The following is a 66,245-nucleotide window of genomic DNA, read 5'->3' as shown; positions in this document are numbered from 1 at the left end:
TCTTTGGGTGTTGGATAATTTTTAATAATATCATACTTGCTTTCGTCAGGTAAAATACCTTTGTCTGTGCATTTGTGTCCAAGATAAGTCACTTCATGCATAAAGAAACTACATTTTTCAGGATGTAATTTGAGATTGTATTTTCGACAAAGTTCGAATACATCCTTAAGGTTTTTAATCATGTGTTTTTCAGAACATCCGACAACAACAAGATCATCCATGTAAAGAAAAGCTTGCGAAGGCTTTAAGCCTGAAAATGCAAGTGTCATCATGCGCTGGAATGAATTAGGTGCTATTTTAAGTCCATATGGTAATCGTTTAAAACGATATGAGCCATTGCTCGAAGAAAAGGACGTTATGTTTCTTGAATATTTATTAAGTTCAATCTGGTGAAAACCAGACATTAAATCAATACATGAGAAGTATTTGGCACGTCCCAGTTGATTGAGAATTTCTTCGATTCTTGGGAGTGGGAATGTGTCAGCAATTAGTTTTTTATTAACTTGGCGATAATCTACTACTAAACGCCATCTTTTATTATTCGAGTTTGGAAGAGATTTTTTTGGAACTAGAAGTAAAGGGCTGTTATAAGGTGAAATGGATGGTTCTACTATGCCATCATCAATTAATTTATTCACCTGTTTATTTATTTCTTCTTTATGGGAGTGGGGTATACGATAATTTTTTATGTATACTGGTTTTCTATCTTCCATTAACAATTTTTGTTTGTAGAAGTTATTGTGGGTTATTGGTTCAGACTCAAGTCCAAAAATATCAGTATATTGGGAACATAACTCGTACAATTGAGAATTGAATTGTTTGGGGAAGTTTTTTTTTAGATTATTTAAAACTTCTTGACTTCTATTATTTTTTGTTTGTGTGTGTGTAAGTATGTTATAATTTAATAGACTTTCTGACTTTATGTCATTATGTTTTAAACTAGTATCCTTATTAGTACTATTTATGATGCGTATAAATGCATTATTAGAAGTAACAATTGCGTTTGCAATGTAAATACCTGGCATTGGTTCTTGACTGTGTACTAGAACTTCATTTTCAGAGCAATTAAGTTTAATACATTTAATTGTTTCTGATCTTGCGGGTAAAAGAATTGTATCATTTGTATTATTAAAAGTAGAATGTTCAATAGGTATTGATATATCTGTAAAAAAATTATCGGGTCTTAATGTAAGTGAATTTTGATTATGTTTGAAATCTAATATACAATTATATTGTTTTATAAAATCTAATCCTAGTATACCATCACAAGGAATTGGGAAACTTTCATGAACCACCTGAAATTTGTGATTTAGTAGAAAGTTATCAATTCTAAGGTCAAGATCAGTTGATCCTATAGTGTGTATTGTTCCCTGGCCAATACCACTTAGAATTGTAACAGTTTCTGTATTTACATTATTGTAAATAGTGTGAGACTGTTTTATTACTGAAATGTCAGCACCAGTGTCTAATAGAAGAGTTATTGACTTATTTGCATCATTGTTATAAATTTGTATTATGAGATTTAGATTTGGATTAAAATTATAGATTTTATGATGTTTGTATGAGTTTGGGGGGTTAATTAGTTTTACGAATTTTGTTGATTTTGTTGTATTACGCGTATGTTATTACGCCCTTGTCCACGTGAGGTATTAAATGTACTGCCTCTACGGGGGTATCTATTGTTTTGATATTCATTACCATATGATTGAATATCTTGATTATTATTTCTGTGGCTATTTCGTTGATTGCTGTTATTGCCACGGCCTCTACGACGGTTGTAATTTCCGCGGTAGGTGTTTCTGTTATTTATTCGCGAGTAATATAGAATTGCGTTCGGTCTTCCATGCATTTCTGTACAGCAGTTGACATATTTTGATACAGCTTCATTCAGTGAGTTGAATGTGCCTGCTTCCATTATGGTTTTCAACCTGTCATTAGTACAATTTTTAGTCATCGAAGATATAGCTTCTTTCCGACTAAATGTTTCTGCATTGTCCGCATCTACGCCATTATCTATGTATGCACCCTCAAGAGCTTGACATAGATTATTGATTTCGGCAGTATATTGAGTAGCCGTTTTGCCTCGTTGTTGAATATTCATCAACTTGGCCTTTATGACGTCGATTGATTCTCCTTTGACGCATAGGGATAATTTTGTTATTATTCCCTGTATAGTTTCCTCGTCTTTCACCCTATACAGTATGGGTCCTGTTATCTTTGATTTTATAACTTCCACAGCTCTTTGATTTTATAACTTCCACAGGTCTTCCTGTGTACCTTTGGTGCGGTCTATCAAACGTAATGCTCTAATGAATCTTTCCAAGTGTTGTTTTTTCCCGTCAAATTCTGGAACTGCTATGGCGGTTTCCTTTATGTATGCTCTGTCGAGCTCTACTTGTGCTTGTGCCATTTCTATATTTTTGTGTTCCGTTGTATTTTCAGAGTCTGTGTCTATATTTAATTCTATATTAATAGATATTTTTTCATTTAATGTTGTGGGTATTTCAACATTAATGCCTTTCTTTAGGGTAACTTTGATGGCTCTTTCACGGAGGTCTCCAAAGATTTTCCTCGCTTCCGCTTTGTGTGCGGTTGTGAACCTATCAAAGTGTACGTTCAAAAGTACTCGAATACTCTCTAAACTCTGTATTAATAACGTACAGTGTTTGTGTAGTGTTGTAGCACTAATAGGTCTATCTATTGCAATGCATTTATAGGATTTATTAAACGTTTCTTTTAGGAAGCGTATTTTATTCAATATTGTTTGCCATTCCATCAAACAATATTTTGTTTTTAAAATTGTAAATTAAATTTACGAAAATCTTAACACTTTAATTGCGTAAGTTATAGTAAACTCTTTGAATTGTATAGATAAATCTATAACATAGCCTTAAAATGAAATTCACGTATTATATAGAATTTAATGTTAAATTTTCTTATACGACGATTGAGAACTCATAAAAATATTCTACATATTTTACATACTAATCCAGTAATAAATTTGTATCTAAATGCAGCAAAGAGAAAAAAAAACTCTGAAATTAAACATTTTAAATGTTATCCGTTGAAACTGCACGATTCATATACTTCCTTTTAACGGAAGCTCTGTACTTTCCTATTAATTTGAGAACTATTTTTCCTATCACTATAATAACAAGAATAAGTAAAAGGAAATTTGTGGTCTTTAAATCACTTAAATCTGTCTGTATTTCCAGTTCATTAATTACATTGGCCTGAGGCCTATCGAATTTGGCTTTTGGGCCGCACATTTCCAAATAATATTAATGAATGAATGAATATAAAACATAAAAATTGAATAGATGTATAAAAAAAAACATATATATATAGAATACAAATATAAATATATAAATGAAATATAATTAATAAACAACTGTTTGTTAAATACAGTTGATTTTATTGACAACGTAAACTTTTCGTTAACATTAAAATAAAATTAATAAAAAAAAATCACTTATGTATATAGTTGTATTTATTATAACAAATTAATTTTTAATAAAAATTTTTTTTTTGAATTAAATATCAGAGTTATTTAATTTTATTAATTTTTAAACAATTCTATCATGATTTAATTTAATTTGGTATTCGTATTTTATAAATTTGTATTTATTATGATTTTTGTTTTTCTTAAAGTAATTTCCAAAATATAAAACAAAATATTATTGATTTTACATGTTATTTCAAACTAATAAAATTTTTCATTTCTATAAAAATTATTTTTTTTTTTTTTTTAATTTTTAATTTTTTATTTTTAAATTTTTAATCTACTTGCTTGCATCCACTTATATTTGAGATTAAATACACAGCAGCTGTTGTCTTGCTGTAGTTGATGACTGTGCCAGCAGTAATTGAGGTAGGTCGCAGCGACGTTGAAACAGCGACGGCAGTATCGTCAGTATCAGCAGTGGTTTTTTTTTACTCCATACATTTTTACATAGTTTTTCACTTAGTTTAAATTTTTAAACTTAGTTTAAATTTGTATAAATTTTTGTTTATTATTAATTGTTAATTAATAAAAAAATTTTAATTATTTTATATTAATTGTTTATTATTTCTCTTTAATAATTTTCTTTTATTATTATAACTAATAATAACACATCAATTAAAACAAAATTGTTATTTAGCAATTAGAAGTCACTCGTCATCATGTGTGTTGTTTATTATTTCTCTTTAATAATTTTCTTTTATTATTATAACTAATAATAACACATCAATCAAAACAAAATTGTTATTGCAATTAGAAGTCACTCGTCATCATGTGTGCACAATTAATTTAATATAATTTATTAATAATTTATTATTATTAAAACATGTCGTCATCATGTGTGCACAATTAATTTAATATAATTAACCAACAATTTATTATTATTAAAACATGTCACCATCACGCGTGCACAATCAATTTAATATAATTAATTAATTTATTAATAATAATTTATTATTATTAAAACATGTCACCATACGCGTGCACAATCAATTTAATATAATTAATTAATTTATTAATAATAATTTATTATTATTAAAACATGTCACCATACGCGTGCACAATCAATTTAATATGATTAATTAATTTATTAATAATAATTTATTATTATTAAAACATGTCACCATACGCGTGCACAATCAATTTAATATGATTAATTAATTTATTAATAATAATTTATTATTATTAAAACATGTCACGGTCACGCGTGCACAATCAATTTAATATAATTAATTAATTTATTAATAATAATTTTATTAATTTTTAAAACATGTCACGGTCGCCATGTAGTAATTTAAAAACCGTGTTCTCTTTTTAGACTTGCTTTATTGACTGAAATATGTTTTTACAAAGTTCATATTTGGAGGAGCAGTGTGCATTAGCATACTGTGAGAATTTGCTGAATTGGCGTCTTCACACGCCAGCCCAAACACTATCGTCAAACGGACGGTAGGGGCTCATATTGCAAGAATGCAATAAAGTTACAATAAATATCAGCATACTTATTTACTCACATAGTGTATGCTTATGCACGCTACACCGGGCCCAAGAAGTCATCGGGAAGTAAAATTACCGAAATTTGAAGGGAAGTATAGCGAATTTCCGAAATTTATAGCCTTGTTTAATAATTAATCAACCAGGATGAAATGCTTGATGACTGTGAACGATTTTTGATACTTAAAGACCACTTGGGCTCTAAGCCGCTGGCAGCTATTGACGATTTTGATGTCACAGAGGACAATTACCCCAAAGCACTCGATCGATTGAAGGAATGCTTCGATAAAAAGGCGTTGATGTTCGAGGAACATATTACAGCCCTCTTTGCTGTCCCAAAATTAACAAAACCATCTGGAGTTCATTTAAGAAATGTATTAAATGCAGCGAATGCACATTTGAAAGCAATGCTATCATTAGGTGATTACAAAGATATAGAGTGGACGAAGATTCGCAGGTCAAATGGGAAGAATCAGTGGATTACAGGAAGCTGTCAACTTGGAATGAATGTTCAGCAGTTTTGACGAGGCGATATGAGAGCCTTGAGGCAAGGGAACATAAAGTTAATCAAGTGAATTCAAAGGCTGTAAACTATCAAAAAGAGTATAGAAATAACCGCAACTACTCAACCTCTCTTGCAGTTACAAAACCTTTATGTGAAGTCTGCAATGGCAGTGGCCACGAGATTGCAGATTGTAGCAAGTTTAGAAAGCTTTCTTTAAAAGAACGCTTTATCGTAGCACGGAGAATAAAGATATGTTTTACATGTTTGAAAAGGGACACCTTCAAAAAGAATGCTCTGCTGTTAAATGCTCGAAATGTAATTTATCTCATCATCAACTTTTACATAAAGATTATATCTTGGAGCCAAATGAACAAAGATGCAAAAATGAGCCATCTACGTCAACACAGGAGACAGCTCAGTCATCAGTTATGAACGTAATGACTGAAAACGAGGTTTTTTTGGCAACAGCAGTAGTAATGGTAGCGGACAAGTTTGGCAAATATCACCAAATGCGAGCCATATTAGATTCTGGCTCTCAAGTAAATTTGATGTGTGAGAAAGTTGCTCAAACACTGTTATTAAAAAAAACGTCTTGTAAATTAGATGCTAGCTGTGTTGGAGACGTTGTAACTAGCTTTAAAACAAAAACTGTGGCTACCATCAAATCAAAAATAAATGAATTCGAAGTCAGTCTGCAATTTTATGTTTTACCGAAAATAACAAGCTCCAAACCTAATCGTTATGTCGATGTTGCGGACTGGAATTTACCAAAAAATATTCAAATGGCTGATCCAATGTTCAATAAGCCAGCGCGTATAAATATTTTAATTGGTGCGGAGGTTTTCTTCGATTTGTTGTCGATTGGACGAATTTATCTTAATGAAAGGTTGCCAACAGAGGCGAGGCGTCGAATGGTTCAGAGTGTTCACTGAACACCTTAACAAAGCTTCCTTTTTAGATTTTTTTTTATTAGGTAAATAATCTCGCTATATTGCTACTTAACATTTTTTATAATAGCTTTTCCAAACAGATTAACAATAACACAAAACGTAGAATACAAACAAAATCACACATATGTTAGATACACTTAACATTGCTTATAATTATTAAAAGAGAAAACACATTCCTCTTGAAATATACTAAGGTTCAGAATAAAAACTGCACCGCGTTGCTTACGAAGCATGCATGTTCAATATGTTCAATATTGAATACACAACACAAAACATACAAACAAATATATGTACGTAAAATAATCTTAACTCTTAAATTAATGCGTGCAAACCGTTCAATAAAAAAAGTGCACTTCCAATGTTATGCACAGTAAATACAAAAGACAAAAGAAATGACTGAGCGAAAATCGCTTTACATTTGACGAGAGGTTCATTCCACTAAACTGAACCAAAAGTTTATACAAAGCGTGCAAATACAATCAAAGTCACGGTTGCTGTTTTATATGGGCAAATGGTTCAGTAAAAAAACTGAACCGGACATTGTAAATACAAAGTAAAAGAGTAAATGAATGCATGAGAGTTTATGTAGAGGTTGGAAATAAATCAAAACAAAGTCATTATTGCAATTTTATACTAGCAAATGGTAAAAGTAAAGAAAAAAATTAAAGAAATTTGAAGTGAAAAATAATATTTAGAAATGGATAAATGTGTGATTATAGATTTGATTCAAATATCTTTTTTTAAATGATCTTCTGAAAAAAAGATTTTAATTCATAAAATGAATAAACCAACTCCATATATGAAGAATTTGATACCTGTTGCAAAAATGTCGAAATCTATGGTAAGTCGTCGTTTTCCTACAGCTACAGCTTTATGGTATATAAAAACCAGTGGATCACAGGCTGCGAACATTTAAATAAATTGTTGGTCTTGTATGCTATTTGCTTGTGAAAAGGACAAAACTTAGAAGTAGGGGGAATACGTTATAGTTGGAATTCTGTTTTGATTAAATTGTGAACACCTTGCCAAAAAGCTGACGCCTCGCTACTGGTTGCCAACCCTACAGAAATCCATACTAGGGTGGATAGTTGCAGGCAAAGCAGAAGAATGTTTAGCGCCTAGTCATAAAATAAATAATATGCTGGTCAATCACAACCATAATGAGAATGAAAACTTGAGTCAATTGGTTGAAAAATTCTGGAAAATAGAACAGATTTCAACTCAATCAAATTTTTAAACCGAAGAAGAAGAGGAATGCGAGAAAATTTTCCGTGAATAATTCGTAGAGATACATCTGGCCGATTTATTACGAAAATTCCATTTAAAACAATAGTAAGTGATTTGGGTGGTTCTTATAATGCTGCCAAACGACGGTTGCTGTCACTAGAGCGTAGGTTGAGTAGAGATCGCTCTACACGAGACGCTTACAACGCATTTATGGATGAGTACCTCTCTTTAGGTCACATGACGATCGTTGAAGAAGCTGATATGGATAAGATAAAATATTTTGCACCGCATCAGTATGTGCTACGACCAGATTCCACGAGTACGAAACTTCGAGTTGTGTTCGATTGTAGCTGTAAAACTGACAGTGGCTTGTCATTAAATGAGGTAATGATGAAAGGACCACTGGTTCAAGATGACCTGTTATCTATAATACTGCGATTTAGATGTTACAAATATGCAATTACGGCAGATGTAACAAAAATATATCGCCAAGCATGGGTGACTGATGATGATGCGAATTATCAAACGATTTTTTGGAGGTCTTCCTCAGATGAAAACATAAAGGCCTATCGCTTGCGAACCATTACTTATGGTACAACATCAGCCCCCTATTTAGCTACAAGATGCTTAAAACAGTTAAGTGAAGATTATATCGATAAATATCCGATTGGATCGAGAAAGGTGTTATCTGATTTTTATATGGATGATTTGATCAATGGATCAAACGATGAAAATGAAATTTTTGAAATATATAATCAAGAATCAGCAATAATTAACTCAGCAAAATTTAAGTTAAGGAAGTGGTTTTCAAATAGTGAAAAATTTCTTAATTTCGTACCTGAAGCTGATAAAGAAAAGACTCTTCGGATGAATGATGAGGAAATAATAAAAACTCTTGGTATCATCTGGGCTCCAGTGGGAGATACGTTTCGATACGTTTGGCTAGATTTTGATAGCTCGAAAGCGGTGACAAAAAGAATAGTGTTATCGGAACTATCTAAGTTGTTTGATCCCCTTGGGCTTATTAACCCATTAATCGTAAAGGCGAAGATTTTCATGCAAGATTTGTGGATATTGAAGGCTAATTGGGATGAATCCCTACCAATGAATTTACATAGTCAATGGATAGAATTCCGCGAAAATCTAAAAGACGTCAAGAAAATAAGTGTGCCTCGATTTGTTTTGGCAGAAAAACGAGTTGCTAGAGTTGAAATGCATGGATTTGCTGATGCATCAAAAAGAGCTTTCGGATGTTGTATTTATATTCGCTCAATATGTGTGGACAACGACGTTACAATGCAGTTGTGGTTTGCTAAATCCAGAGTAGCGCCATTAAAAACTTTATCTTTACCAAAATTGAAACTTTTGGCTGCGGAATTGCTGTCGAAACTAGTGACAAAAACCAAATCCAATTTTCCAATTTGTATTGACGCGACCTATTTATGGGTGGATTCCGAAATTGTGCTAGATTGGCTGAGCGAGCACCCATCAAATTGGAACACATTTGTTGCCAACCGGGTATCATTGATACAAGAGCAGACAAAAACGTGTATTTGGCGGCATGTTCCTTCAAAGTCTAACCCAGCAGATATAATATCAAGAGGTGCGTATGTAGATGAACTATCTAATTCTTAATTTGGTTTGCAAGTCCTTCTTTCTTGAAGAGAGATTGTTGTGAGTGGCCACCAAATAAGTCTAGAAAGAATACTAATGCTGACCAAGAAAGGAGTCGTAATAGTACGATAATGACTGTTAATAATTTGAAAAAAAAAATACCTTATGAGGCATGCTCTGAGGATAACTCGAAATCTTCTTTTGTGACGTGGGTTGAAACCTTCAGCGATTTTGAAAAATTACAAAGAATTTTTGCCAATCTTCTTGGCTTTCGAAGAAGCGTTAAGTCTATGACTGAAAGATTAGATAAAGCACTAGTACGTATATTCTACTGTGTGCAACAACATTATTTCAAAGAATAAATTGAGCTGCTATTGAAGAATAGAGAATTGCCAGCAAACAGTAAATATAAAAATCTGAGCATTTTTGTAGAAGATACTTATGGTGTTCCGCTACTACGTGTTGGTGGGAGATTAGCGAAGGCTGCATTACCATATGATGCTAAACATCAAATTTTGTTACCGAATAACTCAGAAATAGTTTGCAGTTTTGTACGATTTCTTTATTTCAAATATTTGCATGCTGGTACGCAAGCGCAAAATTACTGGTAGTTGTCTACAATGCTTTAGATGCCATCCAAAATTGAGTAATCAGATTATGGGCGATTTACCCTCTTCTAGAGTCACCGTAGCGAGGCCATTCACTGTGACTGGAGTGGACTTTTGCGGCCCTATTACAACAACGTATCTACTTCGTGGGTACAGAACAACAAAAAGCTATATTGCTGTTTTTATTTGTTTTGCCACAAAAGCTGTGCATATGGAGGTGGTCTCTGATTTGACTGGCAGTTTTAAATTCAAGACCTTTGACAACCTTGTCTAACGACCCAAATGATGAAAGCGTTCTTACACCGGCACATTTCTTAACAGGTGGTCCGTTGGTTGGAACTGTGGAACCTACTGTGGATAGCGAAGAATGGTCTCATAAAGATAGATGGCTACGAATTTCGGCCATACAACAACATTTTTGGAGAAGGTGGTCGGCGGAGTATCTTCATGAACTTCAACAGAAAGTCAAATGGACTAAGAAGCAGAAGAACCTTAATGAAGGTGATATGGTGTTAATTGCAGAAGAAAATTTGCCTTCTAAGCAATGGCTTATAGGGAGAGTGCTGAAAGTGACAAGAGATGCTAAAGGTTGGGTTCGAGTTGCTGATGTAAAAACAAAGAATGGAGAGGTTCGCCAAGCAATCCATAAATTGGCACCTATTCCATCTGAATGTTGATGTCTGCTGGAGCCATCAAAGACGGCGATATGTTTAGAATTAAGATTTATTGTATCATGGCCTTTAATTTATTTGTCATTTTTGTATTGTGTCGTCGCCTTTAAGCACACGCGAAAAGGCGACATGTGTTTTTGAGAAATAATAAAGTAGTCGTGAAGAAAAGTTATCAGTAAACTAACTGAAAGAAACAGATATAAATGGAATAATTAGGGTTGGCGGAAGGTTGGAAACATTTTAATTAAGTAATGATGCAAAACATCCAATGGCATTACCTTACAATGACCCATTGGTTAAGTTGTTGATGTAGGATACTCACAAAGAAAAACTGCATTGTGGACCGCAAACATTGCTAGCACAAGTACGACAAAAATTTTGGCCAATCAAGGGACGACCCATGGCGAGATCAGTAGTTCAACATTGTATTCGGTGTCAGAAGGCCAGGCCGACATTGTATAAACAAATCATGGGAAACTTGCCGAGTTCAAGAATAGAACCTGCACGACCATTTCTTCATTCCGATATCAATTTTTGTGGTCCGCTATTGGTACATAACAAGATACGAGGAAAGCAGCCTATAAAAGTGTATCTTGCGGTATTTTGTTGTTTCGCAACAAAGACTGTTCATCTTGAGGTAGTTGGTGATCTCAGTACTGATGCAGTTATCGGAGCCCTCAAACGATTCTTAGGAAGAAGAGGTCATTGTAAATCACTCCATTGTGATAATGCAACCAATTTTGTAGGAGCTAACAATAAGCTTAATGAGTTATTATCGTCATTACATGCAGCTAAGTCACAGGAAACAATCATAACGACATGTGCAAATGTTGAGATCCAGTTTAATTTCATACCTCCAAGGGCACCTCATTTCGGAGGACTTTGGGAAGCTGCTGTAAAATCAGCGAAGCATCTATTAATGAGATGTGTAGCAACAGCATCGTTAACATATGAGGAGCTTCAGACAGTTGTAATTGAAATAGAAGCAACTCTACACTCTCGTCCATTGACACCTCTGTCAAGTAACGCAAATGACTATACCGCACTGACACCAGGACATTTCCTGATTGGTGAACCGCCGACAGGAGATGTGACAACAAATCAACTTCAAGCAGGATTACTCACAAGATGGAAGTTGGTGTCTCATCTAAAACATCAATTGTGGAACCGATAGAGTCGAGAATACTTGATTGAGTTGCAACAAAGAAATAAATGAGGAACCCGTTGTGAAAGTGCTAAACCAGAAACAATGGTGATCATAAAGGAAGACAATGTGCCTGTGTTATATTGGCCGCGGGAAAAATTATAAAAACATACAAGGGAAATGAGGAATTTGTAAAAGGTCAATTCACAAATTAGCACCTCTACTGACGGTGGATGAACCAGTCTGTCATGATAAACAAACAAGCCATCAGCAAAGAATAGACTCATCAAAACTGGAAACACATAAGAGGATTAGAAGAGTAACACATGGAGTCAACTTTGTCACAATCATAATGTTGACATTATTGTTTTTACTCTTAATATTGACCACACCTGTTCAAATCAAATCATACAATAACTTTGAAAAAATACATTTCGAAATAGGACATTCCAAAACAATAGCATCATATTGGAATTTAATTGTTTATTATAACTTAAACCCAATACACCAGGAGCTGGCAGCATTAAATAATGAGACAATAGCGATACAATACTTATGCAGACAATTAAATTATAATTCAAGCTGCACAGCGTTACTAAAATATTTTGAACATGTGAGGGACGAATTAACGTTGGATAATAGAATGATCTCGACTACTCGTTCAAAAAGAGCCGCATTGGATATAATCAGAAATGTAGCACATTCACTATTTGGAGTACTAGACTCAGAATATGCTAACCATATGTCAGACACAATCATCAAGGTTCACAATGATGAAAACCATTTACTAGAACTTCTAAAAAATCAAACGTCGATTCTTGTTGCAACGATAAATATTGTTAAAAGGAATCAGAAAACATCACCCGTCAAACTTGAAGAGGTTGAATATCACATTAATGATGTAATAAAACAACTAAAAAATTCTGTGACTGTAGTTAACCAGGTTGAAAGTCGCAGACGCTTCTATCCATTGCAAGTCAAATGACTTGACTCTCTTGTTTTGTTCAACCGCGAAAGAAAGACTCTTGACTCTGGCTTCAGCAGCAGCAATTAAATTTCTTTGACTAAGACGGCGGTGTCAATATCGAAATTTTAGTAGTTTCTCAAACATAGTGAAAAATTGTGTACATAATAATTGTTTTTAAAATTAAATTAATTAAATTAAATTATTAAATTTGTTAATATCGAAATTTAAAAATTTTTTTTCATAAATAGTGAAAACTTTAAAAATTGAATTTGACAACCGAATTTAAAGCAAAGTAAAAAGTACGTAGAAACTAAAATTTTGTACATAATTACTTATTTGTTAATAAAATAAATCTTAATAATTTCTCTTCTAACGAATAAAAAATAAAAAGGGAAAAATTAATTAAAATTGTATTTTAAATAAAAGCAAACAGATACATAAACATGAGTTCTTAGGCATAACTACAGAATTGGTAAAGCGCAACTTATATTAACTTCTCCTGAAAGGTGCAAATTTAAAGGTGAGAATCCAACTTAAGACATACAACGGCTCGATTGAGAGACATAGATAAGCAAATTCAGGATTTCAACAGTGACTGAACCTCGGTTGCACGGGGTATAACTCACGTAGCTTTAACAGTCACGTGTGTCTATACCATAGTGTCGGAAGCGATAGGTAGCTATAATAGTAACTTAACGTCTCCGGCTCTTGGGCGCTTTAACAGTGAACAGGGAAGAGCGTGTGATCTGCGACCTGTAATACCACTCACGTAGCTTTAACAGTCACGAGTGTTTGTAATTTATCGTGTCGATTACTGTCAGTGATTCCATTGCGTCTGTGGTTCCGGTTGATATTCCATCCAAGATATCTTCAGCTAAGACGTCAAGATAAATTGGAAGTGACGGGGTCTCGCCAAATAAATTTCTTGTGTGAGCCTTGGCGACGGCTGAGTTCAACCCCAGTTATACAGGAACCAAAACAAAGGTTAATTACAATGTGGTGTAAATACCAGTAATAGTTAATAATACTATTGTGTCCATAACAACGGAGTGCTCGATATTAGCAACAAACTCGCACAGAGATAAATACTTTACTCTATCGCAGGATGTTCTGCAAACATATGTAAAAATAATAAATGACACTTTTTTGTGTTCACATGTTCAAGCAATTTACAACAAAGACGCTGATAAATGTGCTTGCGAAGTGAATGCATTAAATAATGAAACCCAATGGAATTGCGATTTAAAGCGGTCAACCTCAAGCTCCGTGTGAATCCAATTGAAACATGAAAATCAATGGATATTTGGACTAGTTGCACCAACAAAATTTTCAAGTGTATGTGTCAATGATATCAGCCAAATCATGTAAACAGGATCCGGCTGATTAAAACTATCAGCAGAATGCAGTATAAAACATAATTCGATGACACTTCAAGGTCATCGACATATAACATCTACAATATACAATGATTATTTTTTTTTATTTTTTATTTTACTATATATCTTTAATGAATCGCTTTAAATTAAAGCCTAACAATAAGTTTTAGAATTTTAAAGACTAATAACATTACATTACAAATTATTTTATATAAACATACTATAATGATACATATAATGATTTGTAAATTATTTCAAGGGGCCTCTGAATAAGTAGCCAGGACTTATTTACCAGATATCACAGATATCATATTAATTGAATTAATTTAGTTGAATTAATTAGGATGATCATTAGGAAAGTATGATGGTCTATCGTTCCGTTTTAGTCTAGAGGAAGTAGTCATATTAGCGAGAGGTCTAGCCAGCGGATTTACATGGTTTTCAAGATTTGAAATATGTTTCTGCCTTATTCTCTCGAATTCAACTTTAACCATCGAAACTCTTAAATCGAAATGTATGTTTTCATTTCTGATATACCAGGGTGCACCAGTTATCATTCTTAAGATCTTTGCTTGAGCTCTTTGCAGGCTTAATAACTTGGTTGTATAACAAGACTTTGTACTCTAAACATAAGGGATACTGATGACCGATTAGCCAACGAAGGCTTAAAGCTTTGAGCTTCATTTGAGTCCTTTTTGTTTCAATATGCTTTCGCCAAGTTAAGCGTTTGTCAAGGTGAATACCAAGGTACGTCACTGTTTCTGTTTGCGGAACTGCTAATCCGTTGAGAGTGATAGTTGGTGATTCGCCAAAGTGATAACCAGCTTTCAATGCAGTACAAATGATTTTGCAGTTGACTGGAAGCGATTGCGGCATTTGTATGTCCGCACAAAATAGCGGTATCGTCAGCAAATGTTGATATTACTAAATTGGTATTTGCAGGGATAGCTGAAGTAATGATGAGGTACAAGAATGGACCAAGAACGCTGCCTTGTGGAACTCCTGCACCTATTGGAAAGCCATTAGTTGTGTGCATATTATACTTTACCTTAAAAGATCTGCCTATCAAGTATGATTGAAGTACTGCGTGTGAGTTTTGCGGGAGTACTTGTCGTATTTTGTGTAACAGGCCCTCATGCCATACGTTGTTGAACGCTTGTGCAACATCTAAAAAGACACCAGAGCAATATTCTCGATTTTCAAAAGCACTTCTTGTTTCGTTAGTTATTCTGTTCACTTGCTCGATAGTACCATGTTTTTGACGAAATCCAAATTGATGGTTTGGGATCAAGTCTCTATCTTGGGAGAAAGGCATAAATTTTGTAAGGAACACTTTCTCAAATAATTTTGACAGACAAGGCAGCAAACTTATAGGCCTATATGATGCGGCTAGTGTTGAATCCTTTCCGGGCTTTTGAACCATTATTATTAACGCTTTTTTTCATTCCGTCGGGATATGTCCAAATTTTATTATGGCGTTAAAAATCTTTGTAATGAATGAGATTGCTACGAAGGGCAGATTTTTTAACATAATTGGAGTTATAAAATCATGTCCAGGTGCTTTTTTGCAGACAAGTCTTTCTTTGATGGTTACCTTGATATCGTTTGCGGAGATTTGTAAGTTGATAATATTATTGTTAATATGTTGAGCTGGTAAATTCAAATTATTGGAGGGATTTGGTTGAAAAATTTGACTCAGATGATTAGCAAAAACATTAGCTTTTTCTTCGTCGCTGCGCGCCCATTCACCGCTGGAGTTTCTTAACGGAGACACTGCTTCAACAGGTGTTTTTATAGTTTGATGAACCTTCCAGAGTGATCCTTTGTTAGCCGTGTTTGGGGACAGCTTCTTAATATATTCGTATTGTTTGTTTTCTTTGTCTCTTGCAAGAGCACTCTTTAGTCGATTCACGGCTTCTTTTAATTTAGTTTTGGTTGATGGGGATCTATTTTGTTGCCATTCGCGACGAAGTTTTCTTTTTTCGGCTAGAAGTCTTTCGATTTTACTGTTGCTAAGATGCTGCTTCTTACCTGAGAAGGCAAATTTTGTGGTGTGGAAATTTCGGCAGCTGAGGAGAGAATCATGTTGAATACTTGTACTGCATCATCTACCTGGTATTTGTTTTTAATTTTGTAATTGGTATGAACGTGAGTACTTATGTATTTCTTAAATTTTAGCCAATTGGTGTTTTGAGTTCTAAGTCTTTGTGGACCATGAATTAGTTGGGGTTCTTCATAAACTATTAGGAAGATTGGAGAATGATCCGATGATAATTCATAACTTGTGTACACCAAAATGGAGTTACGACGAATACCCTTCGTTACAGCGAAATCAATAAGATCTGGGATTTTGTTGTTGTCTGATGGCCAATACGTAGGATGCCTGGGTGATGCGACATCTAGATTGTTGTTCTTGTTTGTTACCACGTTAAGGAGTTTTCGACCTTTAGAATTGCAGAGCCGAAAGCCCCAAAAAGTGTGTTTTGCATTGCAGGCTCCTGCAGCAATGAATTTTTCTTCCAAAGTTTTAAAGAATTCAAGGTACTGCATTTCGTTTAGTATAAAGCGAGGGGGGCAATACACTGCTGATAGGGTAAGATTGTAGGTAAAGCATTTTATGCACACTGAAGTTGCTTGAAGGAAATTTTCAGCACATGAGCTCACAAAATAGTGTTTTAATATTCTTCGGACTAAAATTCCCGTACCTCCATGTGCTTTGCCGTCAGGATGATTTGTTTTGTAAAATATATAATTGGGTATAAAAAAGTAGTTTTTATTAGTTAAGTGAGTTTCAGATATGAGCATCACATCAACTTCAATTTGGTTTAAAAAATTCAAAATTTCTAATTTATGTTGGCTTATGCTGTTTGAATTCCATGCACATATTTGTATGCTACTCATTACCTGGCTAAAATCGCTGACATCAATTGCGATTGCATACAATGATTATACGATCAGTGGACTCATGCAGGATATCGTCAGGGCACAACGGTTCGAAACAACGTTACAATTTCTAAACACTATCAAGGACGATGTGAGTTCATTAAACATTGTAGATAACATGCAGAAAACGCTAGCAAACCAAAAACTTGAATTTGCTGAACCCATACGAGAACACACGAAGGTTAACTAAAGCGATACCAGCAGATCCTCAAGCAATGCCACGTCATAAAAAATTTGAAGTAACAGTTGAATAGTTGAACCTAGGGGTTCAACGGAGGGGACTGTTAAGGCTTATGCATTAGATTTACGCCTTGGAGTTTTATGTTATCATTATTTATTTAGGATTAGTAGTTAAATTTTTTATTGGTAAATTAAAACATTAATAATAAGCGATCAGATTTAAATCAATAATCTCGTCTTTTATTACGCACGACAATAGCTTAAGTGCTAGTCTGCCAAATCAACATATTCAAAAAAGCAACAGCTCAAGTGCTAGTCTGCACTTAAACCTTCAAATATAAAATTACTAGTTTATGTGCTAGATAGTATCAATTTTTAAAAGATAACCTTTAAGATTTTCAATAGGTGATATGATATTGAATGCAAGCAATAATACAAGCATATTGATATAAATAATTTTATGCAAGCAATCAGATGAAAGTAACTCAGGTATTACGTATATCCTACAAATATAATCAGTACATTAAAATTAGTATATTAAAAATTAATGTTAGATTTAAGATATATAAAAATAATAAATATTGTCTTGAAATGACAGGCAAACTATTAAGTTACTTTATTTTAAAGTTTTGATAAATCTACCTTAACATGGCGATATATTGTCCATCCAACCAAAATATAAAAGTCAAGGACTTTCAAAACTTTTTTAAAATACTCGGTTCTAAATTTCTAGTTGCAGGCGATTTTAATGCCAAGCACACATTCTGGGGTTCAAGACTAACAACACCAAGAGGGCGGAAAGTTTTAGCAGTTGTGAAAAGTGAAGATCTCGATGTCATTTCAACTGGACAGCCAACTTACTGGCCTTCTGATCGACAAAAAGTCCCAGATCTTATTGACTTTGGCCTCAGCAAAAATATTAAACTATCAACAATCACCGCATTTCCATCAGTTGAACTGTCATCATACCACTCACCAACAATAATAAGAGTCAACATAATAAATGTCAACAGAATAGAACTATCCAAAAGCAAAGTCTAACAAAATATATAAACTGGTTAAAATTTCGGAAATTTGGTTTTTGCCATATACCACAACATGCTTCTTTAAAAGAGAATAATGAAATTGATGCTTGTGTTAACCAATTTTCTGAAGTAATCTCAACGGGGGCTGAAGCAGCTCCGATAAGAACTGAAAAAACAACCCAAGGACTTGATAAACAATAAAGGCATTATTACAACGGAAGAGGAACGCCAGAAGACTATGGCAACATAGATCCGCAAAACAGAAAATTTTACTTGTTAAATATACTAAGGAACTGAAATGTACACTAGTGGAAAGACATTAAAAATCCCTATTCCCAATTTTCTATACAACTTGGCACTTAATGAACAAACTTACTATTCAGTTTGGAAGGCCACAAAGTACTTCAAACAACCTATCCAGCATGAATCTCCACTCAGACTAGAAAATGGTGACTGGGCACGAAGTGACTCTGAGACAGGGGACATATATATGAAACACTTAAAAAATGTATTTACTCCAAATGGTGCTTCAAATAACACCTCTTTACCAATAACAAACCTATATCTCTCGAGCAGACCAATGATACTTAAAGCTGGGAAGGACAAAACCAAAGTACAATCTTACACACCAAATAGCGTCCAGAGACCGTAAATTTGCCCATATTACTGGAGATCCGGAAGGTAAAAGAGAGGCCAGCCGCCTGTCAAGGGAAATTGAAAGAAAGATTGGCATCTTCAGAAATGAAAACTGTTGAATTCCTGTTGGGTCTAGAACTCCCAGAAAATACTTTAGCTGTAACGCAAATGGGCAATACCGCCTATTTATGAAGAGACCAGCATGGCATACACAGATTCAGAAAAAGCCGAGGCCTATGACTACTCTCTGAAGTTTCAAATTCACCCTAACGAAGACTGTGATTAAGACGCTGAAGAGGAAGAACAAATCACCGAGCAGGATTACAATATCCTGGACCAAGAGCGTGATGAAGACATCGTGCCCTGCTCTAGTGATGAAATTAGCTTAATCATCTCAGATCATCGCTTGAAGATAAGATCTGCACCAATGTACGACAAAATTAATAACAGATGCTTACGTTGCCTATTGGAAGATGCGATCCCTCTCATCGCAAATATAATCTACTCTATATTTTTATCCTACGCGAATATCCAAAGATTTAGAGACAGACCACAGTTGTAGTCTTCTCTATACTCAGCACGGACCCGAAGTTTCCGCAGAACCGGCGCCCCATAAGCTTGCTGCTCTGCTTACTGCTCAGCTCTAGGTAAATTGGCTGAAAGAGTGATTCTAGACAGACTTAAAATTTTGGTGACCTCGCTGAATATTCTTCCTGACGAGCAATTTGGTTTTAGAGAAGACCTCTTCACAGAATTGCAACTGGTGCGAACGGCTCAGATGATACAGTCAGCCCTAAGCAAAAGAGAATCAACAGGTATGATTACATTTGACATCGCCAAGGCATTTGACAAGGTCTGGCACAACGGTCTGATAGTCAAAATGTCTCGTTTTGATATCCCAGTCGGGCTCGGCAGCTTCCTGCGCAAAAGGTTGTTTTGTGTAAAAATCAACAGTACCTTCGCGTCGGTGCGAAGAATAAAAACTGGTGTTCCGCAAGGATCTCCACTCTCTTCCTTGTTATATAACATCTACACGTCTGACATCCCAATGTTAAGTCCCTCGGTGCTATTCTTATAAGCAGATGACACTTGCTTGCTATATTCCGATAAACTTGCCAGAAATATAACCAACACGCTGCAGGAGCATGTTAATCTCATCCTGGAGTTCTTCCAGAAACGGAAAATAAAAATTAACTATGACAAAACTAAAGCCCTATTTATTATTCGTAAACACAGGCAACATCTACCGAGAGTGAGAGTCGGTGATATCGCGATTAATTGGGAGGACAGCATTAAATACTTAGAAATTACATTTGATAAGCAGTCCACTTGGCACAAACGGAAGAAGTGAAGAACAGAAAGCTGATCTACAGCCAGATAATTAGACCGGCACTTCTTCAAGGGTCTGTTGTGTATAGCAAAGCTGGCGACTCTACTATCCAAAAGCTATAAATTGCTCAAAATCAGGCTCTCCGAAGAATCTTCAAAGTGCCATGGTGCACCCGCACGAATGACATGCTAAGAGACCATAGAATAGATCCAGTCAAAAAATATATACGGGACAGAGCTCTGAAGCTATATGCGAAAATCGACTACTCTACTTGTCTAATCTCAGAGTAATCACTAACCGCACGGAGCGGTACGCAGATCTTAGATCAATCATTGAATAATAACGAAGATTATGAGGAATACTCAAATTAGTCAGTGAGATGGGTGGGACTTTGCAGAAACCCCCCAGCAATCATAAAGTAAAAGTGCCCAAATGAACTAACTCGCATAAGGCTCAACATAAGATAAGTTAAATAGTGTGACAATGTGAGAATTTTTGGCTTGTATACTTACAAATTATACTAGTTTACAAATTATTGAAAATTTTGTTTTTATGGTAAAGACGAACCTGGATTGTCTATAATAAAATTTTCCATGGAACTCAAAAATCATAGTAATTGTTTTTATTTTCTGTTATTTGTAAAAAAACCCTTGTTTTGCTTTCTGTAGAACAACACTTTGCATCTGCCCACAAAACTTTTCGGTGAAATTACTGCAAATAGTATCGTATTTCAGATTCAAACTGAAACTTATACGAATATTTTAAGCTACATAACGTCAATGTGATTTAATTGGTTTAGCTGCTATAGTTAAAAATGTTCAAATGAATTATTTTTTTAATCTTTATTTAACTTTTTAGATTTTAATGTGATGAGACTCCCACAGAAATATTATTAGCAATTTTTTTATTATCGCTAACTATAAAATTTAACAGATAATAGAATTTTGTATAATATAGTTTTTAGCAGTTTTAAGACTGAATTGCTTATTGCTTATTGCAAGTCTCTAAGACAGAATAAATTTAATGCAAAAAATAAAAAAACACTTTCTATTAATGAATGTGAATACAAGTATAAGTAAATTTTTACCTGAAAATTTCAATCTAGTTACATGTGGTATGTATAATATGATTAGTAATAACATACTAGAATTAATACATATGTAGAAACTGATTATTACTATAGTATAACCAGTGGAGAGCTGCCTTACTCCATCACGTAAGTAATTAGAAATACTGATAGCATTTAACATTTTAAAGTAATGTAAGAATTTAAAAACCAAATAATTATGAAATTTATTGAATGTTTCAATAAATTTTTAAATATTTTAAAAATTGGCGCATATTGTAACAATTGTCAACTTTGTTTCAGAATCTGCTGATAATTTAAAAAATTTGTGGGGAGAACGATTTTTTTATAAATTTATGCTTTAATTAGCATGTTTTAAACTATGTATTTACAATTCACCGGTTAGATAGTAATATAATGTATTGTGTTTTAGCCACTAGAAGTATTTAAAACATATAATGAAAAGCTTTATTCATAAAGTTGTTATGGCTCTCCCACATACATATGTGAACACATTAAAATTGGGTAAATGTTGACGGTCAGCGCTAAAAAAATACATAAATTTTATACACAGCAAAGTTTTTATCTAAATTGGCCAATACAAACAAAATATTAACAAAGTTTCATTAACATGATGATTGAGCTTGTGAAAAATTATTATTAACAAAGCTTCTTTAATGATTTCAAAAACTTAATGTACAGTAGTATTTCATGTTCAAATGTCGATTTGCAGATTCATCGGTAAAAGTATGATCTACCGTGGAGTTAATAATTTATTTTCTTAGCATATATTTTGGTAAGAAATATTACATTCAACATTCAATATTAATTCAAAAATTAACTATTGTTGGTACTTGCTTTTACTTCAAATTATCTAATATATACCAACGAATTTGGAATTATAATATAATGCTATGTATTTAAATAAAATAAAAACATGCGAAATAAATAACAAGGAGCTGGCTAATCTGTAACACACGGAACTTCAAGTCATATGTCATTTTCTAGGAAAATGTTCAATATTTTGAAATAAAAACTATTGTTTTAATAAATCTAGATTAAACGAAAACATCACTGATATTTTAAATAATTGGAATAATAATAAACTTACTTGCTTTTAGAAAAGACATACATAATATATTCAGCTAAAACCGATCCGATTTTTAAGACACAGTTTTAACACATTCTCTTAAAAATCTAGAAATTTTATTTTAATTTGCAAAAATAAGTCTAACGACGAAAATAACGACAAAAATAAAAAATCAATTTAATATGAATGTTTATTAGAAAAATGCTTAGTTTTCAATCATATATATATGACACATATATTAATATATAACAATTTAAGTATTTTAAAATTATGGATATATATTTATTTTTCAAAAATAAGCAATAACACATAAGCCGTAGTTATTTCTTTCATAGTAACAAAAAAATACTCGTAACTTACGAAAGAAAACATGTGGAGCAACAGCGATGCTTTTAAAGTCTTCAGAGTTAAGTTCAACTCATAAATCTTAAGTTTAAGTGCAGACAAATTCAAAATCAATCTATTGTGAATGGTCTCTATATATACGTTGCAAAATTCAAGTCATCCGTTAAAATCATATGAGCATTTTTTTTTTACTAACACATTTCAATACATTAATAAATAAATTAATTTATATATATGAGACAAAAATACTTACCACTGCCCTTCTAATATTTGTTTTGTTTTGTTTTATTTAAATTAATCAAATTTTTGTGTTTTTATATTTCAAATTGTACACAATAAAAACTTTTAACATATTTTAAATGTGATGCCAATTTGTTTCAACTATTTCACATTTGTTTGTAATTTTAGCTGTTAAAAGTTTTTAACTGACATCTGAAATCAAAAAGCAATAATGCTGGTTCATACTACGTATTAATATAATTTGTTTGTCAGATTTATAATATGTTTATAATATGTTTATCATATTTATCATAAACTACTTACACAATTCAATTCTGTATTCAGCCGTCAAAATTCTCATACAAATTTATTTGTTAGGAACTTTTTTGCTATCGATATCAAGAATAATTTGAAATGGCAGCGAAAATTACAAACAAAACTTTCGTGTAAATCCAGTATTACAACTCTTGGTGGGAAAAATTACGGTCATTGTGATCAGTGTTGTTCAAATTAGACATAAATAAAATATATACATTTGCTTAATCTAAACATTTAACACTCACATTTTCTGTATCTATAACATTGAATACACAATTGAACGCACATTAATTGAAAATTTGATTTGCTTCACTGTCAAAAGTATTGCATTTATTTCATATACGTATGTATATTCATTCAACATATGTGAAATGTGTTAAATTGTGTTTAAACATTACATACATGGCACAGCATTTTCTATAAAAACACGAATTATTTTAATTAACATTAGTTATTATTTGGAAGTTAGTGGGAGCTCTTTAATCAGGATTAAACTACTACTTAAAGCTAAGAGCAGATATGAAGTTATTCGTAAGTTATAAATAAAATCCATATTATTAAGTAATTACATATAAATCTCTTTACAAAAATTACTTATTTTTAAAGGTCGCATTTATTGCAATAGTTTTAGTTGCAAATATGACTCAAGCTACTTCGAGTGTAGGTTCACCAGAAACAATAAATTCAACAGACGATGATGAACAGTTTGATATTACATTAAACAATTTAAAACGTTTGCAGGACAAAAAACAGGAAAAGCGTTATGCTTATAATGGTATTGGTATCTACGGAAACGGTTTGGATACGCTGAGTTACTATAATAACAATCCGTATGGTTCTAGAATTTGGGGTCAAGGTAAAATTTGAATAAATTATTTTGAAATATAACATTATTGGATAATGCATTTTAGATAATTATAGTGGTTATGGAGGATATGGTGGTTATGCAGGTTATGGCGGTTATGGCACCTATGCTGGTGTAGGCGTTTACAATCCTTATATCAATTCTTACTATAATCGCATTGGTGGATATCCTTATACACGTCCAGGATATGGTTATAATAGCTACCCATCAAGTTATTATTCTAGTAATTACGCAAATAGTATTATTGGCAGCGGAATTGGTGGCTTATCTGCTGGTGTTATATCGGCGGTACCGACCGCTGGATATCAATACGGACCCGGCGTATCTGGTACAATTTATTGATTGTTTTCATATCATGTTGTCCTGTTTTGTTAACAGAATGCAGAGATAATCCATAACCATGATTATTCATTTATAAAATAATTTTAAAAAAGTTTACGAACTGTTTTGAAATAAATTCCAAAAAATTTATAAAATTTTCAAAACTAAATCATGTAATATAAATTTTTTAAACTACTTAAAACTGCAGATTTATTGTTTTAAATTCTTGACATATATAATATATTTTATGGCTAATCAGTTATGTGTATAATTTATTACAAAAATAGTAATTGAAGATGAATATTTTTGTATATTACTCATATTTATTATTGGTGAAATATCTCATAGCTTGATATGATTTGTTCATACTATGTAATATATTGAAGTCATTTTATCTACTCCGAAAATACGTTCGTTTGAAGATAAACTACGCGAGTCTTTACTTGACTTGATTAATAATTGCATTGTAGGTAAAACCATTTATAAAGCTAAATTTTCTTCATTATGAAACAATAAAAGTAAATAAATAGATGCTTATCATGAATTTATGAGCTCCTGTTCTGCTTATTTTTTAAATTAGCATACACTCAATTTTTTACTATAAATCAGTTATGTTAGGTTTTCATTTCGAAATGAATATCTAATGTAAATTTATATGAATCTGCTAAAAATAAAATACTTTTTTGTCATTGCTTGGTTTGTATTTTTAAATTATAATGATTATGAAAAGGGGTTGTGCACTGCGACGTAAAAGATATATTGTAAACCTTTGTCGGATTAGAGTGTTTATTCAAGACCCATTTCTTTAATAAAGGACAGTATAGAGCCTATTTTTCTTAGCCTTGAACCCTTATGATTCATAAAATACCCTCCTAGATGGTTCTTTTGCTTTACATTGTGATAGTCTTGGTAGCTTTTCCTAATAGAGCTCTCTTTTTTTTCCTTTGCGCCGTTTATAAGAATGGGTCTATCATTATTTAAGCCGTGTCTCCTATCCTAGTTTGTCTGCCATTTCACTGCATTGAATACCAGCATGCCCCGGAATCCATATTAGAATAGAAGAATAGAAGTAAACAGGGTACTAGCTCCCACTGGAGCAGAGCACTGCGACCAGATTGATCTTTTGTGCCGTAACTGACCCTAATTGAACAGAAGACATTCCGCTTTCCGAATGAAGGCCAGAATGTCGTCCGTTGAGGACCTCCTAATGTCAGAAGGAGAGAGCAGCTCTCCTCCCAGTGATTTCCTCCTTGCCCAGATCAAGGCTGGGCAGTCACAGAGAATGTGACTCGTAGTCTCGTCTGCTTCTAAGCAGAGTCGACACTCCATCTCTTCGGACAGACCTATTTTGTTAAGGTGATAACGCAGTCCATGGTGACCCGTTAAATATCCCACCAGCAACCTCAAATCTGATCTGCTGAGGAGGGATGGCTTGCCATAACTATATGGATGAACCAGCTGTTTTGCCTGACGGTTACCTCGATTGTCACTCCAGTAGCGACCTCTCTCGGCTGAGATCCATTTATCAATTAGATAACTAGTTGTAGACCAACTTAGTCCACAATAGGGTTCTGGTCCACAGATTTTAGTTGCAGAACCTGCCCTTGCAAGGCTGTAGGCAGATTCATTTCCTTTTATACCTGTGTGTCCAGGCACCCAGCAAAGCGTCACCTTATTTCTGCTTGCCAGCTGTTGCAACATATCAAAGCAGTCTAATGAAAGTTTTGAGAAAAACCTCCAGGTGGATAGAGCTTTGATTGCTGCTTGACTATCTGAGTAAATACAGATGCGGGCGCCTTTCAACCCGTTGTTTAAGTTGATACGAGCACAGACCTCGATGGCGTGAACCTCTGCTTGGAAGACAGTGGGCCATATACCCAACGCTAGCGAGATTCTGGTGTTAGCACCAACACCTTCCGTGGTTTTTGAACCATCGGTAAACCATGATATCACTTCTGGTTCTGCTCCAGGGGTGCCATTTACCCAATCCAATCGATCGGGAATGAGGACTTCGAACTTTCTACCGAAGCGAAGTTCCATGTTCATGCGATCTGTCCTAACGCAGATCTCTATGCCAGGAACCAGTCTGCAGATAGAGTTTTGACTGTCAAGACTTCCGTGCATATTGATACCAGAGTGTAGCCTAGCTTCACTCAGGGCTGCCGTCTTTTTAATGAAGAGGTGCAGAGGGGTAAAACCCACTATGGACTCCATAGCTGATGTGGGACATGTTCTGATAGTTCCCGTCATAGCGATACATGCGAGTCTTTGCAGTTTATTGCATTTGAGTATTGCAGCTTTTTGTTGTGCCTTATTCCACCAAACAAGAGCTGCATAGGATACAATGGGTCTGACCATTGTACGGTAGATCCATGAGAGAATTCTGGGACTAAGGCCCCAGGTCCTACCATATGTGTTCCTGCATGTCCACATTACCTTTGTGGCTTTGCCAATTACATTATCCAGGTGAGTGTTCCAGTTAAGACGCTTATCTAGGGTGATTCCTAGATATTTAACTTCGTCGGAACATTCAATAGCCGTATCTTTTATAGATAGGGACCCTAAATTCAGTTTGTACCTTCTGGAAAATGGTACAATCACTGCTTTTTTTGGGTTAATACTTAGGCCTTCTTTTATACACCAGCTCGAAACTTTGTGTAAGGCCGCCTGCATTACGTCAGTAACTGTGGCCTCATATTTACCACAAACTATGATTGCCAAGTCATCTGCATAACCTATGGCATGGTAGCCAGATTGTTCCAGTTTGACTAGGAGATCGTCTACTACCAACGTCCATAACAATGGTGAGAGAACCCCACCCTGGGGGCAACCCCGTACTGCACTAATGCTAACGGTGGTACTACCTAACTTGGTAGATATGTTCCTGTCACGTAACATCCTATCTATCCACGTTATTGTACAGGAGTCTATATCTTTCCGGGCCAATGCACTGGATATGGACTCATAAGATGTATTGTCAAAAGCACCTTCTACATCCAGAAATGCACATAAGGCAATTTCTTTAGATTGAAAGGTGCTTTGAATTTTGCTGACCAAGTGATACAGCGCGAAATCCGTAGATTTGCCTTTTGAGTAGGCATATTGTGTGGGGTGGAGAGGAACCGTTTGTCCCATTTTTTCCCGTATGTGCAGATCAATTAGCCTTTCGACAGTTTTCAGTAAGAAGGAAGTAAGACTAATTGATCTGTAGGACTTTGGCTGGTCCATGGGTTTATTACCCAATTTGGGAATAAAGATCACATTTACATCTCTCCAGGAGTGAGGGATGTAACCCATAATGAAACATGCCCTAAAGAGTTTGATTAATGGGTCTAGAATGATATCAGTACAATTCTGCAATAAAGCAGGAAAGATACCGTCGCCACCAGGCGCCTTGAATGGTAGGAATGAGTTGATCGCCCATTTCACCTTGTCCTTGTCAAAGATAACACCAGAAAGTGCGTGTTCCTGACGTGTAGGAGCAGTTACTTCTCTGTTTGATTTTGATGTTGATGCACCGATTAAAGAGCCAGGGAAGTGTGTTTGCAACAGAAACTCAAGGGTATCTTCACGGCCAGTGGTGAAGGATCCATCGGGTTTTTTTAGAAGGCCTACTTCGTTATTTTTGACCTTAGTTAATGCCTTGTGTAGTCTGACAGCCTCGGGCAGCTTCTCAATACTTTCACAGTGGCTTCGCCAGCTAGTCCGATTGGACTGTCTGATTGATTTATTGTAGTCAGTGAGTGCAATTTTATATTCTTCCCACCTACCTGAGCGTTTTGCTCTATTGAATAAGCTCCTTACTAATTTGCGCTTATTAGCTAGTTGCGAGTTCCACCAAGGAACCTTACCCAAAATTGTAGCATTGCCTGCAACCGTGCTGTTATGAAAGGAGGTTAGTAATACCTCACCTAAGTGGTTAGCGGCTAACTCTAACTCTTCTACAGTTTGTAAAGGCCTAGCTATGGAAAAGTTTGCGGAACACACTAAGTCCCTGTACCTATACCAATCGGTTTTTCTGGGTCGGTAAACTTTTTCTTGCTGTGCGGATATACCGGGAATTTCAAACCTAATATGTTGATGGTCAGAGAGGGACACTTCGTCCGACACATGCCAATTCCATATAGATTCCTCAATACCTCTGGTGCATAGAGTGAGATCTAGTACCTCTTCTCTAATTGCGTTAATAAATGTGGGTTTATTACCTTTGTTAGCTATATTCAAACCTGCTGATATGATATATTCTAATAGGTACTCACCCCTTTTGTTAATATCGCTGCTCCCCCACACCGTATGGTGAGCATTTGCATCGCAGCCCAGGATTAGCTGCCGCCCAGTGGACCTGCAGAAGCTAATCAGCTGCTGGACTTCCGTTGGTGGAACTGCATTTTCATCACCTGGGAAGTAGGCAGAGGCCACGACAATGTCTGTCACCCCTCCTAATGTTGGAACTTCGACAAGGACCGCTGCTAGGTCTCTAGAAATAAAATTATTTAACGGAAGATGTTTTACGTCTCCACCGATTAAGATAGCTGCACGCGGCACTGCTATCGATCGGTCATAAACCAGCTTACCTGATTTAGAGTTAAGACCCCGAATGTGGCCACCGAACACCCACGGCTCTTGAATAAGTCCTAGAGCAATGTTGTCGGTTTGGGCAATTCTGCACAGGGTGGCTGAAGCTCCATATTAATCCATATTAATCCATATTAAGTGTACCTGATTCTTCCAGCTAAGTATGTTTAGCTTGTCAATGCACTTTTATACCCGTTTGAATGTTACCTGGTAGGATATGAGTGCCATTACAGCTGTAGGACTGACAGTATTGCGATTTTACGCTTCCGGTAGTTACGTTCAAGGTTAAAACTGGCGATAGATAGATTATCACGTATATATATTTCCGTTTGAAAGATGGTTGCAGTGCTTCCCAGTATCTTTTGCCTGGTTCATTTACACCAGCTCCAGTTCCCTCATTGGTGAGGCAGCCGTCTGTATACCATGTTATGTTCAGGCTTATTCTGAACTCTCCCAGGAAACAAAACTCCCTATTCCCACGTTGTTCCCAAACACACAACTCCCTTATTCTAAATTGCTTGGGAGGCAGCAGTTTTGGGAACAACAACAGTTTCAAATTTGTTTTGTTAAATTTTGGCAACCATGCCACTTTTTAATGACGAAAAGTGCGAAAACGAGCAAAACAAAGAAAAGAATTGCGTATCATATGTTGCTTTAAATGTAAAAATCGCATTATTTGTTTGCTGCACAAATTATCGGAAATAAATATAAGTTATTTTATGAGTGAATAATAAATATGTTAATAAAAAACTTTTATTTTATTGAATAAAATAAATATGTATATAAAAAGAATTGTGCATTAGCAAATTAACAAAAATTGTGCAGTTGTTAATGTTTATTTAAATAAAAAATTTTAAAAAAGTTTTCAAAAATGCATTCAATTGCATTTCGAGTTTTAGCGGAGGATTTGGCTTAAGAACAGGAGCAAGAAATTTTGCAATAGAGGATCAATCGCAGAAACTTGCGAGACGCTGCAAATCCACTTGAGCTGCCTTATTTTTTGTAAGTACAAATGTAAATTTAATTTGGTTTTAAAATAAACGTTTTTTTTCATTATAGATTTCAAAAATATTACAGAGTAAATAAACCAGCATTTATTTACCTGTTAGAGGAACTACAACCAATAAAGAAGCAGTTTGCAGTTGCTCCAATTGTGAAATTGAGCGGTTGTTTGCGTTTCTTTGCTGAAGGAACTTATTAGACATTAAATATCACATTTAAATATATTCGAAATATTAATTATTATTAGTTACTTACATGTGAAATTTAACTCTTTTTTAACTAATTAAAAAACAACCTTACGTTATGATATCAATTCTTCAATGTCTTTATTTTCAAACATTCACTGCTTTTATACAAAACTTGCATAAATTATAATTTAATTTTTTTATATAATTAGGATAGAAATGTCCTTCATGCTTCAATTAATGAACTAATAATAGTTTATAATTGTGCAGATGTTACAATAAAAATGAAGCAATAGGGGTATTCACTCTCTCTTGCAAACTCATTGCAAGGTGCACGAAATGCACAGATTGTACGAGAATGCAAATAACAACAACAAAATACACGCACAAAATTTCGTGCAATTGCGTGCAATCTTCCAATACTAAAACCTGCAGGGGTATTCACTCTCTCTTGTAAACTCATTGCAAGGAGCACGAAATGCAAGAATGCTATACAAAAACTGCAAGACTGCGAGAACACCTTTGTTGCAGAATTGCATCATCAAAATGAATCAGCTGTTTTTGCAGCCGTATCAAATTGAGCAAAGAAAAATAAAAGTATAACAATGCCGCGAACAAGTGTAATACAAAAATGTATAGATTTTTTTATTGAAAATAGTGCTTTTAATATTCTGATTGAAGGTATTAACATGTTGTTAATGTAGTTTTCACTACTGTATAGTTTTTATTTGTTAGATGATGCAAATTACTGGAAAGTGATGGAGCAATTAAATGAAGACCTTTTGTTTACTTTAGTAAACCATCACAGAAATCACCAAACCGCAACCAAAATCTATTCAATGGAGATCTACCATTCTTCAAGAATTTGATGAAGGCCGTTTTCGTCAGATGCTTAGAGTAAATTGGAACGAATTCAACAATTCCCGCTCGATCTTCAACTTACTATTGTTTTATATCGTTTGGGTTCATCAGACGAAAATGCGGCTATTCGTAAAGTCGCTGCATTATGTGTTGTTGGAGATGGGGAAACAATTTATAAGATAACCCGAAGAGTCTTTTGCTCCATATTGGAACTGCAAATCAAATTTATAACGTGGCCAGATGTAGCTGAACGACAAGATATAGTGGAGAAAACCTATCATGAGCTTCAACATTGCATTGGATATATTGACGGTACTGAAATAAAACTTGCCGAGTGGTTAACCATACATCCTATTTTTCAAAAAATAGAGTGTATTCAATAAAAGCACAAGTCGTACGTGACTATCAGCTGAAGATTCGACATGTCGCAGTTGGTCACTTTGGAAGTGCACATTATGCTCGCATGTTTCGTACAAGCGCTCTCTGTATCCAAGGAAATTCTTTATTTTCTTTAGAACAATGGTTAGCAGGCGATTCTGCTTATCCATTACTTAAAACTCTTATAACTCCGTTTCGGCCAAATTCCCAACAGCTTGACTACTCCAAACGTAAAACTTTTAACTTACGCCATAGCAGATTTCGTGTAAGGATTGAACTTTGTTTTGGACTTCTGAAGGAACGCTTCGGTAGTCATAAGGAGTTAAGAATCCGTATTCAGAATGATACGAGTCATAATTTTTGTTCAAATTGGTTCCTTGTTTGTTGCATATTGCACACCATTTTGCGACTTTCATGTGATAATACGGAACACGTGGATTAGGTACACGACAATGACGAAGAATCTGATGAGCTTATTCAGAATGAAGCTAGTCAGAGAACCCATGAAGGAGTTTCGTAGCGCAAATTTTTGTATAATTTAATGGTTGGCAATCAATAAAACATACATATATGTATATATATTTAATATATAATTAAGAAATCAATTACGACATTCCTTTTTTCCAATAGGCTTATTTCAAGACAAGAATAATGTATAAAAACGTATTTATATATTAATATCTGTAATAATAATATAATATAAAAATAATTAGTATAATAAAAATATAACTAATTCTTAATTTATTATTGTTATATGTTATATTTTTTATCGAGGGGGGTAGTGGGGCTTTGCCCAGCAGAACGCACGACTTTCGGTGCAGAGCTGGATGTTGTGTGCAGACGATTCAATAAAAAAAACTTCGTCGCCTAGCGCAGAACTAGTTGGTGGCTGTGGCAATGTGTCCGTACAAAATTAGACATGCGTCCAAACACTTCATTCAATAGTTCAAAATGTGAACAAATTTTCGTAAGTTTCGCTGAAATTGATAAATAGATAAATTAATTCACAAATGTATATGTATATAATATTATATTTGTGAAAACTTAATTAATGGCTACATCGATTTAAATCATTGAACGAAACGCATGTATATAGCATAGCCATAGATTAACATATCTCGAAATTTTACTAACCGTCAATTCAAATTTAAAAATGAGAAGCAACAAATGCCAAAACAGCTGATTTCTGCCATTTCTGTTTTGTTGCAAGCAAATATACATAGGTTTTAGTATTGGAAGATTGCACGCAATTGCACGAAATTTTGTGCGTGTATTTTGTTGTTGTTATTTGCATTCTCGTACAATCTGTGCATTTCGTGCACCTTGCAATGAGTTTGCAAGAGAGAGTGAATACCCCTATTGCTTCATTTTTATTGTAACATCTGCACAATTATAAACTATTATTAGTTCATTAATTGAAGCATGAAGGACATTTCTATCCTAATTATATAAAAAAATTAAATTATAATTTACGCAAGTTTTGTATAAAAGCAGTGAATGTTTGAAAATAAAGACATTGAAGAATTGATATCATAACGTAAGGTTGTTTTTTAATTAGTTAAAAAAGAGTTAAATTTCACATGTAAGTAACTAATAATAATTAATATTTCGAATATATTTAAATGTGATATTTAATGTCTAATAAGTTCCTTCAGCAAAGAAACGCAAACAACCGCTCAATTTCACAATTGGAGCAACTGCAAACTGCTTCTTTATTGGTTGTAGTTCCTCTAACAGGTAAATAAATGCTGGTTTATTTACTCTGTAATATTTTTGAAATCTATAATGAAAAAAAACGTTTATTTTAAAACCAAATTAAATTTACATTTGTACTTACAAAAAATAAGGCAGCTCAAGTGGATTTGCAGCGTCTCGCAAGTTTCTGCGATTGATCCTCTATTGCAAAATTTCTTGCTCCTGTTCTTAAGCCAAATCCTCCGCTAAAACTCGAAATGCAATTGAATGCATTTTTGAAAACTTTTTTAAAATTTTTTATTTAAATAAACATTAACAACTGCACAATTTTTGTTAATTTGCTAATGCACAATTCTTTTTATATACATATTTATTTTATTCAATAAAATAAAAGTTTTTTATTAACATATTTATTATTCACTCATAAAATAACTTATATTTATTTCCGATAATTTGTGCAGCAAACAAATAATGCGATTTTTACATTTAAAGCAACATATGATACGCAATTCTTTTCTTTGTTTTGCTCGTTTTCGCACTTTTCGTCATTAAAAAGTGGCATGGTTGCCAAAATTTAACAAAACAAATTTGAAACTGTTGTTGTTCCCAAAACTGCTGCCTCCCAAGCAATTTAGAATAAGGGAGTTGTGTGTTTGGGAACAACGTGGGAATAGGGAGTTTTGTTCCCTGGGAGTATTCAGAATGGGCCTGATTAAATTTATTGTAATAATTTTATTATAATAATAATTTTATTAAAATATATTCAAAAATCTGATCATTTTCAGTTACTTTTATATTAAATTAAACCATTTTTAATACTTTTTTAACTTGTCTCCCCAACAATTTGGTTGGGAAAGAATTTGTCAAAATTGGGAAAAAACTCCCATTCCCATGCGATTCAGAATAGCAAAATTGGGAACAGGGAACAAAACTCCCATTCCCAAATTATTCAGAATAGCAAACTTGGGAATAGGGAACAAGCTCCCATTTCCATGCTATTCAGAACAGGCCTGGTTATCGTTTGTTATATGGGTTTTGGACAAGCCTTCCCAATTATTTTTGTTGCCAAGTTTTGTTTTGAAGTTTTTTGTAAAGTTATACTTTAGAATCATCCTATCCATTTACATTTCAGTTTCTGGGATTTGTATAGCCAGAGTATCAAATTTCTCTTTATTGGCTTTAAGATCCGTCATCTTGTTTGTAATTACTCTTAGAGCAGCCATCTTTGCCTGTGATTTCACATTGATGTGAAGAGGTGTGAATTCTAGGCGTAGATCAATTGATGACGTAGGACAAGTTCTCATAGCTTCCGTTATGCTTACACATGCAAGTGGCTGTAATTTGTTGAGTATGTTGATAATTCTTTGCTGTTTTGTGCAGTTTTGCCAGATTATTTATGGAACAATGGTTATGTTTGCTAAATATATTTTCAGTCCAACCGAATAGCACTATTCTTTTGTTAATTTCAGATCTAACTGGATTCTCTCGCTCAGAGTATGTTCGAATTTTCCTCTGCAGATTATTACCATATCATCTGCGTAACCTTGGATTTGGATGCCATTCCTATCCAGTTTCACCAATAGTTCATCCACTACCATACTCTACATTAGGGATGATAATACTCCACCATGTGGGCACCCTCGCGAAGTGTTTGCAAAAATATTGTCATTACTGGTTGGAATTTCTACTTTCCTGGTGCGAAGCATTTTGCTCATCCAGCGTGAAAGTGTGCCATTAATTCCTCTTCTACAAGGAGTTGAGTTTATGACCTCTTATGAAGTGTTATTAAAAGTTCCTTCAATATCTAAGAAAGCGCATTCAGCTGATAGCTGATACAGGCCCGTTTTTGTCGACTGACCTGCCTTATGTTACGCCCGTGCAGTGGAGTTTCTCTGTGTAGTGTTCCTGATATAATTATACAAGATTTTTTCTACTATTTTAAGCAGAAAGGATGTAAGGCAGATTGGATTTCAGGTGAGTAGGATTTCTCTTACCCACCTTCGGAATAAAACCTAATTTGCCCTTCTCCACATAGTTGGTATATGGCCCAATGCAACACTTGCTCTAGCTATTCCTGTTATCGGACCTAGTAGCTGTTCAATTCCTTTTTGGAGTTGAGTCCTTTGGAAAAACCCCATCAGTATCTGGAGATTTCAGTGGGTTGAGCGAGTTAATCACCCACCTGATTCTAGGCATTGTGATTATATTTTTACAAACTTCTAATCTTCCTTCTTTATTATTCTAGCGGGTTCAGTGTGTCCTGATTCTGTCCCTATAGTTGGAAAGGATCCTGGGAAATATATGTCCACAAGTAGTCTTACCTTTTCATCTTCACCTTCGGTGAAACTTCCATCTTCTCGCTTGAGATTGGTGAAAGTAAGACTATTGCTTTTTCAAAGCACTTTGTAAATTGAGGTTTTCTGGGTTATTTTCTGATTGAATTTCATTTTGAATGATTTCATCTAGCCATAATTGGACAAGGTTGCCTTTCAGATTTTCCGCATATGTTTCCCAATTTGTTTTTCTTGGTGCTTTTGGGTTTCTTTGTTAATTGGTGAGCCTTGTCGAATCTTGGGATTCTATGATCAGATATAGAAGGTTCACTGGATACTCGCCAGTTTTTGATAAGGTCACAGTGTAAAGGATAACTATATATTTCATATTAATTAAAACACAAATTTAATGTTTAACTCTTTATTTATTATGTTAAAGAACTTATTAACAGGTTACGTTTCTTGACGCCAGATCTAAGTCTGACTCTTCTTTAACTATTTCAAACCGTCTTAGGTTCGGTTTTTTATTTACTAACAAACATTTTATTTACTTAAATTGTATTGGCTAAATAATACATAAATTAATATTTTACTTACTAATTCCATTGGCTAATTACAATGTGTGTTCTAATATGCATATTCATTGCATGCAATATGATTATTGAATACACAGTTTACTTTAATGTGCTCTAATAATCACTAATAATTGTATACCTGTGGAGTCATGCTATAATTTTAATTGAGCGCGTAAAAATAATTTTGGTTATATACTGAAAGAATTAGAAAAAAAAAGAATAATGCCTTAAAAATAATGTAACGACCAAGTATTAACGATTATCGATTAATTTTTTTTTCTTTTGATATTTTTATTATATATATTTACTGATAAAGAATTCTTCCACTAAATATATATCATATATTTTATATAACCATATGAATTATACAAACTATACCTAAAGTTTTGTTTGAAGAAAAAAAAGAAACCTTATATAATTTTTTATTTTTTTGTTTATAAACAAAATTTCAGCTAGGTATGGCAGCAGCTATAGTGACGTCATTGCAGCTGCTGAAGTAAGTACCTTACACTAGTTTACGTTGTTTATTTTGTTTGTTTTGTTTATAATTTCTAATTATTATGCAACTTGTTTGTGAATGAATTTTTTTTTGATAGTTTTTTTTTTTCGTCTAACTATATTACCTATACGAGCTACTGAGAGTTTTTTTGTCTTTCTTGGTATTAAACAAAAAAGTTTGACTCACGTCTTCGCTATTCGTCAGGCTATTGTTTGTTTTATTTTTTTATATTTTTTTTTTAACTTATTTATATTTAACTAAGAATTTTGAATAAAGAATAAAATTATCTGTACATATATGTTATAATTACGAATTTTATTTGTATTTATATCATTATATTTTTATAATTTAAAAATTGTTTTTTTTATTTTTTTATATACATATTTTGTTTTAAGAAAAAAATATTTGTAAACATAGCTATGTAATTATAGTAGAATGAAAAATTGAATAAAGATTAACTACATTGTCATTGAAATTATATACAAAAAAAAAATATTCCTTAATAACTGATCAATTTAACAGAATGTCTGACTAGGAGTTTAATAGGCTCTAAAAGGAGTACAGGGATAGGTCATGAGGTATGCGTAGGAGTAAAAGGATGTAGACTGCCTGTGAACACATAACAGCGGACAGAACGGAAGGACCGAGATAAATTATAAAACTGGGGGAATGTGTATGAATGTAGCCAATAGCAGAGTGTCACGTTTAGTTGGTTCCTATGAACTCAGTTAGAAATATAGAATAGAAGAAAGTAATGACATAATTTTTTTTGTCAGCAGTAGTACTAGAAGCTAAGAACCACACCCGAAAACCGGTGTAGTGCCCATGACCTACATTAATATCATATGTGACAAGCCACTGTTCATTCAGACAAAATAAATGTGTCATAAATTATAATATGCACTTTTGTCGGTTTGACGTTTTGACTTTGATCATATTACTTAAAAGAAATATTTTGACTCATGCTGTTACAAATATGCATTTGTAACATAAGACATGATAAGCATGTATGGTCATTGCACTATTCCGACCTAAATTCTAGAAAGTACATTAACTCTTTAAAAACAATATATGACGTATTATTGTAATGCGTTAGAAGAGTATTTGTTTATAAAATATATGTAATAAAATAATTAATGTAATTTATGGGAGTAACCAATGCATTGATTGGTTACTCAAATCAATCAAAAAGTAAATTAATAATAAAAAGTAAAGTAATAATTGTTTAGTAAATAAGCTAGAATAAGTATAAATACCAATAATTTTTGATAATAAAATAGATTCAATTTAACTTAAGACAAAGTTACGTCTTTTATTTGAATCGTGTTCTATGCGGCATTTAGATGCTGAAAGAACAATAAGCGGCTGAAGAGCTTAGTAATACTCTCCAATAAACTGATAGGTCGTTTCCACTCATACTGGTCGATAAGTGATCCTTGAATCCTTTCAGGACTCAGACATCATATGGTGATATTAATCGAGAAGACTTTATCTAACAATCCTGCTAATATATATATTGACGATCCTGACATCCTGCAATAACCATAACATGGTAATTCTGTAATACCATTACATGGCAATAGTAGAATAACATAACATGGCGATCCTGCCCCCGACGGACCAAATCTTCTAAAGCAGTTCAATAACAAGAAGCCTGCCCCCGACGGACCAAATCTTCTTAAGCAGTTCAATAACAAGAAGCCTGCCCCCGACGGACCAAATCTTCTAAAGCAGTTCAATAACAAGAAGCCTGCTCCCGACGGACCAATTAACTAAAGCAGTTTAATAATCATCTTCTAATTCTACAATTAGAATTATAGATATTCAATTATAGTATATTTTTACAATAACGAATGGAAAGTTATAATTGTTTTGTTTGTGGTAAAAGTTTCCACACAAAAAAAAATACTTAATAAACATTTGAATACACACCAGTACATTATCGATTTTGCAAACGATTTAATTTTAAAATTTTTCTTAAAAAAATAAATAAAACTGGAAATGTCACAACAAGAGATTGATGACACATTTGCAAAAATTGTGAAAACCTTACAACAAGCAATTTTAAACAATCCAGAAGCGGGATCAAAACCCATAACGTTAGAAGAATATCGTAGAAGAAATCCTGGTGGAAGAACCAAGGAAATAACAGTAGAAGAGCATAATAGACCACAAAAGAAAAGAGGTGGCCAAAAGAGAAGGTTTATAAAAGAAAAAGGAGAATTAAAAAAATTAATAAAAATAGCAGAAGGTAAAAATAAAGCTATTTTGCAACAACAGCTGCACGAGTTAACTCATAATGGGTGGCACACAAACCAAAGAGGAGGTCATAAACAACAATAATGCAGCAGCAACAACAATCAACACTGACAGCACTAGCACTATAATATATTTAACATTTATTATACTAATTATATTTTAAGAATTTTAAGAATTATATAAAAAAGCAAGCATTAAGAAATATTAATGTATAGTAAAAAGAAAAATTTTTTTTTAAATAAATAAAAACTTATATAAAAATAATGTATTCTAGAAGCGATATTTTAATAATAAAAAACATAGAAACAACTGCTATAATATTAATAGCAATAATTATAACAACAATAATATTATTATATGTATTAATAAAAATATTTAAATTTAGATAAATTTTTAAATGGATTTGACAGATTTAAAACATATATTATCTAATCTAAAGAAAAATCCGAAAAGAACTTATACTGATAAATATATTAGCATAACTAAGAATTATATAAAACAAATTTGGTTAGAAATAGAAAGAAATACTGACATAAAACATTTACAATTAGTAAGAACGAAGTTTGACACAATAGTAGAGGAAATAAATAAATATTTAAGAATCAAATCAGAGCAGATTAGCGACAGTACAATATCAAAACTTGATAAAATGGCTAATTTTGACATGTTAACAGCTTCAAAAATAATTCCTGAATTTAATGGAAATGTAAAAAGTTTATCTAACTTTACCAGTACTTTGCAATTCTACTCAGATTCGTTGAAGGATGAAGTAGAGAGAACCATTCTACTAAATTTTGTAAGATCAACTAAACTTTCTGATCGAGTTAAAAATAAATTGGTTGCAAGTGAGGAAGATGACACAATAAAAAATTTCATTAAGAAGCTAAACACAATTTACAAACCAAAAGCTAATCCCTTAATCATACAAAACAATCTTACTAGAATGCGTCAAGGCATACAAATGATTGCTCAATATGCTTTAAAAATAGAAGAACAAATAGCAATGCTTAATCAAATATACATTTCAGAGCAAGGAGATGAGAATAGAGATGTCATAATAAAAATGACAGATCAATTAGGCCTCAGTACATTCACAAATGGACTGAATGAGAAGATAAGAAATGTGGTTATAGCAGCCAGGATATCGACATTATCGGAAGCCATACAGACTGACTATCCTTCAAAACTGACGAGGATTAGGATAGATTTAATGGATTACAATTTCAACATTATATTTAAACAAGGGAAAATGAATACGAATACAGATGCACTATCTAGGATTCAATTAGATTCAAAGCAACTAATTAAAATGATACCCAAAAATATAAATGTATTAACTAGAACAATGAGCAAAAATATTAAAGCACATAAAGAAAAAAGTAAAAAGCAAACCTTGAATGCTAACACGGAGATTGATCACCCCCACATGTGGGAAGCGATATCAATAACAGATGTAAGATTTGTAAATAAACTTGAATTCAAAAAGGTAAACCATTCTGCAGATGGAAAAGAAGAAAAAGCACTTGAATACAAGAATAAAAAGTTCAATAGAAATAGTGCAAAATATATTAAAGGTGGAAAAGCACTTGAACATAAAAATAAAAAGTTCAATGAAAATAGTGCAATAAATATTATAGCAGCAAATAAAATAGTTGTCGAATACAACGAGAAATCATTATCAGATATAAAATTGATTCTGAAGAAGTTATTATTCAAAATGAACAACTTAAAAATTACAAAGCTAGCGTTAGCAGAAAATGATGAAATATTAAATGAAATAAAGTTGCAAGAACTGAAAGAAATATTTAATAAGCTGCAAAATGAATTAAAATTATAAGAAAGTCTAGACATAATTATATATACACCACCGAAACGAATAGAAGATACAAAAGAAATGCTCAGATTAATAAAAGAATATCACGAATCTCTACATGGAGGACATTGTGGAATTAAGAGATGCATAAATAAATTAAAACAAAAATTTGTTTGGAAAAACATGAACAAAATGGTTAACAATTTTGTCAACAACTGTGACACATGTGCAAGAGTTAAAATAATTAGGCACACAAAAGAAGAATACCAAATTACCGAAACACCAAACACATGTTATGTGAATTTATTCCACATATTTGTCAAATTAAGTTTTGTCTTATTTTGTATCAAGACAAATAAAAGACAAAGCGCAATATCACAGTTTTGTTTAGGAATTTATCCTACACTCAAAGTAACGCTTCCTGTTTACTTTATTTCAAGGGCATTGAAGCTTACTTACTGTTTATGCTGATTCAGCCATGATCACTGTAGTCAAGCTGCACACAGTATTCTTTGTTTACTTTATGAACAATATTGCGCTTATGGTTTCTCCTATAGTAATCAACTTACATACGACAAACACCACCACACTTATCTTAAGAATGCAAATCTCAGCATAATTGATTTGGTTTGGTTAGCTTCTGTTTGATTCACTTAGTTCAGTTCGAGTCAAGCCAACTAACATCTTGGTCGTTGTTTAAGTTCATAACAAAATAAATTGGTGGCAGCGGTAAAGATAGAATTTTCGGTTGAAAATAAAAAATTAATTAAAAAGTGTTTTAATTTACTAAAATTAGTATACGGTACGAGTAAATGTTAAAAGGAGTGTTTTAGTATACGGTACGAGTAAATGTTAAAAGGAGTGTTTCGAGTAACTGAAACGAATAAAAAAAAATATATGTTGTGAAATTATATTATCAACAAGGATAATTATTATTGACAGTAAAAATAAAAAACAAGCAATAAGTTTTAATAAAACTGTGCACTATTAAAAAATTTAACAGAAAATTAACTTTTGAAAATATTTATTTGCCAATCAAGAAATAAAGTGAGATCAGAAAGTTCAGGTGTGGAACAAAAAAATAGCTGAGTTAAATGTGTTATAATATACTGAAAAAGTAGAATATACAAAATTAATTATCGTGTAAAAGACAAGACAATAGTGAAAATATATTTAACAGAAAAGCAGTTCAAAAATACATTCAACGTAAAAAGGAGAAGGTGGTGAAATACAAAAAATCGGGAAGAAATCTGGTGTTCTGCAATTAAGAAGTAAATCTGGTGAGCAAATTCGAAAATGAAGATGATTCTGATGTTATGGGTTTCACTTAGCTGGTAATGTACCAAAATTTTAATATTAAATTTTGTTATTATTGTACTAAATGTCAAATTTAATTATCTAAAATTATCTAATGATAATTATTACTATTTTTATAAGTAACAGTATTTGTTTTATGAATTATAAAAAAAAAAAACACATATAAGTGAAAGTAAATTAAATTTTGCTGTTTATAGAAATCAATATAAATTAATATTGTTAAAAGAAAATATATATATACATATATATATTGGAGTTTATAGAAGTTAATAATAGTTTTTGTCAATAATTTCGTGTAATATTTTACGTTGTATAAAATTCATAATGGCAACAAATGACAATGTTAATGTAGGAAGTTCAGGTAGTTCAGGTAATTCTGGTAATTCTAGCAATTCGAGTGGATTAGGAGAGATGGTAGACATTAATACATTAATAAAATTAATACCCGAGTTTAAAAGCGATAAAACTGAGCTTTACACATTTGTCTCCGCTAGCGATGATGCTATAGGCGTAGCAAAGCCGCATCAAAAAGATTTCCTATTTAAATATATAAAGTCACAGATATCAGGAAACGCAAGATTAATATTAGAAAATAAAGTTATAAGCAATTGGAATGAACTTAAGACTCAACTCAAACAGAACTATAAAGACAGTGATAGTACACTAGCTTTATATAGAGAACTAATATCTACTAGACAAGGGGGACGAACAGTTAGGCAGTTCCAATTATTTATGGAAACCATGTCTAGGAAATTGGGAGCTGATGCAAAAATAGAAACTCAGGATGATAGTGTTAGAGAAGCTGTTTATAATTATATTGAAACTAAGATCGTTTTAAATGCATTTATAAATGGCTTAGATGGAGAAATTGGCCAATATGTGAACAATTGTCGTCCACAATCGTTGTCGGAGGCTGGAAGATTTGCCCAGGATGAAGAATCTAGAATAAATTATAGACAAAGTGTGAGACGAAATTTCAGTGTTAAGGTAACACAAATAAAGTGCTACAATTGCGGAAAATTAGGGCACATTGCTTCAAAATGTACCATGAAAAAGGAACAAACTAATAGCACTGGAGAAAAAATTATGAAGTGCTATAAATGTGGCAAAATAGGACATTTTGCAAATAAATGTTACTCAAATGTAGTACAGAAGAATGTTTCTCCGGAAGGAAACAAAAATTTTCGAAAGTAGAAAACGTAAGTAAGGCAACGTTTTCCTTAAATGTAAGTAAAGAAAGTCCTTACATAATAATAGATCATAAGAAATGCTTTTATAAATTCCTTATAGATACTGGGGCTAGTATTAGTTTAATTAAATCTAAATGCATATATATAGAAGAAATGAATAATATTAATAAGATAGAGTTAGTTGGTATAGGCAAAAAATCTGAAAAAACAATAGGAAATGCATCTATTAGAATAGGAATTAAGAATTTAAAAGGCAAAACGCATAATTACAGATGGAATTTTCACGTGATACCAAATGATCTGGTTTATGGATATGATGGCATAATCGGAGCTGATTTTTTAGGCCACTTTAAGTGCAAGATAGATTATGACCAGGATTTATTTTATGTTGATAAAAATGTACATAGCCTCCAATGTAATAAATTTGAAGAATTTGTTCCTCCAAGAATGGAAGTCTTTCGTTCTATTAAGGTTAAGAAAGGTAAAAAGAATGGATTAGATGTATATGTTCCGCGTTATGAAGATGAAAAAATTGTTATTCCTCATTGTATTAGTACAATGAGAAATGGAAAATGCTTAGTAAGTATTATAAATAAATGTGAGGAAAAAGTTGTAATTGATTTTCCGTTGAAGGTAGAAGACCTTAGGGATTATAATATTGATGATAATTGTAGGAAGGATCCTAAAAAAGAAAAATTAATGAAAGAGAGAGTCTTTCAAATAAGAAATAGGTGTGAAAGTATACAAAAGAGTTTAAGAGTAGATCATATGAATGATGAGGAGAATGAATCAATTAGGAAATTGATTTCAGAATATAGTGATTTGTTCATTTTAGAAGGAGAAAAATTGAGTTTCACGGAAACATTAACTTGTGATATAAGAACACAAGAAGGAGTAAAACCTATTTATACGAAAACATATAGATATCCAAAGGTACATGAAGAGGAAGTGAAGAATCAAGTGAAGAAATTGTTAGAAAACGATGTTATACGAAATTCTAAATCGCCGTGGAATTCTCCTGTGTGGATGGTTCCGAAAAAGAAAGATGCTTCTGGAAAAGCTAAGTGGCGAATGGTAGTCGACTTTAGGAAATTAAATGAAATGACGGTGGCGGATACATATCCAATACCAAATATCAACGAGATTTTAGACCAATTAGGAATGTCGAAATATTTTACAACACTTGATTTAACAAATGGTTTTCATCAGATTAAAATGACTAAGGAGGACATCGAGAAAACAGCATTCACTACCCCACATGGGCATTATGAGTTTAAGAGAATGCCATTTGGATTGAAAAATGCACCTAGTATTTTTCAGAGAATGATGGATATCATTCTAATAGGAATAAAAGGAATTAAATGTTTTGTGTACATGGATGATATTGTGGTATATGGTAAAGATTTAACTGATCACAATGAAAAACTAAGAGATGTTTTGGAGCAACTAAGGAAAGCCAATCTCAAGCTACAAGCAGATAAGTGTGAATTTCTAAGGAAAGAAGTCGCATATTTGGGTCATATTATTGGAGAACGAGGTGTTAAACCTAATCCAGATAAAGTTTCGGCGATAGTAAAATTGTCTCCTCCAAAGAGTATTAAGGAAATACAGTCGTTCATGGGAGCAATAAATTATTATAGGAGATTTATTAAAGGTTTTAGTCAAATAGCCGCACCTATTAATAAACTTCTTAGGAAAGAAGTTGAGTTTTTTTGGGGGGAGGAGCAGGACAATGCATTTGGTAAACTGAAAGATAGCCTAGCCAGTGTGGTAACCTTGCAATTTCCAGATTTTGAAAAGAAATTCATTGTTACAACAGATGCTTCAAATGAAGGTCTGGGGGCGGTGCTATCACAAGAGAGTGGCCGTAAAGATATGCCAATTCAGTTTATTAGTAGAAGTTTGAATAGTGCTGAGAGAAATTATAGCACAACAGAAAAAGAGTGTTTGGCCATTGTTTGGGCCGTAAAAGTATTCAGACCATATTTGTATGGAAAGAAATTTTTGATCAGAACAGATCATAAGCCATTGAAATGGTTGTTTAATGTAAAGGACCCTGGATCAAGATTAGTACGATGGAGACTTAAGTTAGAAGAGTATATGTATGATATAGAATATAAAAAAGGAGTTGAAAATGTAGTAGCTGATCATTTAAGTAGAAATGTGTTAGTAGTAACAAGAAAAGAAAAGAAAAAGAAACGTTGTAGTTGTTGTAGCGAACAGAGCAAACGAGAATTTGAAAAAGCGGAACATACTCAGGAGAAAATAGAAATTGAAAATAATGAAAAAGAATCGGTTAAAGAAAATTTTAAAAACAATGTTGAGAAAAATGTTCAGGAGAGAGGAAAAATGATCGAGGTAACAGACTCTCAGAAAATGAAAGAAATAATTAAAGAATATCATGATAGTATTATAGGTGGTCATGTCGGACAAAAAGCAACTATTGCGAAAATTAGAGAAAAATATACATGGAAAAATTTAAATGATATGGTTGCAGACTATGTAAGAGCTTGTAAAAAGTGTCAATTAGGTAAAATTGACAGACATCCTACTAGAATGCCTATGCAATTGGTTTCAAATGCTTCTAGTGCACTTGAACAAGTCAGCATGGATTTAACTGGACCTTACCCAATATCTGAAGCAGGAAATGTGTACGCATTGAGTATACAAGACAGTCTTTCAAAATATGTACGTTTTACACCACTTAAAGATAAAAGCGCAGAAACTGTTGCTCAAGCGTTTGTAAATGAATGGATTACCTATTTTGGTATTCCAAAAATAATATTAACAGATAATGGTACAGAGTTTTGTAATGAACTAATGAAGGATTTAGCTAAAATCTTTAAGATTAAACATATTACTACTAGTGTGGCTCATCCACAAGCAAATGGTTCAATAGAAAGAATTCATGGAAGATTGAAAGAATATTTGAATACAGTTGAGTTTGAGAAATCGAATTGGGATGAAGCAATGAAGTTTGCAGGTTTATGTTATAACACAACAACTCATTCCTCCACTGCTTTTTCACCACACGAAATAGTTTTTGGAAGGAAAGGAAATAGACCGAGTGGAATTGACGCTTTAGATTTAGTAACTATAGGGGGATATGTCAATAATATAAAAGTTATCATAGAGAACATTGAAAAGCAAGTAAAAGAAAATACAACAGTTTGTAAGGAAAAGTCAAAATTAATCTATGATAAAAAGATAACAGATACACCTAATTATGAAGTAGGTCAAAAGATAGTTGTGAAAAATCTTACAAAAAATAAAAAGTTAGAAAATACTTTTACTGGTCCATATACCATTGTAAAAGTCACCGAAGCTAATGTCTTTATAAGAACAAATCGTAGAACAAGAAAAATTTCAAAAAATCTAATTAAAAGATATATTGAAAACTAATTTTGTTTAAACTGTTCAGCTTTTTTCTAGCTATATTCGCTCTTAAAATCGAGGATATTAATGGGAAAGGAAGCTTCTATTTCAAGAAAGTACAGGAAACCAGAATCGTGGACGGTCATATATCCATAATTACTAATGTAAATCTAAGATAAAATTAATTGGCTTGGGAGTAAAGTAGATCATGTAGATAAAACTTGCATAGATTCCTATCACGAATGTGAAGAGATCATTGTTTTTGGAAAGCAGCATTTTAAAAATTTAATAAAAAAAATAAATGTAGTACATAATATGCTTGGAATTAAGTCCAGTTTGAAGGGAAATAGAAACAAGAGAGGAATATTAAATATAATAGGATCAGGGCTTAAAGTTTTATTTGGTACTATGGATAGTGAGGATGCTGAATATTATAATAAGGTGATAACGGATATAAATAATAATGAAGAGTTTATAAAAACAGGGTTGAAGGAAGAAATTAAAATTATTCAAAATTTAAATGAACAAAACTTAAACATAAAGAAAAGTTTCGAAGATATACAGAATACTACCAATAAATTCATAAATAAACTTAACTCATTAATAGGAACAGTCAATGAAAATAGTAAAAATATGGCTATATTTGAATACATGCAAGAAATAGAATTAAAAATAGTAAGCAGTTGTTTAGATCTTGAATTTGAATTAGAAAGGCTAATTGATATCATTTTATTCATGCAACTAAAATTAATACACCCAATGTTATTGAGTCCAGAAAAATTTATTGATATATTACTGAAAAGTAAAAATGAACCAAATCTTTTATATACACCTAGTTTGGAATCATACAGCCAAATTATAAAGTATTCTAAAATTAAAGCTTTTGAACGCAAGAAGGTTATAGTTGTAATAGTTCTAGTTCCATTTGTCAAAAAGGACATTTATGATACCTATCAGGTAATACCAGTTCCAATATTTGAGAAGAATAAACAGGTAATATTAGAAAAAGAAAATAATTATTTTTTAATATCTAGGGATAAGGAATATTTTGCCATGTTTGATAATTTAAATGATTTCGAAGTTGTTGATAATAGCTATCTGTTGGCTAATGAATTAATATCTGAATCAACTATTACTGTAGAAAATTGTGTTTTAAATAACTTCATGAAACGAAACAGTAAACGTTGTCAAATTAAATACATACCTTATAATATAGAGACATACATGAAAATAAATGATAATAAATATATGTACGCCGTAACCAATGAAATAAAATATGAATATGAATGTAAACAAAATAAAATTAAAGAAAAAGGATATTTGAATGGAGTTGGTATATTGTATTTTGATTTTAATTGTAAGTTCGAAACTGTAGATTATAAAATTATAATATCTGATAATAAAAATGAAACTGTATTTAACGACCTATATTTTGGTTATTCTGATGATTGCTGTTTAAACATAAAGATTAATGAAATAGAAGAAATTGAATTATTATCTAAACTAAAACCTAGTAATATTAAAAATATTGATGATTTAAGTATTAAAATAAATAATCAGAAAAGTTTTATATCAAAGTCTCTAAATTCTATTAAATTGAATTCCAACTCATATTGGTACGGATTAATGTCATTGTTTATAACCATAATTATGATAATCATTATTGTAAAATGTATAAAAGGAAATTTATGCATAAATATATTTAATAAATGTTTTAATGTAAAAAAGGAGTCGCCAAATCCCTTAAGGAATAATATTGTTGTATATACTAATAAAAAATCTGATGGCGAAGTAACTGTTGAACACAATAATTTTAAAAATAAATACAATTATGAATGGTAAATATATAAATAAATATATTTAATATTTTGTAAATTTATTATAAAACATTTCAAATATCCGATAAAGATATACTGTAAGAAAGAAATTAGTTAACTTAATCATAAAAAAAAAAAATGTATTTAATCATATATAAAAAAAAAAAATTTTATTATTTATGTTAAGCAAAACCTGTATGAAAATTTATATATATACTTTAATAAAGTTATTGATTTGGATTAATTGAAGTCAAAGTTGGGGTTGACCATGCCTGTTTGTTGTGATGTGATTTGCTTTTGGAAGTAAAGTCAATTACTATGTCATTGCCTTTCTTTAAGGGCGGAGGTGTTATGTGAATTTATTCCACATATTTGTCAAATTAAGTTTTGTCTTATTTTGTATCAAGACAAATAAAAGACAAAGCGCAATATCACAGTTTTGTTTAGGAATTTATCCTACACTCAAAGTAACGCTTCCTGTTTACTTTATTTCAAGGGCATTGAAGCTTACTTACTGTTTATGCTGATTCAGCCATGATCACTGTAGTCAAGCTGCACACAGTATTCTTTGTTTACTTTATGAACAATATTGCGCTTATGGTTTCTCCTATAGGAATCAACTTACATACGACAAACACCACCACACTTATCTTAAGAATGCAAATCTCAGCATAATTGATTTGGTTTGGTTAGCTTCTGTTTGATTCACTTAGTTCAGTTCGAGTCAAGCCAACTAACATCTTGGTCGTTGTTTAAGTACATAACACACATCATTTGATGTAATAACAATAGACACTGTAGGCCCATTAATACCATCTAACAATTATAGATATATTTTAACACTTCAATGTGAATTAACAAAATTTGTAGAAGCGATTCCTTTAGAAACGAAAGACGCTGTCAATGTTGCGAAAGCAATTGTAGAAAAATTCATACTTAAGTACGGTTGTTTTAGAAAAATGAAAACTGACAAGGACACAGAATTCACAAATGAACTTCTAAAAAACATTTGTAAATTGTTAAAGATAGAAAAAGTAAGATCAACACCATTTCACCATGAGACATTAGGAACAGTTGAAAGAAACCACAGAGTTTTGAATGACTATTTGATGACCATGAAAACAATAAACAATTGGGACACATTACTTCCTTACAGTGACGTAACTACAGGGAAGCGACTGGAAGCAACGCTTTCGGGCCCCCGAATTTAGGGGGCCCCATTATAAATTTATGTATTCATTATATATATTTTTAATAAATTCTCAAAAGCGGGACGAAACGTTTTTTGTTGAAATATCATAAATTTTGGTTTTTGAACAAAACCTTTAAAAATTTCTTTGTGTTGACATTTAAGTGGAGCCAAGAAAAGAAAAGAGCAAAACGAACGAGAAGAAACATTAAAGAAATTACCAAAACTAGACAATTTTCTAAAAATAAATGAAAACAAAAGTGAAGAAGTAAACGATTGAAATGATGTCTTTTCTAATTGTAATACACAGAATAAATTGACCATTGTTCAAATACTGAAACAGACTTCAAAATCATTGATGAAACAATAAGCAAATCAACTGATATTGGCCACTTTATTAATGTCAAAATTACTGATGATATTAAACGCTTATTAATTAATAATTCTTCCGACCATCAGAAATTACAAGGGCCATTTCCGAAGGATCCTATTCAAGAAAATAGAAGTTTCAATCCTTCATACTATAATTTAAAAACAAAATATGAAACAGAGCCACGACTTTGGTTATACTATTAAAAGTTATTGGATTCAGTATATTGTAAGCCGTGCTGGTTATTTTCTAATCAAACAAATCAATGGTGTTCTGGATTTCGGGATTGGAAAAATTTGTCAGGAAAAATAAAAATACATACATCTATAAGAATTAGTAGGCCAATTTCAATCAAATCAAATTGTGAACAGGGTCCGCTCCCGAAAAATATGTGTGTAAAGTTTCATTCGAAGAGTTCAAAGCTGACAGAGTAGTTTGAACTGAAAAGGTATATACCTATATACATATACTGATATATACTTTGGTATTTTCGACGTTTCTTTTAATGCGTTACGAAAATTTTGACAAGCCTAATATACCCTTTTTACACTTTCTCGTGTAAAGTGTATAAAAAAATGTTAGTACCATAGGAGGCCCTTAGTTAGAATTTGCTTTTGGGCCTAAAAAATGTAGTTACGCTACTGCTTCCTTACTACGTGTACAGTTACAACTCGACTCCACACACAACAACAAAATACACTCCATTTGAATTAGTATATGGTAAATTGTGTGCATTACCATGTGAAATTATTAAAAATAAACAAACGATATATGATATTGAAAATTATGCTAATGAATTAAAAATCAAATTAAAATTCTCTCAAGAAAAAGCAAAAGAACTATTAATTAATGCTAAACATTTAATGAAAGAAAAACAAAAAAATGTTAATAAAGCAAAATTTAAAATAAATGATTTTGTATATGTCAAAAAAGGCAACAGAAAGAAATTAGATAACCCATATAAAGGCCCATATAAAATTGTATCACAACAAGGTACAAACAGTACATTATTAATGAATGAAAAACTTGTTGAACTGCACAACAATAATTTAATAAAATGCAGAAGCAGCAAAAAATAAATTTTGTAATATCATATTAAGTAAGAATTATACGAATACTACATATTGGAAATATTAAATAATAATATCATATTTTACTAGATACGAATCCACATATTAAATAATAATTACATTTATAGCGATGTAAAAAAAAAATATATATATAAAATTATTAATTTAAGAAATATGACATATGAAAAATTAATCACTTGTAATTATATAAAATCGTTGTAGTGCAAATTACTTAAATATTCAATTCAATTAATTTACACTTTTCTAAAGGGGTAGGGTGTAGTGCCCATGACCTACATTAATATCATATGTGACAAGCCACTGTTCATTCAGACAAAATAAATGTGTCATAAATTATAATATGCACTTTTGTCGGTTTGACGCTTTGACTTTGATCATATTACTTAAAAGAAATATTTTGACTCATGCTGTTACAAATATGCATTTGTAACATAAGACATGATAAGCATGTATGGTCATTGCACTATTCCGACCTAAATTCTAGAAAGTACATTAACTCTTTAAAAACAATATATGACGTATTATTGTAATGCGTTAGAAGAGTATTTGTTTATAAAATATATGTAATAAAATAATTAATGTAATTTATGGTAGTAACCAATGCATTGATTGGTTACTCAAAGCAATCAAAAAGTAAATAATAATTGTTTAGTAAATAAGCTAGAATAAGTATAAATACCCATAATTTTTGATAATAAAATAGATTCAATTTAACTTAAGACAGGGTTACGTCTTTTATTTGAATCGTGTTCTATGCGGCATTTAGATGCTGAAAGAACAATAAGCGGCTGAAGAGCTTAGTAATACTCTCCAATAAACTGATAGGTCGTTTCCACTCATACTGGTCGATAAGTGATCCTTGAATCCTTTCAAGACTCAGACATCATATGGTGATATTAATCGAGAAGACTTTATCTAACAATCCTGCTAATATATATATTGACGATCCTGACATCCTGCAATAACCATAACATGGTAATTCTGTAATACCATTACATGGCAGTAGTAGAATAACATAACACCGGCGAGCGTACCGGGCTTGCCACCATGTCATGCAGGGCATCTAATACTACTATAGTAACACCAAACTGACACAACAAAGGCTTTATATGTTCTTATGGGACCTCTTATTATTCGAACAACATTCATCGATAGAACTCTATCGTCATTTATTCCTTTCGAGGTAGTCCAGCAATATTGGCTTTTGTTTCTTTATATTGGCTGAAGTATTTTTACTATCCGGCTGTTTAAAGACGAACTATAATTGTTGGTTTCTTCGTGTTCCGGGTCTGGCGATATATTTTCGCGATTCTCCTTAAGATCTTCATCTTCCGCGTCACTTTGAATATCATCTTCTAATATCACATCTTCTATTTCACTTTCATTTTCGGTTGAGTTACATTCATCTAGATTTGTCAGATAAGCAGCTGTTTGCGGGTCGTCTAATATTTCATTAATATTTCATCTAATATTTTGTGAAGGTAAAATTTGATAACACACTTTCACACGTTAAATTAATGTAAAAATTTAATTAGGTTAATTAAAAAATTATTATAAAATTTCACTCACATACTAAGAATTTCCTTGAAATCGCTAAAATAAAATTATTTAATAAATTAAATAAATGAATTTAACTTAAACACGAACTCACAAATTTATTTGTGGAGTATTGTTCCATCTCGCTGGCACAAATGAATATTGTTATAAGAATTAGAACCTCACAAATTAAAGTTGACACAAATGAATTTTGTCAGAAGAATTAAAGCTGCGCAAATTAATATAATTATGGAATTTAAAATTATACAAATTAATATTAAACATTAAAGAATTACAACTTTATAAATCAGAATTGCAAAAATTATAAAGTTTGTTTACACGTGCTCGAATGTCAAAACATAATTCTCACGGCGGGTAAAATCCAAACCGGTATCAGAAGATAAGGAGAAGGTGAGAAAAGAAAACAAGTGAGACAAAAAGATCAACTAACACATGTGTAGTATTAAATAAATAAGCAGATCAAATTCTAACAAACGGCAATCAAAATAAATAACAGCTGAAGCAATGTATGCACTACAGGAAAAGCTTCGGTCGATTTAGTATAAATAAGCGCACGTATTAGAAGAAAGGGGAAGATTAAGCTCAATCACTCAAAAATTTCTGCAATACCACTTATTGGCCAGCGTGCTGATCGAGTTGCGTCCTTTAAGATCTCTAACCTTAAACTTAGAATCAATGGCACCCCCATTCAGCTTGTTGACAAGCTAAAGTACCTGGGAGTTGTATTCACTCCTAAGCATAACTTCGTTTCCCATGTGAGTTATGCCATCCAAAATGCCACCTTCAGGCATAAATCCCTCAAAAATGCACTCAGTAGACATAACCAGCTTAATAGCAAAGTAAAAGTACTTTGCTGTAAGCAACTTATTCGACCCCTTCTTTCATACGCCTTTCCTATCTGGTCCGGAATTAGCTCCCACCAGATGGAACGGATCCGAATCTTCGAACGAAAAGTTATCCGAGATTGTGTGAACTACCGGCGAAGGCCGTGTGGCAAACACCATCCTAACTCTCTCCTCCTTAACTCTGCTAGAATTACGCGGATTGATGAATACCTTCTTTCACTAGCTAGGCGTTACTTTACTCGCGGCCGAAACCCACCTGACGTTCTACAAGTAGATCCCCTCCCAACAGTTTTACTTGAGATTATGAGGTATAAGCCTCCACAATTCCTTGCGCACTATCTTGAGGAAGAGCTCATCCGAGCTCCACTTATTCCGCTTTACAATCGTGGTTTTTTTGATCCTGATTGTAAAGTATATACATAATTAGACCCCCCTCGCAATCTTGCGTAAACCCATCTCCTTCATCGATATTTCCATCCTTCTTAAGTGTATTAGTCTATCTTCGGCTTTGATAAATTTGGCTTGCTAAATACTAAGCCCTTCTGCTCTCCTTCTGTCGTTTACTGGAATGGCGGTTGCATTCGCTGAACGCGGTTGCAATCTTCCACATCCATTCCTAAGAGGTGGTTTAGTGAGTTCAAGTCTCACACGGCGGCTTTCGATGCTTCCACCTACTGCAAAAAAAAAAAAAAAGAAAGGGGCACTTGTTGGAAAATCTTAAAGGCAGTAATACGTCTTTATAAAACAAGAAAAATAGAGATTTGACTAGTAGTTTGTATAACGTTAATGTAGTTACATACATTTTGACCAGTAGTCTTGTATAACGTCAAGGTATTTACACACATCTTGACTAGTAGTCTGTATAACGTCAAGGTAGTTACATACATTTTGACTGGTAGTCTTGTATAACATCAAGGTAGTTACGTACATCTTGATTCGTAGTCTTGTATTAACTAATCATAAAATTTTAATTCCCCAGCTAACGACGTTTTCTCTTAAAATTAGGTTTAGCCAGAGGACTATGGTCTGATCGTGAACACAAATACAACGCCTGGACAAATAAACAAAATACTAAATTTTTCGAGGAAGCAACCAGATTGAACAAATTATTAAATGAATAATCTATTATAATTATATATAAATAAATATAAATATATAAATACATAAATATTTTTTTGAATTTTCTTTTAAATTAATATACGTATTTAATATATTAAACTGTCTTTGACTTGGAAAAAATAAAAATTATATTGCAACGACCCCTGAACATCGGAGAAGTATACCTCAGCATCATCAGCGACAAAAGTGTCTCGTTACACTTTCCATTTTGCTTTTATTTACACTTAAATGAACTAAATTTGAATAAGAAACACAATAACTAATAATCACTCAAAAATTGTGAAAGTAGCACAAAATATGAACATACGTCTCGGAGACTTATGGCTTGGCAATATCTCAGAATATACAAAACTTACCACCAAAAATCAACTACCACTGGTATGCTGTTTGTAACGACTGAGATAAATGCAAATATGCATACGTTGTGAAAAAAATTGTGAGAGAGAGAGCAAAATGTTAAAAGATCGTACGCCTCTCATACGTACGTTATGCAAGCAGGGTTAATTACAACATTGCTACTTTGTATATCTATTACTTCATATGGACCTGTGTATGGACTTGTACCTTTTTGTCTATTCTGTGCTTTTACTAATATTCCATCACCTATCTTTACTTTAGTCGGATTGCTACTACTTTTCGATTTTTTTTGATTTTGTTTTTCACTTCTATAGTTAGTTCTCTCTCATTATTAAGGAACAGCTTAAGACGTGGTTTTAGTTCGTTAGCATAGGCGTCTCGATTGAAATTTCTTTTTGTGTCATTTAATTTTTTACCTCGTAGCGAAGGTTACCTGGAGCGTGGTGTTATACGCGAATGTATAGTACGGTATCCACTTATCCCAGTTGTCATCGTTTACGAAATTTAATAAGTTATCATTTAATACTCTATGATTTTTTTCTATTATACCAGCTGTTTCGTGGTGATAGGGTGTTGAGAAGGTTTTTTTAATATCCTTTAATTCTGTTACTCTAGTCATTAAATCGTTCAGAAATTCTGTACCTCCATCAGATTTTAGAGTTTTAAATGTATCAAATTTTAGTACGGTAATGAATTTGCTTACCATTTGTTTCTTTTTTTCCAAGTGTATCTCTGTTTTAATTTTATGAGTGTTTTTCGTACTTCTAGATGTCCGCTAATAGGATTATTATGAAATTCTTGAATTAATCTATATTTCTTTATTTTCTACCTTTTTATATAGCACTATTATTAATTTTTCCTTTGTTCTTATTCTCTCATTGCAACTTATTTATTGTATCTTTAAATTCTTTTTTATCCATGGATTCAAATATTTTATCGTTGTCTGATAATACTAATTGTAATATATTTAGTTTTTCTATTTGAGCTATAAACTTAACCATAATCGAAATCGGCTTCGGAGGTATATCGCCTAACTCTATGACAACTTCTTTATCGTCGTAATATATGGATGCATTTTGATTATTTTTCAAGTTTCCATTACTTTTGAACTGCAGTTTTTTCACTCCTCTTATGTCACTTGTAGAAGTACAATCCCAACAGTAGAGTTGATCAGGCTCAGTGGTATTTGCGTTTAATAGTGTATTTGAAGAGGTCGTGCCTTTTGTTTTGCTTTGAGTAGCTATACATACTCGAGCTTTTTCTTTCTTCTTTTCTAATTAACTTATTTAAGTCGTGCTTTTTGTAAGGCTTTACTTGCATAACATTTTAGCAAATCAGAACCAATTTTGCCTTCTGAAAGAACTGCATCAAGTGCATAGTCTGAAGCATCTGTGGTTATTATAAATGGTTTATCGAAGTCTGAGTACCTAAGAATTGGTGGATTTATTAATATGGGTTTAAGTTCGAAAGCAGTATCACAATCTGAAGTTCATTCAAATGTTTTGTTCTTTTTAGTAATTGGTTTAAACGTTTTGCTATAAATGAAAAATAGTTTATGAATCTTCTATAATAGTTGCAAAAGGCCACATATCTTCTAACTTCGTCGACGTTTGTCGGCTTGGAATATTCCTATAAGACCTTATGCCTCGCAGGACTAGTCTTGACGCCTTATTCTGTTGTTAAATGTCCTAGATATGTGACTCCATGTTTTACGAAGTTACATTTCTGAGGATTTAGTTTTAGATTGTTTTAGTTTAGATTAGTTTTAGATTCGCTCAATCTTTTGAAGACTTTTTCTAAATTGATATTATGGTGTTTTAAACTATTACCAAATATGATGATTCCTCGGGGGAGACTATAATCCCTAAAGGATGCGTCGCAGGTTGCGGATAGCGGATGCCTTTCCTGTTAACGGGTGACAGGAGGGAAATAAAATACCTCGGAAAAAGGTCATTTCCTTAAAAACTCCTACCCGCAAGTGATCCACTGGATATTTTGAGGTCGTACGTTGTGGATAGAGTTGCATGCTTACACAAAAGAGATGACGGCGGAGGGACAATAACTGGTCTGCGGTGGCGCTTGTATATCTTTAAAAGGGGTAATTTCATAATATTTTCTGTCGATCTGGAGGCAACGTTGGCAGCCCAACACCAGAATCGGATACGGTAGGCCAAACACCAGCTAATCTTAAACCAACTTATTAATAAATAATGATAATAAATAATAATAATAAATAATGATAGAAATGGCAGCAACTTACCGATGGCGACCTTGAGCATGAAAAATAACACACGGTTTGGAACCTGGAATGTAAGGAGACTTTTGGAATCATCATGACTTGAGCAACTGTGCAACGAATTTCAAAACTACATACTTAACTTCTTAGGCCTTTCCGAAGTACGTTGGCCTAGCACTGGTTAGCAAATAACAGCAGACGGCCACATAATAATTTTCTCTGGTAGTGGAATAAACCAGCCCCGAAGAAATTAAGTCTGGTTTTTGCTCTCAAAAGAGACCCGTAAAGTGCTGATGACCTAACAGGCTTTCTCAGATAGGGTCATTTCCATAAGAATACGAACCCGAGCTAAAAATTTATCTTGCATTCAATGCTACGCACCTATGGGTGATTTTAACGCCCAAGTTGGTGCTGAAAACACGGGCTTAGAAAGCTGTATGGGCAATCATGATATTGGCAGCAAAACAGAAAATGGTTCGAGATTTACTGGAATGTGCACAACGAACAACTTGGTTATAGGAGGGACAATATTTCCGCACAAGCGCATACATAAAAGCACATGGGTATCGCCAGATCATAGAACTGAAAATCAAATTTACAACATCACCATTTCTAATAAATGACTTGGATCGCTGGTGGTATGGAATTGTAGAGGAGTGGACCTTTTTAGCGATTACCACCTAATCACCGCCGACATCCGACTAAAAATATGTGCAATAAGTGACAAAAAAGTCAAAATGCCGAAGAAAATTAACATTCAAAACCTTAAAAGATCCAATATTATGACAAGGTATACCGATCAGTTGAAATCGTCACTAAACTCAACAACTACCGAAAAGCGCATGGAATGGCAAACTGTCAAGACCATCTTCACTGATGCCGATAAGGACCAAATTGGGTTCCATAGTCATTCATGCCAACAATGGGTATCAGACAAAACGTGTTGCTTAATTGAAAACAGAAAAACTAAGAAAGCTCAAATAAACCAGCGAGAACGCGGGCTGCTAAATCAGCCCTACAACAGCAACACAAGCTATATAACCAGCAAGTAGAACGCAGTGCACGAAGCGACAATAGAAAGTGGTACAATAATATAGCCAATGAAGCTCAAACCGCAGCTGAACCACATAGAAGTGGAAATATGTACAAAGCTATTAGAAAGCTTACTGAATATAACACCAGGAGCAGTAAGCCGCTGAAAGACGAAAATGGAGTATTGGTTACGGACCAAATGCAAATAAATGGATATGTGGTTCAAATTTTACAGTAATATGTTAACAAATGAACGTTCCGAGGCTCAATTGCACTGCGACTGTGATAGTCTTTCTGAAAATACCAACATTTCCACCTACTGTCCCGATATTGTAGAGATGAAAGTGCAATAAAAACACTAAAGAATGCCAAAGCACCAGGACACGACGGTTTAGCACCGGAACTACTGAAAATTGACCCACTTACAAGAGCACAGATCATCCACCCGTTAATAGAATGGTTTTGGCAGTCAGAGAACCTTTCATCCGAAGTCAAAGAGGGTATTATCATAAAGCTTCCAAAAAACGGCGATCTCACAGAAAGAACTAATTGTCGAGGCATTACTCTGTTGAACATGATTAATGAAATAATAGCGAAAAAATGAAACCAGTGAAAATGAAAAAATGGTGAAACCAGTGCAGATATTGAGGACCGTATCAAGAAGGAAAAACAAGTGTTTGGTTGCTTAAAGAAAGTCTAAAATATGAAATATATTTAAAATACGAATATTTAACTCCAACATAAAATCTTGCCTTCTTATGGATGCCAATCCTACACTACAAGTTTTTGTAAATCAGTCATTACGCAAAGTTGTTAAAGTACAATTTCAAACGACCATCTATGGTCTCTAACTCAGCAAACACCTATGAAAAACGAAATTAAAAAGCGCAAATGGGAATGGATTGGTTATACTTTGCGTAGACCGATTAGTGACACCACAAGAATGGCGATTGAGTGGAATCCGATGGGTAGCAGAAGAAGGGTCAGACATGCTGACACCTGCAGAAGACAAACCGACACGGAAATGTCACACATGCGGAAAGGGGAGAGTTGAAGCTATTGGCCACCAATCGTACCAAGTGGAAGTTATTTGTTACGGCCCTATGCTCCTCCTAAGAATTAAAGGATTGAATATATAATATATAAATATGATGATATCATTGACATATAAAAATGCTTTATTATCGAAGCCTGTTAATGCTATTGTTAGCATTCGTTGGACACTGCTTGAAATATCTAGCATTTCCTAGCTTGTCTAATATGTCTTCGAGACATGTCAACGAGAATTTATCGTTTACGATTTTATCATTTAATTTCCTGTAATCAATTACAAGTCTCCACTTTTTATCATCATTTCATGATTTCTTTGGTATTAATAATATCGGAGAGTTGTATGGACTTTTCGATGGTTAAATAACATCATCTTCCAATAATTTATTGATCTCAGATTTGATGTCATCATTTTGGCTATGTGGTAATCTATAATCTTTAATACAGATTGGCACGTCATCTGTGGTAGATATTTGTTCTTTGTAGAAATTGTTGCATGTTAAAGGTTCTCCTTCTATAAGGAAAATGTTTTGATATTTGGTTATTAATGGGACGAGCGTGTCGTCGTCAAATTTTTGTGTGTTACTTAACTGTAGTTTATCTAAAAGTTTTTTTTAATCGGGTATTATTGTATTCTACTTTGGGTGTGTTACTAAAGTTATTATAATATTTTAATGGACGGGTATCAAATCTTAATTTATTGATAGTGACGTCATATTCGTTCGTATTTAATATACGAACGTGACGATTTTCTCTAGCTGGATCTATTGTATTAGCGATAAAGACACTTTTGGCGATTTCTTTCGAAATCATCAATGTATCCTTGCCAAAATGCATATCTAAGGGTAAGATGTGTTCAGTTCTTGCTTTCAATTTTATTGGTTTATATTGTATGGGAACATTGATTTGTCGATTATTATAAGTAACCGTGAGAAAAGATGTAGTAATCTATATTACATTGAAATTTTGTTAGAAAATCTTTACCAGTGATGCCATCAGTTTCAATGGCATAATTTTCTTCAATCACTAAAAATTCGTGTGGTAAATGTTTATCGTAGAAATTCAATTTTAGTGTTGAGATACCTAGGGAGGTTCTGTAACTATCCGTGATACCAATTAATACACATGTTATATCAGAGTTATAGTTGAGGTTAAATTTATTTTTAGCTATAAACACATCAGCACCAGTATCTATTAATAAATTTATTGAGGTGTTTATGTTGGGGCAAAAATTTTAATGTAGTTAAAGATGTTAGGATTTAGACTATGTATTTTTTTGTTACACCAGAGGCAAATTCTTCTTGTGTTCCTTTGGTCTGTAGTGCGTTTATCACACGTACGTATTTACGGTTTGTATTTCTGTAATTATTATTGTTTTAAATTTTGCCGGGCTTTAGGTCATGGTAATAAATTTATGTTTTTATTTAATAACTCATATTATATAAAAAAAACACATTTTAAATTAAATAAAAATATCAGTGTTTAATTTATGTAATATATTTTATTAACAAATATTTTGGTCTACTTCTATCTTCATCTTCAGTGTTTTGTAATAACAAATACAATTTTATAAAAAAACAAAAAATATTACTAAAATGTCAAAAGTCACATAAATAATAAAACAAAAAAAAAAGCACGAAAAAAGGGAAAAGTGATTTTTAATAAGAATGGCAACCAGTGTTGTCTTAGTTAAAACAAAACACAAATTTTTAAAATAAATGTAAATACAAATATTATATAAACCAATATTTGTTTAAAATAATATGTAATCTTAGCTATTCATTTTTGATTAATGATCTATAAATTTGTGTTAAGCCTTCAGTATTCCTCTTATGGTTTAAATGTTGACTATTTTTAATTTTTCTCCCGATGAAGAATTTTTACATCATCGAAGTTGGGAGTATAGTTCATTTTAATGCAATGTGCTGCTAGTGCTGTTTTCTAGTCAATAGGTGCAGTGCGACTCTTCAGATCATGTTTGTGTTCAGCGATTTTTGTTCATAATTTATTTTGTTGTGCCAACATATACCTGTTGACATACGCTGGCTCTGTCACCTCCACAGGGAATTTTGTAAATCAAAATATGATGGTCCAACTTATCTATTGGACTTCTTGTTTTATTAAACGAATTTCATAATGTGTTTGTAGTTTTAAATGCAACTTCATGTGTTGTTTTATTGAAGCATTCAGATTTTTGAAAGTTTTCGGAAAAGCTAGGTGTATAAGTCATTGATACATAAGTTTTTGGTTCACTCTCCGATTTTGTACTTTCAATAGTTTTTACTTCTTTTATCAAGGATTTTATAATGTTGATCGAAAAATTATTTTTGGTTAATATACCGATATGTGTTTCTTCATTTTCCTTGTAAAAAATTGAATCATTTATGTTGACCAAAGAATATATTTACAAGAACGGAAACTCCGCCCACTTCGTGAGAGTGCATTTGAAATTGTTTTTGAAAACTTATTTTTTATAACATTTCGGCACACGTATTAAATACATGTGATCTTACCACGATAACATCAAATGACTCTCTTTTTGGGGTTGCAGTATAATAATTTGCTGCTACTTGCTAATCATATTGTTAAGGTAGAAATTAAGTAATAAATAAATTATTTCACATTGTTAAATTGTGTCATTCAATTTATATTTTAAGCAATTTAGCAATTGTGAAATAATTTATTTTGAATATTTATGTTAAGCTGAGGCAACAACTTAACTGGAGCAACGGTGAAATATGCAACGTTGCATTTTGCATTATTAACAGTGTTCCAATTAATTTGTTGCTGAGGTATAATTATTATTAATAAAATTATTGCACAAAAATTGTATAAAAGAAATTGAAACAATAAAGAAAGTAATCAATCAATAAAAACTATTCTTTGATTCTCGTCTAAAAACCTAATTCTGCTTTATATAGAGTAAGTTTCAAGTGCTTAATCTATAACCAATAAGCAATATTCAATAAGTTAAAGTGCTTATTGAATATTATAAGGATTAAGGTATTTTAAATATACATAAAATTTGGTGACCCCGACGTGATCGACGTAGATCAAGGACGTAAATCAAGGACGTGACCAAAGATCACGATCACATACTACTTCATTAAGGCGTCGAAGCAAGAGCACAACAGTGTGAGCTTCAAGCAGATAAAAGGCAAAAGCACAACAAGTGTGAGCTTTCAATAAAACAGCAAGAGCACAACAGTGTGAGCTGCGAACACATTACAAGCACCAAGGTACCTGATTTGCTGGAAACAAATATGGAAACTTTTGAGGAGTTAATTCTCGAACAGCAACAACTGGGTCAATTAATCCAGAAATTGATTTCGAATTTCAAAAAGGATCCAAAAGAAAGGAAATTGAATAAAGCTTACTTTGAAGAACGTAAAAGGCGTTTAATTAATATATGGTCTGAATTTGAAGAGAATGACAACCGTATCAGGAAGTTGTCAGATGTCGAAACCACTCATGAATATTTTACTAATGAGGATTATTTAAAAACTAAAGACTTAGCAGAATGCTACATTGCTCGATTCACTCAGCAACTACAGGAGTTCAGTGATGAAGCAAATCCCGGCAAGAAGTCGCAAGTATCTAAACAAACAGAGATTTCATGTCTCATTAACAAGCAAATGGGAATGAAAATATCATTAAAACGACTATTGGAGAAGGTCCAAGGAGATTTGGGATCAAACACGTTTACTGCGTTGGAAATATACAAAATAAAAATCAACAAGTTGTGGCAAGAAATTGAGGAACTCAATTTTAATATATGGGAAATCGCTAGTGACCCACTATCAATTGGTTACAATATAGACGAATATCAACAATTAGAGGAATTAATACAACAAACTTTGATTTCAATTTCTGAGCTGATATTAACAAAACAACCACATGTAGTTACAACAGAGGTAACTAACAATCCAATTCAATTACCGAAGGTGTCTATACCGCGATTTGACGGAGATTATCTTAAATGGACACAATTTTATGATATGTTCTCTCAAATGGTAGACAACCAATCACTACCCAAGGTACAAAAGATGTGGTTTTTAAAAAATAATTTATCAGGAGAAGCAGAGAGGCTCATCAGACATCTGCCAACTACCAATGATAGTTACGACGTAGCATGGAAGATACTTCAGGAGAGATACAGGAATAAGAGGATATTAACAACCATGTTAATACAACGGCTGCTCGGACAACCTCAATGCTCTGGCACTGCAATGTCTCTAAAGTCACTACATGATGTCATACATGAATGTTTGTTGGCATTAAATAACTTAAATGTTCAAACAGTTCATTGGGATCCACTCCTCCTTCATTTATTAACAAAGAAGCTGGATGCAACTACACATACGTTGTATGAGCAATCATTGGCAAGGCCAAAGGAATTACAATCAATGACAGGGTTTCTAAGTTTCATTGAAACACGTTTTCAAACTCTGGAAGCAATCGGCCAAAAGAGTACTACCAATAATAACGTAAAGGTATGTAATACCGCAACAATCAACAAATCAACCAGGCAATCATGCATATATTGTAAGCAAGATTTACATCAAATATACCAATGCAAAGGGTTCTTACAAGCAAATACTTTTGAACGACTACAATTTGTTAAAAAACAAAACTTATGTCGTAACTGTTTGCGACCAGGTCATATAGCATACAACTGTAAATCAGGCAATTGTATCAAATGTAATCAAAAACACAACTCTTTACTACATGTAAACTCATGGGTTAATGGCACTGAAAAACATACAACAATACCAAAGTCGAACAATACTCAACGCAATGTAAGCACAGGTTTAAGCGTTGATCATCAAGCATCATTAACTATTGCAAGAAAGCACAATGAACAGCAATATGTATTCTTAGGAACAGCAACTATAAGATTATTGGCACATAACGGCCAAGAAATTCAATGTAGAGCATTATTAGACTCAGGTTCTCAAGTTAATTTAATGACCGAGAGGGTAGCTCATCGACTAGGAATAACTCCAAAAGCAACATCAATGCGTATAAATGGAGTTGGTAACACCACAAAGGGTGCTCGTCAAAGAATCAGCACTGTTTTTAAATCAATGAATAGCAATTTCAATACAAATTTAGAAGCATTTGTGTTACCACATATTATTGCTCCACAACCAACACAATGTGTCAATATCAGTTCATGGAACATTCCAAAAAATATTACATTAGCTGATCCTAACTTCAATGAGCCACAAAAAATAGACGTATTATTAGGAGCTGAATTTTATCCACATCTCTTAACGTCAGGGCAAATCCAATTGGGAGTCGACAAACCAATACTCCAGAATACTACTCTTGGATGGGTTGTAAGTGGCAAACTATCAGAAACAGCAAAAGGTGACGCAGTCTGTTGTATGTTTAGCGAAGAAGAAGATTCGCTAAATAATCTTCTCGTCCGATTTTGGGATCTTGAAGAATCAGCACAAAATTCAAAACTACTGTCTGATCAAGAAAAATTATGTGAAACTCATTTTGTGGAAAACTTGAAGCAATATTGAACTCAAGACCATTAACACCAATGTCATCAGATCCAAACGATCTTGCCGCATTGACACCAGGTCACTTCCTTATTGGTGAACCACTCACTGCACCTATAGAGACCAATGTTCATGGGACAAATCACAACCTACTTACCAGGTGGAAATTGGTTTCTCATTTGAGACTGGAATTTTGGAAAAGATGGAACGCTGAGTACTTAACAGAACTACAACAGCGACATAAATGGAAGGTTCCTGTTAACAATGTCAAAGAAAACACGATGGTCATAATTAAAGAAGACAATACAGCACCACTCAACTGGCCCTTAGGTCGGGTTACGAAAGTGTTTCGAGGCGATGATGGCATGGTACGAGTAGTGGAAGTGAAGACAGTTGCAGGAATTTGTAAACGGCCTATTCATCGGCTTGCTCCACTGTTTCGAGAAGATGAAGAGAAAGACGAAAAACGAAAACATCATTCAAACATAAGCCAGGAAGATACTTTGGTAGTTCCATCAAAGAAAATAAAGTTGCCCCAACAAACAACATTATTCGCAATCATTCTCACACTATTCTTTCTGCCAATTATATTGGGCAATCCTGTAACCACAACACAGCTTAATTCAAGTATTGGTCTCTACTTCGAAAATATGGGCACTGTTCAGATGGTAACAGGTGAATGGAAAATGGTTGTTTATTATGAATTAGCTCCGGTACAGACCCAATATAACACATTCGTTAATGGAATTTCTGCACTAGATAAATTGTGCATCAAACTACAGCAGGGTTCGGCTTGTCACACGCTCGTAGGTACGTTTGAGCATACAAGAGATGATATCCTACAGGAGAAGATTTTATTAAACAACAGACGAGATAAACGAGGAGCCATAAACCTCGTTGGAAATGTGGCAAAGGCTTTATTTGGGGTTCTGGACTCAAATTACGCTATCCTCTGCGTCACAAACAATAAATCAGCTAAAGGAAGATGATAACCACCTAGCTAGATTGCTGCAGAATCAAACCTCCATAATAGATTCAACATTAAATATACTTAAACGTGATGAAGAAACTGTTAATAGTCAACTTGGTCAACTTCAAGATCAAATTAGCCAAGTACTAAATCGAATCGACAATGAAACCGAACAAATTAAAATTACGCAGATATTCATATCAATTGCAATACAATTGACACTGATGGGTGCTAATTTGCAAAGAATACAAGCTGAAATTATAAATGTTTTAATTGACTCTCATCACGGAAAAATAAGTCCTCTATTGTTATCACCTCAACAACTAAAAAATGAGATCAAGCATATAAGAAGTCATATTCCGCCATCTCGACGATTTCCGGTTAATCAAGATGATTTAGTTCAACTCTACAGAATAATGGAAATATCTGGAGCAGTAACTAAGGAACAAATCATATTTGTTATTAAGGTACCACTTATAGATTCCTATGACATGGAACTATTCAGAATATTACCTATACCAACAGTTATAAACAACACCATTTTAACAATCAAAAGTGATGTCTCGTTTATAGCAGTAAACACATTTCGAGATCAATACATTCCCCTGCGAGAAAATGAGCTAGATAATTGTCAAATTCCGAACAAGGCGGTGTATATTTGTTCTAGAAAGCATATAAAACTAGGCAGATACTCAGAAACTCATAC

At 32.9% G+C, this 66,245-nt stretch overlaps 4 protein-coding genes across 5 annotated transcripts; all 4 read left to right on the top strand.

Moving 5' to 3' along the window:
- The first annotated feature begins 5,752 nt into the window (after window positions 1-5,752).
- Window positions 5,753-10,577, top strand: LOC119665760. Its single transcript, XM_038075003.1, has 3 exons — window positions 5,753-6,053; window positions 7,785-9,281; window positions 10,222-10,577. Exons 1-3 carry the CDS (start codon window positions 5,753-5,755, stop codon window positions 10,575-10,577), a joined length of 2,154 nt encoding a protein of 717 aa, XP_037930931.1.
- Window positions 10,578-11,040: 463 nt separating this feature from the next.
- LOC119665759 lies at window positions 11,041-11,745 on the top strand. The gene has a single exon (XM_038075002.1). It carries the CDS (start codon window positions 11,041-11,043, stop codon window positions 11,743-11,745), a length of 705 nt encoding a protein of 234 aa, XP_037930930.1.
- Window positions 11,746-23,182: 11,437 nt separating this feature from the next.
- LOC119668102 (keratin-associated protein 19-2) lies at window positions 23,183-24,532 on the top strand. 2 transcript variants are annotated; one of them, XM_038077497.1, is made up of 4 exons: window positions 23,183-23,741; window positions 23,817-23,870; window positions 23,952-24,066; window positions 24,122-24,532. In XM_038077497.1, the coding sequence occupies exons 1-4, from the start codon at window positions 23,730-23,732 to the stop codon at window positions 24,415-24,417; spliced, it is 477 nt and encodes a 158-aa protein (XP_037933425.1). In that variant the 5' UTR covers window positions 23,183-23,729; the 3' UTR covers window positions 24,418-24,532. The 2 variants fall into 2 exon arrangements, with proteins under 2 accessions (XP_037933425.1, XP_037933424.1); XM_038077496.1 differs by having other exon boundaries at window positions 23,185-23,741; window positions 23,817-24,066; window positions 24,122-24,531.
- A 37,787-nt stretch (window positions 24,533-62,319) lies between these two features.
- LOC119665757 lies at window positions 62,320-64,590 on the top strand. Its single transcript, XM_038075001.1, has one exon. It carries the CDS (start codon window positions 62,320-62,322, stop codon window positions 64,588-64,590), a length of 2,271 nt encoding a protein of 756 aa, XP_037930929.1.
- Window positions 64,591-66,245: the final 1,655 nt, after the last annotated feature.

The sequence above is a fragment of the Teleopsis dalmanni genome, chromosome 1 (genome assembly GCF_002237135.1).
Source record: "Teleopsis dalmanni isolate 2A chromosome 1, ASM223713v2, whole genome shotgun sequence".
Taxonomy (NCBI): Eukaryota; Metazoa; Arthropoda; class Insecta; order Diptera; family Diopsidae; genus Teleopsis; species Teleopsis dalmanni.
Note: the sequence above shows the minus strand (reverse complement) of the source record. Positions and strands in the feature narration are given on the sequence as shown.

Bases quoted from the DNA above. Each gene is read 5' to 3' on its own strand.
- LOC119665759 (XM_038075002.1), top strand. From the start codon at position 11,041: ATGGGAAACTTGCCGAGTTCAAGAATAGAACCTGCACGACCATTTCTT.
- LOC119668102 (XM_038077496.1), top strand. The intron at 24,067-24,121 runs GTAAAATTTGAA...AATGCATTTTAG, and splicing joins TTCTAGAATTTGGGGTCAAG to ATAATTATAGTGGTTATGGA.
- LOC119665757 (XM_038075001.1), top strand. From the start codon at position 62,320: ATGGAAACTTTTGAGGAGTTAATTCTCGAACAGCAACAACTGGGTCAA.
- LOC119665760 (XM_038075003.1), top strand. From the start codon at position 5,753: ATGTTTTACATGTTTGAAAAGGGACACCTTCAAAAAGAATGCTCTGCT. The intron at 6,054-7,784 runs GTGAGAAAGTTG...TTAAAACAATAG, and splicing joins CTCTCAAGTAAATTTGATGT to TAAGTGATTTGGGTGGTTCT. The intron at 9,282-10,221 runs GTGCGTATGTAG...ATTTCTTAACAG, and splicing joins AGCAGATATAATATCAAGAG to GTGGTCCGTTGGTTGGAACT.